Genomic DNA, 69782 nt, shown 5'->3' on the forward strand with positions numbered 1-69782 from the left:
ATTGAATTTAAGGAACTTACAAAGTTCTTAGTGTACTAATCTGTCCAAGGTATGGTGGGATACGATCCTCGATTAGGCAATTTCTTAAGACCCTATGTAGGAGAAAAGACCGAGGTTAGAAAAATATCTCCATAAATTATCCCTTAATCCAAAAGCTTAAACTTGTGGATTATGGCATTGAATACCGTAAAAAAATTTCATAAAGGGCTTTTTATTCTGAAACCATGTAAATCCCTCTGTGAATCTAAATATTTGAACCGGAACATGAATCTTAATATATCAACAATTTATAACTTATTCTTACAGTATTTGTAAACGTTTCAATCGAGTCAAATCAGGAAAGTTTGTGGATGGCCCTTTCACATCAGTTATCATCCTAGCAAACGGGAAACACAAACAGTTATTTAAATCGATATACATTCTTTGATGTTACTATATTAATGACAATTACAATCGAAGTAAGCTCACAATTCGGTTAAGTTTTCCAACTCGGATATGGCTCGAGGAATGGGATTCTCCATGGAAGTTCCTTGAATACGACTACAATGAGTGATTGTGATTATACTTGAGTGAATTGATAATATTGCAAGAGTAGATTTTGCAAAAACAAATAAATAAATAAAACAGGAAATGAATTTATATAATTTATATAGAAACACGATATCTATCTACTCACAGTTTATAAAGTTTAGTCCAGTTGCCAATAAATTCAGGTAGTCTTCCAGATAAATCATTTCCATCTATCCAACTGCAAGATTGAAGAGCATGTAAAATTAAGAATTGTGGAAAACAAGAATTAGAAAAGTTCAAAGGACGCCCATCAAGATATTTATAACATACAAATCGGTCATGTTCTTCAAGTTCCCATAAGAATCAGGAATGGAGCCTGTGAAATGATTTGAAGAAAGAAGTCTGCAATGAGTAGCATCAATGGTAAAAGTCAAACAGACAGACAAACCAACGTAGCTCTGAAAATGAAGGTTGTAGGAGGACATTGTAAAGACAGCCATAGCTTTTGTTTTAAAATAAAAAGGAAAAAAAAAAAGATATCTAACAATCTTCGCAACTGGCTCAGTTTGCCGAAGCTCTCAGGAAGATTTCCTTCAAGCTCATTATTTTCCAAGTTCCTGTAATCGTGGAATCCCATTACTCATCAAATCCACTAACCATAAATGTAAATTAAAACATGAATTACAAAACATAAAGTATAAAACTGTTGGCTTACAGTTCCTGAAGCGAAGCAATATCACCAATTTCTTGAGGAATGTGACCACTAAGCCGGTTTCCCACCATAAAACTGAACAAAACGAAAAGAATTATGATCAAACTGATGAAGTTCATAAGTAAATTGAACCAACATCAGTTTACTCAAATCCCTAAAAGAGAACTTACAAAGTAACGAGAGGAATGCGACCAAACTCCTTAGGAATTGATCCATTTATCAAATTGCCGTTCAGATCTCTGTTTATTCAAGAAAAAATTAACTTAAACAGGATCAATTTTGGTATAACAATCGTTTCACCTAAAAACATGATTTCAAAAGACATGCTACAAATACACACTTACAAGTACTGCAGTCGAGTAAGATTCGCAAATGCAGCCGGTAGAACTCCGGTTAGATTGAGACCCTTCAGCCGACTGCGGTAAAAAGAGAGTATAATCAATTTTGATCAACGTATCGACATTTCTACATGTTCATAGATCATACATTGATATTAACATCATAGATGAACATAGGATGATTTGCACAAACAAAAAAAAAAAAGGGCATAAGATCTAAAAGGAAGGAAGAGAAGGATGTTACATGCTGCGGATGCTGCAAGTAGATGAATTACAACTGCAATTCACCTCTCTGATATTGGTAGCACTGATAAGTCTGTTAGAAAATCCGTCTCCATTACTGCAAGAATTCTGGTGGACATTCCAACTTAAATTCTTCAGCTCTTCTGAAATTGCTTGAAGGGCGCTCACTGTGTTTGTTTTATTTAAAATTAAAATTATTAGGATTATCCAATCCAATGTCATAAAATTACTTCTAATTTTAAAATTTGTTCATAAAATTCAACAAATTTATTTCAATAAATTTTCAAATATACGCTTGCCATACAATTATCCATACATATATTTATTAAAATATTATTTATTGAGGAGAAAATACTAATTAAATATTTAAAAATAAATAAATATATATTTTATTAAAAAAATAAATAAATGACCAACAAATCCAATTTTACAACCCGAACAACAGAGTTGAGTCTAAAAAATATCTCAATCAACCCACAAACACTCCTGGTGTCAAGTCACATATCTAATAAATTTCTTAACTTTAATATATATATATATATATATAAATTTCTAATGTTTTAATAAAAATTGACCATTTTAAAATTTATCGTGAGATAAATTAAAAAGTGTGAGATAATTTTAAAATTATAAACTCTTTAGGAATAAACGGGATAAAATGTATATTATTTTCATTATAATTCTTATTCCAATTGTGTTATGCTTACAATAAATTTTAACAAAAAAATAAATAAATAAACAAATTTTAGGGTAAAAAATTAATAGATATTTAAATTTAGTTGGATGGTAGGATTATATGATTGAAAATGTTAAATTTTACCTTTTAAATTAAAAAAAAAATGTAATTTTAATAACTAGTAATTAACTATACTATATAAAAAAAAATAAGAAAATAAAAATAAAAATCCCAAACATTAAAAGAAAAAACATATTTAGGCTAACATAGTGTGTGGCACCTTCTTGTTGGGGCAGAGGTTGTGCATCAGATCCAAATTCAACGAAGCAGTTGAAATACAGCAACCCAAGAACAAGAACATGAACACCAACATTCTTCAAATCCATGTTCCTTAAAAACACAGACAATAAAGCAGCAGCAGCAGCTCAAAAACGAGATCAGAAGAGTTCAAATGGGCAGAGAGATGTGTGGAAGATGGAGAATTTATGGAAAAGGATGAGAAGACTTTGAGAAGACTTGTTTGTTTGTATGTTAACCACCATTCAATGCATTATTTTGATTCAGCTAGAAAATAAAATTGTCAATTCCGATTCGACATGCAATGGCCCTGACGTTGTTGTGCGACATGACAATGTTAGCTACTTATCTTGAATTGTTCGTAAGAGTGAGGACATGAAATGAAGTATTTTTTTTATAAGAGTGTCGAAACCTCTCTCTAGGAGACACGTTTTAGATCTGTGAGGTTGATGGCGATACGTAACGGACCAAAACGGATAATGTTTGCTACGGTGAACCTTGATTGTTACACGTTCTTCTGAGTCTTTCAATTATTGATGGAGATATTTCTCTACGTGAGTTACTTGTGTCATAAATGCTCTCGTTATCACTTCTTCTCTCTTCTAATGTGTGAGAAACTTGAGGTCTCAAGGAGTAACTCATGTATTGTTAGTAAAATGATGAGAACTTTTCTTCTTTTCGAGATGTCTGCTTGAGTCTATATAAAGTCTTTTGGGGACGACCATAAAATTTCAAGCCCACTGTTAGTACATATTGTCCGCTTTAGCTTGTTATGTATCGATGTCAACCTCACGGTGAGGTTTCTGCACCCTTAAGGAATGCATTGTTCCTCTCTCCAACCGATGTGAGATCTCACAATCCACCCTCCTTGGGACCCAACATCCTCGTCCACACATCGCCCGATGTCTAGTTCTAATACCATTTGTAATAGTCCAAAACCATCGCTAGCAGATATTGTCCGTTTTTGCCTGTTACGTATCGTCGTCAACCTCACGGTTTTAAAACGCGCCTTCTAGAGATAATTTTCTACACTCTTATAAGAAATGCTTCGTTCCCCTCTCGAACATGTGGGATCTTTCAATCCACCTCGTTAGGGGCTTAGGATCATCACTGGCACACCGCCTGATACCTAACTCTATTACCATTTGTAACAATTCAAGCCCACCGCTAGCAGATATTGTCCGCTTTGGCCTGTTACGTATCATCATCAGCCTCACAGTTTTAAAACGTATCTTCTTGAAAGAAATTTCCACACCCTTGAACTCTCTCAATCCACCCCTTTGGGGATCCAACTTCCTCATTGGCACACTGCTCGATGTCTAACTCTAATACAATTTGTAACAGCTCAAGCCTACCGCTAGCAGATATTATCTATTTTGGCCCGTTACGTATCTTCCAAGGAGAGGTTTTTACACTTTTATAAAAAATGTTTCGTTCCCCTCTCCAATCGATGTAGCATCCCATGTGATGAGTCATGGATGAGTCATAAAAACCTCTTGATTAAGAGAACCATGAAGAAGAACATTCTTAATATCTATTTGTTTCATGGTACATTTGAAGAGTATGTAAAGGTAAGAAGAAAGTTACAGAAGGAGAGGAACATGCCAACCAAGTTCCTGTGGCTAATGATTTTCTAAAAGACACAAGAATTTACATGAACCGTGTCGGTGTCTGCTAAAACAAACCTTTGAAACTATTCAGCACACAAAACCAACACTCTACAGAAGAATATGAATGGAAATGGAAACAGAAAATGCATCAAACTCAATGTGTTTTCATTTATAGCAGATTTCTGGTTGAAGAACAATCTTGGGTCTCCTCCTTGTGGGTAGAAGTAGAGGAGTCAATCCACAGCCCATCAACTAACGTGCTTTTTTGCATTGGAATGCCTTGTGATGATGTCGAAATGCTAGTCATTGATATGCTATCTTGTGACAGCCTTTCAAAGGCTTTGAACCTTGCATCTTGCTCGACTGCACTGCGCTTGATGATCGGTGCTTGGACCGCAATTTTCCCTTCGAGCATGCTAACCACTGAGGACATGGTTGGCCTAAGAGTCGGAGACGGGTTTGTGCATAAGAGAGCTATATGAATCATCCGCATCACCTCTTCTTTCGAGTAATGTGACTCGAGACTTGGATCAACAAGTTCCAGAACGTTTCCTTGCTCTTGTAATACATAAGCCTTCAACCAAGTAGAAAAAGTATATGTAAGACCATCCACACTGAACTAAACGACTAATGGCTAAAAGAAAATCAGTTACCCAATCCAGAAGATAAACGAATTCCTCCTTTGGCCTGTAATTTGTGTTGCTTTTCCCACTAACAATCTCCAACGCCACAACTCCAAAGCTATAAACATCTGCCTTATCAGTTAAGTAACCTCTCATCGCATATTCAGGAGCCATATAACCACTGGAAGGTAAGACGGTAATATAATTATCGCTATCAAGACAATGAGTAAACAAATCGACATTAGGAAGATAGAGATCAACGTACATTGTGCCTGCAATTCTTGTGCTAATATGGGTGTTCTCCTCCTCATCAAGCCTAGCCAACCCAAAGTCAGAAATCTTGGCACTCAGAATTTTATCAAGTAGCACGTTGGTAGCTTTTATATCTCTGTGAACAATTTTCAACACAGATTCTTCATGAAGGTAAGCCAATCCCTTTGCTATTCCCAAGCATATCTTCGTTCGTGTCGTCCAATCCAAGTGTAGTCGTTGCTCATCAGAGCCTTAAAAATGAAAACCATGACATATTATAACCAATAACCTTAATTAGAAACTAAAAAAAGTTACGAATATGACAGGCACATCTAAAATTCTTACCAAAAAGGGCACGAGCAAGACTGTTGTTCTCTAGATACTCATATACGAGCAGTAATTGGTTTCCTTCGATACAACAACCATAAAGCTTAACAAGATTTGGATGTTGTAATGCAGATATCATGCCGATCTCAGTGACGAATTCTCGGTTTCCTTGCCTTGATTTAGAGGATAGCTGCTTTACAGCAATTGGAGTACCATCCGACAATACACCCTGCCACATATGTTTGGTTTTATGTTGGATTACAAAGTAAACAACATTGCAGGAAAGATGATAGGACATTAGGCAATGATGCAACATAGAGCACAGAGGATAGCGCTTCCATAGCTTACCTTGTATACAGGACCGAAACCTCCCTCACCTATCTTATACGTCGGGTCAAAGTTTTTGGTGGCTGCTTTGATTTGTCTCAAACTGAAATAGCCCGTCTTTAAATCTAGTGCCTTCAATTCTGTAGACAAAAGATTGCAGATTTGTTATCAAAGGAATTTATAAGCTAAACAAAATATTCCACATAGAGTTGACTAAAAATGATTCAGTTTGTCTTTGAAGAAGTCAAACAAAATGGACACATGTATGAACTTGAATTTGAATGTAACAGCTCAAGCCCACCACTAGTAGATATTGTCCACTTCGGCCCATTACGTATCGTCGTCAGCCTCGCGGTTTTAAAACGTGTCTACTAGGGAGAGGTTCCACACCCTTATAAGTAATGCTTCGTTCCCCTCTCCAACCGACGTGGGATCCCACAATCCACCCCCTTGGAGACCCAACTTCTTCGCTGGCACAACGCCTGGTGTCTGACTCTAATACAATTTGTAATAGCCCAAGCCCACCGCTAGTAGATATTGTCCACTTCGGCCCGTTACGTATTGCCTTCAACCTCACGGTTTTAAAACGTGTCTACTAAGAAGAAGTTTCCACACCCTATAAGGAATGTTTCGTTGCCCTCTCCAACCAATGTGGGATCTCACATTGAATAACTCCCTAGCCTAGCTCTTTGGTTTCCATTCACTTGTATCTTACCACTGTCTTCAGCGTCCTTTCCACCCAAGTAACCCTTCCATCGAAGAACAGCCAATACCAACACAACAAACACAAAACTACTAACAACAATGCCAGCAATAGCTCCAGCTGATAGCGCTCCAGTATCCACATCAAAGTCTACAATAGCAGAAGAGCATAGCAACCGTTTAGAACTGATAGAATCTCAATGATTGAAAGAGAAAAAACCAGTACACAAAAGTTCTAGAAGTTACCAAAAAAATGACTAACAAAACAAAAGAAGAAAACTTTTACTTGGTGTCACCGAGATCCCAGATATCAGAGGTCCATAAACCCCTCTTCTTGGAATGGCCGTTGTTCCTTTACCAGCCCAGTATAAGTGGATCTCCAGCGTACTCCCATTGACCAAAATATTAGGCTCTTCCAAAGTAAAGCTCTCACCAACTCCAACTTCCTTCAATATGTTAAAATTTTTTCTAACCAAATTTCCCTGTTGAGAATTGATACAAAATTTAATATAGTGATTACTCTATTCCTACGCTAAGCATAGAAATATACCAAATATCTTTCCATTTTTCACTCACTTGAATGGAGATATCAAATATGCGCTCTCCCAAGCTGCTGAATGTTTGGTCAGCAGTAAACATTATTTCAGCAAAGTGAAGCTTCACATTGTAACTTCCTCTTCTCAAGCAAAGTCCATAGTACTTGAGCGAAAGAGGTGCGAGTCGAGCGGTTTGGTAGATGCTCGGAATAGAAGCATTGCTACTTGTTACTCTGTAATCAGCACTCTCATTTCCCAGAAAAACACCAGTACTGCTATAAGCCCATCTGTCTGAGAAGGAAAGGAAATTGGACTTGCCACCTAGAGTTACATCCTCTTCATATGCATTACCATCAAGCTCCATTCTTTGGCCTCCACAATTTATGAACAAGGAATGAACTACAAGAGCAATTAAAGCCATGTATCAGACATGTAGTTCAATCAGGAATTTGATGGCTGCAACTCGTAGAAGTTTGCGAGTTAAATTAGATTGAGGTACCTTTTAGACCAACTCAATTGTTCTAATCATAAATTTATCAAACTTAAAGAACCTCAAGAACTTTAACTCAATCCAATCACAAAACATTTCGGTTGAGTTATTATGGTCACTTGTTTAAAATTTTGTTAACAAAGAAGTGGATAAACATGAACTAAGATTATTGGAGAATAACAATCTTAACAAATTAATCAATGAAGTAAAATTTGACTAAGACGTTTGTACGTATATTTTTATCATTGGGAACCTACAAACCAACCATAAAATTTTCATTTATTTAAACTCAACTAAATCCAACCCATAGGTTTTTTTGGGTCATCAGTTCTCTTTAACACCAATAGCTACTAGTAAAATGCTACCTTTCCGAAAGAGGTAAAAATATCATTCATCTTCACTTACATCGAGTTCCTATAGGACAAGGGAGATCCTTCCTCAAGCACCAAGAAACACTGCAAATTAGAGACTTTAGAACCTACGACACATGAAGTTTAGAAAAAGAAAAAAGTTGTCATATATGGTAGGTAAATTCTCTTACGTTTCATTCATTGCAGATGAATAACTTGAAACCAAGTTCCTGTAAACAACAATGAAATAAGATATATCAGAGAAGTAGAACTACAAATATTAGAACTTTCGCCACAGAAATGGTAGATATGAAATGGCTTACACATCAGACTGTTGACAACTAGAAACTGGGGACCCTGTAAAATTGTTGTAAGATAAATCTCTGCAATAGATTTTATAATATCATCATCAGGAGCAGACAGAGCAGTTGATAGATAAGAGCTTACATAATTTGAAGAAAGATTTTGTAGTATAAGACTTTCGTATTGAACAGAGAATCATAGAGTTTATACTAACATGCTCCTTTCACTGCTCAAGATCCAGCCTGGTACTTGGCCACTTAATGAGTTGTTGGTCAAAAACCTACATCAAGAAATCATTTCATTTATCACCTTGCATGTCATGGGCTAAGCAAAAAATATAATCCTTAAACTTGTGGAGTCATGTCTAACTTTTAAAATGTGTTGAATTCGTTTACGAACTTTCAATTTTGTTTCTAAAAAGTTTTGGACCTATTAGATACAAAATTGAAGTAGACTCGAAAGATTAAGAGCCTATTTGTAACAGTCAAAGTCCACCGCTAACAGATATTGTCCGCTTTAGCCCGTTACATATCGTCGCCAGCCTCATGGTTTTGAAACGCGTCTACTAGGGAGAGGTTTCCACACCTTTATAAGGGATGTTTCGTTCCCCTCTACAACCAATGTGAGATCTCAGAATCCACCTCCCTTGGAGGTCAGTGTCCTCAGTGGCACACAGCTTGGTGTCTGGCTCTGATACCATTTGTAACAGTCTCCACCGCTAGGAAATATTGTCTGCTTTAGTGTCATCAGCCTTACAATTTTAAAATGCATATACTAGAAAGAGGTTTCTACACCCTTATAAAGAATTTTTCTGTGAGATCTCACACTTTAGGCACAACCCAGAAAGTTTAGATACCAAACTTGTAATTTAACGATATATATGTACACTATGAATATGAGCTTACAAGAACCGAGTAACTCCGGCAAGATTCTGAAATGTGTCTGGAATTGGACCACTCAATTCGTTGAAGCTTAGGTCTCTAGAGAAAAACAAAAGTTCCATTGTCAGATGGCATGAACTCATCCAAGAACATTTAAACAAACATGCTCATAGAAAAGAAAAATGAATTTCAGCAACTTACAAAGTTTTTAATCTGATAAACGTTCCAATATATTCTGGAATACGATCCTCGATTAAGCAATTTCTTAAGACCCTGATTAGAAAAGAGAGTTAAAACCAATCAATCTAACAGGAAGGCTTATAAGAAATCAACAATTTATAAGTTTTGCATACAATTCTTCTAAAGATGTCAATTGAGTCAGATTGGGAAAACTTGTTGCTGGTCCCTTCAAATCAGTTATCCTCCTGAGAAAGAACAAACATTGCTACATTAGAAATCATTCACCAAATTAATACAGATTCTTCATATCACTAAGCTAAACAACAATGTTAAGTAGTGAAGTGTAGGAATCCTTACAATTCAGTTAAGTTTTTCAACTCGGATATGCCACGAGGAATCGGGTTCTCCATCGAGGTTCCTTGTATATCCCTGTGTATCGACAATTATACATAATCTAAGAGTGTGCTAGATATAGATTATTAAGTCTTCTAGTAACAACCTGTAATTTTTAGGATATTACAGATACTTACAGTCTTTCAAGTTTGGTCCAATTGCCAATAAACTCGGGTAGCTTTCCTGACACATTATTTCCATCTATCCGACTGCAACAACATGTACAAATAAGAAATTTTGGAGGACTCAGAAACTTAAAAAAAAATTAAGATGAACTTGAGAATAACTTACAAATCAGTCAAGTTCCTCAAGCTTCCATAAGAGTTTGGAATCGGCCCTGTGAAGTTATTTGCACTGAGAAGCCTGTCGATAATGAAAACAGATTTGTTAGGTAATGGAGATTGCTGCTTATTTATATTTATAGGTTACTCGACGGTTATACACAATAAAGCTATATAGGGTAAATGACATAAAGTAAATGGTGCGTAGTTACACAGTAAAATTATATATAATAGGTGAGTATATCTGGTAAAACGATATATAGTAAACTGAATCATATATATACTCCTTAGACAGTTCTTTGAAAATGTACTTTCAGCATTCTCCATATTCTCTCCAACGGTACATACTTGAATAATCCATATAAACCTCTAGCCAATATTCCTCCTTACATTTTCTCTCTGTTTTTTGTGTTCATCTAAATCGAGTGTGTGCGTTGCTGCGCGATCCTAATAAGTTTAACATGACGTTTGAACAAGTGGAAAGCGATGTTCAGATACCCATCAAAAACCCAACTCACGAAAGTCATTCTAAACTCACTTTTTAATCATTCAAAAAATCGAAAAGTACGGATCTTACAATCTTTGCAAGCGGCTCAATCTCCCGAGGCTTTCGGGAAGATTCCCTCCAAGGAGATTGTTTTCCAAAACCCTACAAATGTAAATCTCATTCATCATCAACCTCTAAAAATCTTCACTACATGAAATTTAATCAATATAGTTAAATGACTTACAGATGCTCAAGTGTGACAATGTCACCAATTTCTGGAGGGATTGAACCACTTAGCCGATTACCCAACATGGATCTACACATAACAGATTCAAAATGAGCTTGCCAAGCTCCATGGATTCGTAAATGAAGAAAAATTAATCCCCATTATATGTAATAACTTACAGATCAACAAGAGGAATCCGAGCAAACTCTCTAGGGATTGATCCGGATATTAGATTGCGAGTAAGATCGCTGCGTTTTTTATAAGAAGTATCTTAGTACTGAAATGAAAAACTCAAATGTCAAGATGATTCTATAAGGAATGATTAGAACTTACATCCGTTGCAACCGAGTAAGATTTGCAAATGCCGCTGGCATAGCTCCTATTAGATTGAGGCCCTTAAGCCGACTGTAGTAAGAAAACGAGTCGAAAAAGTATCAGACGCGTTTCGTTGGTGATCTGAAATGGAAACTTGAGCTTAAATTCAAAAAGAAAGTGAAGATCGTTACATGCTAGTGACTCTGCAATCGGTGGCGGTGCAAGTGCAGTTAACCTCTCGCAGAATATCAGTACCGTCGATGATTCTATTGGAAAATCCATCGCCATTAATGCAGGAATTTTGGTGCACATTCCAGTTCAAGTTCCTTAACTCTCTGGATATTGCTTGAAGGGCTCTCACTGTTGCATTCAGATCATTCGTTTAATATATTACAAGTATAAATCTTCCTATTTCAATCTTATTCTGATTGATTTATATATATATATATATATATGTATATGTATGTATATAGATGTATATGTATATGTATAGATGTATATGTATATGTATGCATGTATATTTATGTAGATATATATATATATGCATGTATATGTATATATGTAGATGTATATGTATACATGTAAATGTATATATATACATGTACATGTATATCTAAATATATATGTATATGTATATACAGAGGTAATTTTCATTTTTTTAATACATTAAAAAAAATAAAACATTTAAATAAATTTAATAATAATTCATACTTTTTTATATTTAAAATTTATTTATTTATTTATTTATTTAGAAAGTATGTGTTTATATATTGAGCTAGGGTGGAGATTTGGGTGAAGTCGGGACAATAATATAATATTGTCTCGAGTTCTGTTTAGTTGATTGAGAAAAATCTCTCTCTCACTGTCACGGTCACTCTCACTCTCGTCTCCTATAGACTAAATAAACATTTTTATGCTCTGTGTGTGTCTATAAGGGTAGGGACGAGAATTTGAGTGAGTTCGTGACAATAATGTAATATTGTCCTCGACACCGTTTAGCTGGTGAAGAAGAATATCTCAATGCTATTAACTAATAAATTTTCTAATTCATCATTAAAAAGAAAAAAGAAAATATCTTAACTTAATAGAACCACACGTGGGACCAAATTTAAATTATATTACAAACGGATAAGAAAGTCAAAGTTTGACTATTTGAATAAGAGGAACGTCGACAAAGTTGAATATGCTTAAACATAATCAATAATTGTTATAAATTATTATTTATCATTTTAAATAATTATCTTTTTCCCATACATTTATTGCTAACAAGTTGAATTAGCAGGAAAAAAAAGATAATTATTCTTCAAAAAAAATTCGTTCAAAACCCAAAAATGGAATATAAAACATATTTTAATGAGATATTTATGTCAGGATATTTTCCATGGAAGGTTTCTCGGCAACCAAACAGAATTCCGGAAAACAGAGCAGGTCGGAAAGTTTCCATTTGCAGTTAAAACCAAACAGGAAACACGAAAACAGAGCAATAAGGAATTTCGTGTTGTTTCCTCGTACGTTTTCCCAGTAACCCAACAGAAAAACACAGATTCTTCAACTAGAACAGACCAAAACAGATCAAATTTCAACTCCGAATAGAAAATCAAAACAGAGCAGAGCAAATGAAAAGAACAGGGTACCTTCTTGTTCGGGCAGAGGCTGAGCGTGCGATCCAAATCCGACAAAGAAATTGAAAACGAGAAACCCAAAGACAAGAACACGAACACGATTCGAAAAATTGGAAGCCCTGAAATCCATGTCCCAAGTTCCGACCGTCGAACACAGCGAGCAGAGAAACAGAGCATCAACGGAAAAGAACAGTACTGAGAGAGGGAGAGAGAAGGAAGGAAGGGATAATGGAATTTGAAGGATGAGAAGGAAAATACAAACTTCAATTCAATTCAATTCAAAGTATGGGATTTAATGTGACTGATGGAACAGAAGAATTATGTCGGAAATATATGTTTGCCAAATTAAAGGCATAAGACGCCGACAGTTAGTTTTTTTTTTTTTTTTTTTCTGGAAATATCTATTTTGAGTGGAAGTATATTTATTTTTTATTAAAACTTTAGATTGAATTAAAATTTATACTCGAGTAAATTTAATTTTTTTTTTTTTTTTTTTTTTATCTTTTTGTATAGAAGTTGGATTCTAATTTAATTAACGCTTTAAATTTTATTTTATAATATATTTATAGACTATGAAACTAATTATAATTATAAAAGAAAAACTAAATATTAAGTATATATAATTTTATTCATTACGGTATAATATCATATAATTTAGGCTAATTTAAAAATAAAAATAAAAACTCATAATTTTTTACTTTAAAATTTCCCTAAATTTTAAAAGTTTAAATAATACTCAAAAACTTTTAAAAAAAACTAATTTTAATAGTGTTGGTAAAATATACGAATATTATCTATGGATATTTCATGGATTATTTTTAAACTTTTTAATATTACTTTGTAAAATTTAGAAATATTTTTTATTTTTTTTAATGTTTAAAAGTGTTTTTTTTTTTAGTTTAATATTTTTTTTTTTTTTTTTTTGAAAACTTGAAAGGTATTTTTTAAACCTTTTAAACATTAGTTTTTAAACAAAGTGTTAACGAATTGTAAATATATTTTTTAAAATATTATTGAAACTTATAATTTATAACTTCATAAAACTTTTAAACTTAAATAATTTCTTTTTAAAACTTTTAATATTTAGATGTGGATGTTACCATTTATACCTTATAATTTATGGTATGTTTTTTATTAAAAAAACATTAGAAAAGGAATTCTCGCGTATATTTGGTATAAAATTGATAGGCAACTGACATTATAATCCGCTATTATTATTATTATTATTATTAGAAATTTGTTTTTTTACACTAAAAATTAATGAATTTTTAATTTTTCCAACATTTATCTAAATAAGGGTTTAAATTAATGAAATTAAAAACTTAGTGTAAAAATCGAAACAAAAGTTATTTGTTATTTCTCAATTAGATAATTCAAAAAATAATTATTAAGATTTATTAACAAAAAGTCAATGGGTCAAAAAATTGTTTTACAGAAAAAAAAAAAACTCATAAATTCAGGATTATTACCGTTAGATTAGATGAACACGACTCTCCACAATGGTATGATATTGTCCACTTTGAACATAAGCATTCATAACTTTGCTTTTGAACTCCCAAAAGACCTCACAACAATGGAGATAGTATTATTTAATTATAAACCTATGATCATTCTCTAAATTAGTGGACGTTGGGAATTTCATCATCCAACTTAATCCATGAAAATTTTCTATTTATAATCAAATAAATTACAATAATAAGTAAATAATAACAAATGGAAATAACAATAAATAGAAAGATATTTATACTAAGAAAACAAATAAATAAATACCTTCTAATAAAATATCAAATAATATATAATTTAGTATTAAATATTCTTAATAATTACTACCTATCTTAAAATAATATAAGGGCTAACGGCAATAAAAATTATTTATAATTTAATTTTATTTAGGAACAATTCAAATTTTAATTTTTAAAATTAAGGATAAAATTGAAAATTAGCTAAATAAATAAAGATTATTTTGCATGGAGTTAGGCCAAAAGCATAGCTCTCCAAAGTTGACCAAAGTCTAGAAAATATTAAAAAATAAAAGTTTCAGATATTATAAATTAAATAATAATTTTTTTTTTTTTGTAAACGAGGAAAAAAAATTATTAATTGTATTTTTTAATTATTATTATTAATTTAATATTAAGTCCAAACCTGTGGCTGTGGAGAAACTGACATGTTGAAAAGAGTTAAAATATTCTAAAATTTATTTCTAGCTTTTTTATTTGATTTACAAAATATTAAATCACTAATATTTTTCAATACTATCGGTAATGGCTCGACTTTCTAAAATTATAGGTTGATTTAGGCTCGTTGTCGTATGCAACATGTAAAAGGACGACAAACAATAGTAACGTCACAAACTCAAATAATTACAATAAGCTTTCTTCGTCTTTATTTTTTTTTTTTTTTGAGATCGAGTTCTTCATAGTTAATTTTTTTATTTATTATTATTATTTTTAAAATATTTATGGTAAAGTTTTCCTTTTTTAATACCATCTTTATTCTAAAATTTTAATTTTTAAAACTAAACATAGTCTTACAATTTTCTTACAAAATTATTTATATTTTAAATTCAATATCACGTTAGGTGGGGTAAGAAATGGAGACGAGAAATACAATCTAGTCTCCAGTCCTATTTATTTAACGGAGAAAAAATGTTCTCCACTCTCTCCCACCTTCTTCGTCTGAAACTGGAAACACAACCAGAACAGGTTTCGACACGTAAAATAGTATATCTATTAGTGGTAATTCATTTCCAGAGTCCTCCAATAATAATATTAGTGAATTTATTTATTAGGAGAAGGTCTGCCATATCAATGCAATAATTATCTCACGTACTCTCGTGCTTAACTTATATGGAGATGCCTCTGAATTTTGCCGTATTTCCTTTATGAATTAGGTCAGGAAAGAACTAAACGAAAAATATTAGACTAGGGACATGCATAACACATACGTCTATCGAGAAAGAGATTAGTCTCGGGCTCAGGCTAGAACGAGAATTGGGCTTATTTTCTTTCTTGTTTTTCTTTTGTTAGTCTCCCTATCATAGCATTTATCTTTTTTTAGTCTCGGGCTAACACACATAGCATTTATCTGAATTTTTAGTTTGGTCGTATTCATTTATCAATTACTTTTTTTAATAAAAGGTAATTGAATATAAAAATCTCAAAAATAAATTTAACCGTTTGCAAATCAAATATTTGTTCCTAAGTTTTTAAAAAATTCTTATAAAATTAATTAAAAAAAAATTCGTTACTAGCTCAACACGTGACTAAAAACCGTATGAATGGATTATTATTATATATAAATAATCAGAATTTTTTAAAATAAATTTAGAGGGGAGATTTTTTTAGAATAAATTAATAAAAATACGGGGTTCTTATTTATTTCAAAATCAACTTTAAAAAATGTCAAAAATATTCTTAAATTTTTTTAAAAATTAATAGTTAGTTTTAGATGAAAACGGTTAATACTTTATTCTATATATCGATTATCAAAATACTATAAAGACGATTATTGAACATTAAAAATTTATAAATTTAAATTTGTAATTAAAACATTAGGATTATCCGATTATCTTCAACCAGTTCAAAGGTTGTTAGCAATGGCAATAATTTTCGAACATGGGCAAGGGAGGTGGTCGTAAGAGAGGGGGCTAAAAGGATATTTTAGTCATTTTTTATATACATATCATAAAATTTGAAATGGATGTAATTTATTTAAAAAAAATCATTTCGACTAGCCGTTAAATACAATATATATATATAATAAAAAAAAAAAACTTGGGATTGGATTCAAATTCGTGTCTGTGGATCATACCAGGAAACATCCTTAAAGGGTCGGCCACCATCTTTTGAACCAGAGACAAAAGTGTTGTCCTTTTTGGCTGACTTTTAATCCTTGACCCTCAAAACGATGGCTTTATAGCCATCCCTCGATCGACCATTTAATTAAAAACCCGAGACATATAATAAGTCGTTTGACACTACCAAATCTATCTCGATATATGCATGCATTTGTTGCATCAACTAGCAAGGTTAGGCATGGAATTCTAAAAAGGCTTTTTAACCTTTTAAAAAAGAAACATTAAAAACTTTTTTTAAAAATATATTCTTAAACCTTTTAACGACTTTCAAAATTTTCAATAATCAAATAAGGGTACGGTTTATTTTTTTTTATCAAAACTTTAACGTTTTTCATGAAAAAAAAAAAATTAATGACTTCTCATCGGCAAGTTGGCGGAGTTGCTTTCAGGTGCGGGAATCACTGGTGCTCGATCTAGTAGTATTTTTATGAGAATTCTATCCATCACTATAGTTCATTTTCGGGCTGCTATGGAACGAACGGCCATCTATAAGTGATAGAGTAGGGTGGGTCGTACAACTTAGATTGTGGCTGATCTTCCTAACTACATACGTAAGAATATCTTTTTAAAGGTAAAGTTTTATATTTTTGTAAACGGTTCTCGTGGAAAAATAAGTCTTAATTTTTAAACATCTAAATCCGTAAGCATCCAAGTTTGACCGAAAAAGGGACAACATTAAAGGAGGGATTGTTGAATTTTATATCATATTGTATAATTAATTAATCAAATTTATACCCAAACCTTTCTTATAACAATATAACCTATGGTTAGTCAGATGCATGACATGTGATACATTAATATATTTTTAAAGCATTTTTAGGTTAGATAAATATAATTATTTCTTAAGTAAACACGGTTTTCAAAATTTTACTGGTCTAATCAATAAATTTTAATTATTAAATTGATTAGCAAAAAATAAAATAAAAAATAAATAAAAGTAAGAAGACAAAAAAGGCCTTGAAATTGAGAATATATTATATTCTTGAAATTCTAAATTAAACCTAATTTTCCTCCCTCTTGTTCCCTGCCCATCAATTCGCCGTCTAATTTCCAAATTAAAATTTAAAAAAATAAGAACGTGTCGACTAATGATTGGAAAAGACAAAGATTTATTATTTTTAAAGATTAATTTATAAAAAAAATTATCTTATTTTATATTTTTATAATTAAAAAGTATTTTCTATCATTTATACAATTCACTATTTTCTAGTAATTTTTGTATATATATATATATATATACATATATATATTATTTCATAATTATTTTTTCTTATTTATTCTCCAATAATCTTTAAAAGTAATTTTTAATAAAAAATTATTTTTTCAAAAAGTAGTTTTTATTAAAATAAAAATTTGAATAAATGACTTTGGAATTCACCCGTTCATAAATAGAATTCAGGAAGAAATTTACCTTTTTAATCCGATCCAATTTAACTCTTGAGCATTTTGTAGCTTCAACTTCAGGTATCACGCCTTATTCTATTTATTTATTTATTTATTATTTTATTTAGTTTAAAAGTTTTATATAATTATGAATTAGGTTTATAATTCATTTGAAAATAAGCATTTAAAACATTAGTAAAAGCATGAAAATTAATACACACTAATCAATATACTTAACTCACCTCCAGCCTGTAATTGTTTTTTTTTTTTTATTCCTCCAAATAAATACTAAAAAATTAATAAATACAATATTAAAAAAAAAATATATATATATATATATAGGTGTTAAAATTTATAATATTTTTGAAAACAATATATCTGAATTATATTAAAAAAAATATATCTGGAACACGAAAACATGACATTTCTTTTGTCTCCATACATTTCAATTATTCAATTGTTGAATTTATTTATTTATTTATCAATTTAATTAATTTACGCGTCTCAATATTTAAATTTACCTTACTTTTATTATAGATATTATTATTATTTTTTATTTTTTTTACTAAACTTCTTCCCGAGCACGTGCGATGAAGCGGTAGACAATTAAGTAAAAATCAATATTCAAAATAATTCGATATATGGATTAACGATATCGTGAAAAAGGTTGTAATGCTAGAAGAATTGTTGCTGCAAAATTTAATTGATCTACGGATAATATTTTTGCAGTAAAAGTCGTAATGTCAAAGGTACCAATATCGCATAATTTTATGTCAATCTATTATAGTATCGTTGTGGTAAAGGTCGTAAAGCTAGAGGAATCATTACAGCATTATTTGAGTCGATCTATTTTTGTAGTAAAGATCGTGTAATGTCAGAGAATCGTAGAGTTTTAAGCACTTAAAGATACAAGTTTTAGAACCCATTTTATGATTTTTTTTTTCTTTAGTTTTGGTTGTTGTTAATCAAATGCGTAGATATGATGATAATTTGGAGGATGTTCGAGTAATTGAAAAAAAAAAACTTTATTAAATTTATGAACGAAACCTAGGCTTAAGTGACGGTTAAAATATACATGCAATTCTACAAATCATACCATTAAAATGAAGAGGAAATAAGACTCGAGTGCTTGGAATCTTTCAAGAATAAGTTCCGTAGCAAAAACGAAGAGAGGAGAATTCAAAAACAGGGTTGTCTGTCTTTGGAAACACCACTTCCCGTCCGACTTTTATGTGTTCAGCATGTTGCCAACGTTCATCCTGACCTTAGACCTCACTTGTGATTTCCTCTCCTCGATCCCTGAAAAAAGGTGGATGCTCCTATAGGTAGGAGCAAATTCACCTTAGGTGTTCGACACTCACTGCGAATTAATATCCAAAGATTCATTTTAACGAAAAGTTTAAAATAAACAAACATCATACATAGTCTCAAACTTTTTGATCCTTTTGGTCGATAGAAACAGTGTAACAATCAAAATCCATTGATATTGTCTGTGCTTTGGTCATTACTATCATTTAGGGAGAGGTTTCCAGACCGAAACTGGGATCTCATAATCCACCTCTTTGCTGCCCGACGTTTTTGCTGGCACTAGCTCTAATACTATTTGTAACAGCCAGAAGCTACTGCTAGCAAATATTGTTGGTTTATTTAGGGAGAGGTTTTTACACCAATACAATAAATATTTCATTCATTTCTCTAACTAATATGAGATCTTATCTGTGACTGAATGAATTTAATTTAAATTAATTGGTGATGGAGGGGAAATAATTAGTTTACTTGTAATTAATTAATTTTTGGATTTACAATTTTATTTTTATAAAAAGATATTTGAAAGTAATTTCAAGTCACTTCCAAAAGAGTATAAGTTGACTTTGTTTATTCCTCCTTCGACTATTCCCAATCTTTCTCCCATTTCTCTCTCTGTTTAGTATTAAATTGAAACTCACCGATGAGGAAACAAAGGGCGGTTTTCTTTTCATTCAGACCTTCCTCCAACCGCAATTCTTAGCCTTTTCTCCACCGGAAAACTCACAACTGCCGTTCCTCCGCGACTTCCGAGCCATGTTTTCGGCTCCTTCTCTCACCGTCGCTTTTTTCGTATCTCTCTGCTTCATTACTCTCGCGTCCGGCGCTACTCGCCTCCCGGTCGACGAAGGTACGATACGACGTCATATTGGACGCAGATCTAGTCTTCGTAACGGTAAGCGGATTTTAATTTTAATTTTAATTTTAGGTTTTTGATTTGATTTCAGTCGAGGCGCTGAGGGAGATCGGAAAGACGTTGGGGAAGACGGACTGGAATTTCGATGCAGATCCATGCGGCGGTGTTAGCAGCGGTTGGATATCGACTTCTGCGCAGTTCGACCCTAATTTTGACAATAAAGTCATCTGCAACTGCACGTTCCAGAACAATACCGTCTGTCACGTCACTAACATGTACGCTCCTTCTCTCTCTCCATCTTCACTTTTTGGTCAACTTTTTGGATCATCATTTTCGATTCTGATTTTTCCTTTTTGTTTTTTGGATTACTCCATTTTTATAATTTTTTTTTTTTAAAATTAGCCAGTAAATTGAGTATAAACTGGGTAGATGAGTCAATTAGCTAAGTTGAGTCGGGTTGATGATGAAAGTCCCACATTTTTTAATTTAGAGAATGATCGTATGTTTATAATCAAGAAATATTATTTCTGAAACCTTTTGATAAAGTCCAAAGCAAAGCCATGATAACATATAGTTAGAATTGATAATATTACACAATTGTAGGGAATCGTATTCATCTAACAGAGTAGATAATTTGATCCACCACACTTTTTATATCTAAATACAAATTTTAAATCTAAGTTCCAATTCATTTGAGTTTTTTTTTTTGAAATTAAGTTGTATATTATATAATTATTGAATTTTTGGTGATATTTAAATTATCTACTATTTTTCAAGACAAATGTTTTTTTTTTATAAAAGTATAAAAATGAAAAAAAATAATTAAAAGTTAAAATTTAATATAATGTGAAAACTATTTTTTTTTAAAGATCAAACTAATTACCATCAAAAGCTTTTATAATTAAATTTAGATGACAAAAAGATAAAATAATTTTGAATAAGAAAATAATTATTTTTTGTATAATTATTGAATTAAACCCACTTGGTATTTGATTTATTGAAGTATCGATATCAAAATAAGAAAAAAGAAAAAGAGAGAGAAAAAGAAGTTGGCGCCTCCGTTTGCCAACTAATTGCTGGTTTTTCAAATCCGGTGGGTCCCATGCGGCATCTGGACAACTGGATAAATATATAAAAATATTATTAATAAGATAAGAAATATTAAATATAATAATTAATATTGTTTACCAGTCAACTATGCCACGTAGGATCTCTTAAGTCATCTCTAACCGCGGTTCTTGTTTGACCTTAGACTTGGTTAACCATGTACACCCACGTGACGGCCTTTAATAATTATATATATATATAGAACCCATTTCTTATTTTGTAAATTTCTTTTCAGAGTATAAAAATCTTTAAACAATAATTATATACAAAATTATAATAATTTGTTTCCGTTGGTGGCATTGCAGTCTGCTAAAGGCGCAGAACCTTCCAGGTACTCTGCCACCGCAAATAGTGAGGCTGCCTTTCCTGCAGCAACTGTAAGTACTGTTTTTTGTTGGTTAATTCCTTTACCTCGCACTGTTTCTCATCTGCTTCATTCATGAATTGCCCATCATAATTCATTCCTCCTTTCTTCTCTCTTTGTTAATCCAGTGATCTCACCCGCAACTTCCTCAGCGGTCCAATCCCTCCAGAATGGAGTTCCACCAAGCTCCTCAACATGTATTTTCTATCCCCAAGTTTCTATGTTGTCTTCAGATTGTGATTCTTATGTGGCTTATGCTTATGGCTAACTTTACAGTTCCCTTCTTGGAAATCGATTGACGGGTTCAATACCAAAAACGATTGGAAACATCAGCACTCTTGTAGAGTTGTAAGTTCTGGTTACCCAATGGATTGTTTATGTTCATTTTGAGTTTTTAATTAGTGGGTAGGAGACTAATGTTACTGGTTTTTGCTCGCTTAGGGTCTTGGAAATGAATCATTTATCTGGAAGTCTACCTCCAGAACTTGGAAATTTGCCCAGCTTATCAAGATTGTAAGACCCCTCATATTTGAGTTTTGTTATTGTCTTTCAATTCTCTTTACTTATAATGATTTAGACATTTAGGATAGCTTTCTGATGATCTATCTTTACTTTTGATTGTTGTGATATAGACTTCTTACCTCAAACAACTTTTCTGGGGAGCTCCCATCTTCACTGGCAAGGATAGCCTCATTGACGGACTTGTAAGCTTTTGAAATTTTCTTGAACCCTTCATTTCGTTTGTTTAATTTTGAGAAACCGAATGAATGAATGAATGAATAAAACAATCTTCTCATTGTGACAATGCAGTCGAATTAGCGATAATAACTTCACAGGGCCAATACCAAAGTTTGTACAGAATTGGACGGCTCTTGGGAAACTGTGAGAATTTTTTCTCTAGTCTAGTTACTAACAGGTTTACTTGGTTGCTAATCTCTTAACTTACTCAACTAATTTACTTGTGACAGAGCAATTCAGGCAAGCGGATTGAGTGGGCCAATTCCTTCTGAAATTGGACTTTTGACAAACTTAACTGATGTGTGAGTTTGCCTCACGTTGCTTGTGGTTTATAAGTTAGAGTACTGCATGTTTCGATTTATTCATATTTGAGTTGCAAAATGCAGGAGAATCAGTGATTTGAATGGAGGTTCATCACCCTTTCCGCCCCTTAATACTTTGACAAAATTGAAAGCCTTGTAAGTTAATCCCTCTGTGAAAACTTGAAGAAATCCATGTACGTAATTCCAGCTATTTATTTAGTTTATGGTTGTCTATAGGATATTGAGGAGTTGCAATATAGCTGGAGGGCTACCGGACAATCTTGCTGGGTTGACAGCGTTGAAAACCTTGTCAGTAAAATTTCACTCTCTGTTCTTCCTATATGTTATATCGATTAAGCACAGTCTCATGAATTTTCAGAAGATGGTTAATTTCAATATTTCACTGCACAAACTTACGAGACAAATATCCGCATCTGTCCCTTGCTTTCATCATAAAAGAAAACCAATAGTATGCCTTGGTTTATGTTGAAATAGTAAAAGTAACTTCCTTGGGTCAGTTATTGAAATATTGGAAGTTTAATGTTTAGTTATTCTTCACTGTTCTTTGGCAAATACATTTTTATTATTTTTTTGCTAAATTTCTTCTGCAGAGACTTCAGCTTCAACAAAATTACTGGACCAATACCTGTCAGCTTTGAAGCTTTGAAAAAAGTGGATAGCATGTAAGTGAAGGAATCAGCAACTTGAAATTCTATACCTTAACTGTAGATGGTTCTTTACATAACTCGGGGGATAAGACTGAGTATTTTCCGGTTATTGTAGATCTTTTTGTTTATACTCTAATCTCAATGTGTATAGATCTCGATATTGAGTAAAATGTTTGAATTTGATCGTAACCTGGATTATCTGGTAGCAACATCTTTATAATTTCTTTCGTTAAAAAAATAAAAATAAAAAAATAAAAAAATACAATGTCCTCATTCCTATTGTCAAAACCTTATTAGTTGCACTGATAACCTGATATTTTCTTGTTTAGATATTTAACTGGAAACTTGCTAAATGGATCGGTGCCCACTTGGATGCTACAGCAAGGAGAAAGCATGTAAGTTTCTTTTCCAAATGTTATGTTCTGGTTACATAACTTGTACTGAATATTCAGAGGGAGAGAGCAAATAATATCTTATTGCACCAACCTTGAAAAGGAAAAAACATCTTGCTTAACCATTTCTTTTTCCAGTGATATAAAAAGGAAAAATTGTTAGTACAAAAGTAATGTTTTTCGTTTATTTTCTAAATAATTGACATCTGAGCGTTTTCTTTATGATAAAGTTAACAGTTTAAAAGGTTAAGTATAGTTTATTGCTCTAGTTAACATTCCTATGGTTGTTTTCTCTTTGGATGTAAGGGAAGAGCTGGCTTTTGTTCTTCCTAATATATCTGATTGTTGTTCTTTTTTACAGTGATCTCTCTTATAACAAATTTACTACTCAGAGAAATGGCCAGAACACTGGTTGTCAATCTCGAAATTTGTAAGTATGCTTTTATTTTTATATAAATTTTTTAAAACTCATGAGAAGTACTCTATCCAATCTCCTTTGTTCCATGCAGAAACCTGTTTGCGAGCTCTTCCCAGGACAATAATTCGTGAGTTTTTTTCTTCTTTGAGTTGGCTTGTTGCTTGAATTTTCTAATATTTAATGACCATCGAGCTTGTTCTTGTTTTAGCAGCGGAATAGTTTCATGTTTACCAAGCACTTGTGGAAGAAGTGAGTTGAAATCTTGTTTTTCTAGCATTGTTTTTACTATTGGAGGGATAGGGAAAATGGTAAATTTTAGAAATTATATTTGGCGGTTTTTCATTGCTGTAAGTAATGTGTAAATGCTAAAGAATAAGGAGTGCATTCAAGATCTGTCAGTAGCCTTTCAAACGTTGAAATATAGATGATGTCGCTATTTAAAAGTGGCATTGATATGTTAATAATAATTTTGAAAAAATACATTAATCAGTTTGAAACTAAATATGGTCTTGTTCTTGCAGCTTCGTACTCTCTCCATATCAACTGTGGTGGGAAGGAAGAATTAATTAACGGAACAACCACATTTGTTGCAGACATAAACACTGGCAAATCATCATTGTTTTTCCAAGGTGGAGAAAATTGGGGATTTAGTAGCACTGGTAATTTTATGGACGACGATCGCTCAACAGACGACTTTATTGCATTAAATATATCCGCTCTCTCAATGCCAAATCCTGAATTGTACGTGAGGGCACGTATTTCACCGATTTCTCTTACTTACTATGCATATTGCATGGGTAGTGGAAACTACACAGTAGGCCTCCATTTCGCTGAGATAGCGTTTACTAATGACAAATCTTATAGAAGCCTCGGCAGACGGTTATTTGATGTCTATGTTCAGGTAAATCGATACTGTGGCTCAGATCATGCAGAAATTATCTGATATTTAGCGCCTTTTAGTATATCTTTGTATAATATTTTTCTGTATGGTTAGCTTCTTCTGGTACCGAATTTACTGATTACTTCGTTAGCTTGAATTTTTTTATTTATTTATCTCCAATGTTGCAGGGAAAGCTGGAGTTGAAGGATTTTAATATTGCAGATGCTGCAGGTGGTATTGGCAAACCTATTGTAAAGAAATTCACCGTTCCTGTGACTAATGGTACTATAGAGATTCGCCTATTTTGGGCCGGGAAGGGGACAACTGCAATCCCTGTGAGAGGGGTTTATGGTCCTTTGATTTCTGCCATTTCGGTTGATCCTGGTTGGTAGTCCCATTTTTCGGCCTAGCCTTTATTTGATGACAAGTTTTTGTTACTTGTATAAGTCTGTCTGTAACCTTATTAAACTATAGTAGGTTTAATATAATTATTGTTTCCTTCTGTCCAAACAGACTTTGTGCCACCATCAGAAGGTGGAAAGGGCATATCTGCTGGTGCAGTGGTTGGAATTGTGGCTGCTGCTGTTATCTTTGTTATAATCTTTGTTCTTGGAGTCTTGTGGTGGTTAGGCTGCCTAAGAAAGAAAAGCACACTTGAACAAGGTAAATTTTAAAGACTTTTTCAACCTGTCTTTGAATCATATATATTGTCCTGATGTCGAGAACGTCCACATTATTATGCTGATAGAAAGATCATCAATTTAACTTTTTCACTTTTATATGCTTGTTTTACAGAGTTGAAGGGTCTAGATCTAGGAACAGGTTCATTTCCATTAAGACAAATTAGAGCTGCCACGAACAATTTTGATGCTGCCAATAAGATTGGAGAAGGTGGTTTTGGTCCTGTCTACAAGGTGTTACTGTTGTTTGGATTTCATTATTTCATCATTTCTTCCATAGATTTTATATTTTTGGTGTTAAGTTCTGTGTTTGGAATTGCAGGGTGTTCTTCAAGATGGCACTGTAATTGCAGTGAAGCAACTTTCTTCCAAGTCGAAGCAAGGAAATCGCGAATTTGTGAACGAAATAGGCATGATATCTGCATTGCAACACCCACATCTAGTGAAGCTTCATGGGTGCTGTATTGAAGCAAATCAACTTTTGCTAGTATACGAGTATCTGGAAAATAATAGCCTTGCTCGTGCCTTGTTCGGTAAATAAATATATATATTTTTAAAAAAATTATAATGGTGATGACATTAATGGATGTAATAAGCATCTCTGCAAATTTGGTATATTATAGGACCTGAAGAATTCCAACTGAAACTGGATTGGGCAACTAGGCAGAAGATTTGTGTTGGTATAGCTAGAGGTTTAGCATATCTTCATGAGGAGTCAAGACTAAAGATTGTTCACCGAGACATTAAAGCTACCAACGTTTTGCTCGATAAAAATCTCAACCCCAAGATTTCTGACTTTGGTTTGGCGAAGCTGGACGAAGAAGAAAATACACACATCAGCACGCGGGTTGCTGGAACCTTGTGAGTTACCATGCATACTTTTACAATGTAGAGAAATGATTTGGGGGCGGTTTCAAGTCTGATTAATTACTCCAGTACGAATGTTCATGTAATATTTAGTCTGATAACGATGGGATTGGTCGGTAACAAATGGAATCAGAGCCAGACACCGAGCAATGTGCCAACGAAGACGTTGGGCCCCCAAGAAGGTGAATTGTGAGATCCCACATTGGTTGGAGAGGAGAACAAAACATTCTTTACAAGGGTGTGAAAACCTCTCCCTAGTAGAGGGAAACTCCAAAAAGGACAATATTTGCTAAATTTGATGAGATTTATTATCCAAATATTCACACCATCCTTCCAATTGTTTTGCAGTGGGTATATGGCACCAGAATATGCCATGCGGGGCTACTTAACCGACAAAGCAGATGTTTACAGCTTTGGCATTGTGGCTTTGGAAATAGTCAGTGGTCGAAGCAACACAAGTTACCGAACCAAGGATGATTGCTTTTACCTTCTAGACCATGTGAGTTAACTCCGTCTTTTATACCTTGTGCACATCCCTTGTGTTCTATTATAATTTTTTACACCAGAAGTTTTTAGAGAACATATGGTCCTGTTTCTATAACCATGTCATGCAATTTTGATGCGGGGTGTCACAATCGCACTCTTATGGACTGTTTGTAAGCGATTGTGCGGTATTCACTCTCTCCACCGTGTGAGTCAGCCTACTTGATGGGCTCGAAATCGTGTCATCTTCGGCCTGACGACGTATACCCAATCTCTAGCCCTGCTTTGAAAAAAAAGTTTAAGAAAACGGAGATAGGGAGAACGTTATATGGGTGGTATAAGCAAAGAAAGAAACACCACGACTTAAATAATAAATAACTCAGGGTAGAAAGAATTGACAACTAGTTGCACCCCCTATGGTATATTATGAGGCATTTCATGTCTACTAGGTAGACATAATTCGGCCAAAACGTCAGTATGACCGTGACACGGAACACAAGTTTGTTGTAGGTTTTAAACTCAGTTACATTCGGTTACTTATCTGCTATGGGGAATAATGCTTTCCACAAATCGATAATAGTTATGCTGATTTTGATCTTGGATTTGCTAGGTTTGACTATGACAACCAAACTTGTGGCGTTGTGTTCTATTTCCTAAGTTTTGATTGAGCTGATTACTCTGGAACATGATGTTTTATACTAGTAAATGAAACCTGTTATCAGAGCTAGTAGACTGAAGCCATTTTTATCCCTCTATTCTCAGGCTAATACTCTAAAGGAGAAGGACAGTTTACTAGAGCTCGTGGATACGCGGTTAGGCTCCGAATTCAACAAGCGAGAGGCGATGACGATGATCACTGTTGCTCTACAATGCACGAACGTCATTGCTGCAGACCGACCTACCATGTCATCCGTGGTGAGCATGCTGGAAGGGAAGATTGCCGTAAAGGAGGTGGTTTCAGATCCTAGTGTCTCAAAACAAGATATGAACGCAATGTGGAGCCAAATCTATCGGCAGAAAGGGGAAAACACGGGCGAGGGTCAGACGCAAAGTATGTCGATGGACGGTCCGTGGACTGGTTCTTCAACTACTGCCAGTGATCTCTACCCCATCAACATGGATTCTAAATACTTGGAGAATAGGAACTAAGGTTGAGATGATTTTTGGTTGCATATATGTAACTATGTTGTTAGCCTTCAAATGCCTTTGCTTACTTTTTGCTTGTTCTACAAATTCTTTTTCACCTGTTTATGTGGCTGTACTGAGAGCCAAAATGGCCAATCCTTGTATATTTCAAATTCTTACAACTTTGTTGTTTTAAAACAATGTTTAAATGAATGTTAAATTGATGTTTAATTTTTTTATTATTATAAGTAAATTATTGTTGCGTTATGTTAAAACAAAAAAATAATTGATTGGTTGGTAAGAAAGATAATGTAAAATTTAAATCTTCAAGAGCCAACATTTTCGCATACATTGAAATAATAATAACGTTAAATTTTAACATTTCATGAAAAAAAAATACCAATTGGAATAAGGAAAAATTAATTGATTGGTTTCATTTTTTTACTAAGTAATAAATACTTTTGATTACTAACTTTATTTTCTATATTTGAAAATTTTATAGTAATAATGGTGAGATCTTACCTCCGTTCCTTGGGAATAAAACATTTTTTTTTTTTGTAAAAATGTAGAAACTTCTCCTTACTAGACGCGTTTTAAAACCGTGAGGCAAACAGATATACGTAACATATTAAAACGGATAATATCTATTAGTAGTGAGCCAATAATTGATTGTCAATTTTTATCATGTAATGACACAGAGAAAACATGGTTAAACTCAACCCAACTTATACCATTTGTGTTGGGTTCAAATAAATAAAAAATTTATGGATCGAGTTGGTTCATGAGTTACCTAAAATTAAATTGAGTCGAATCGAATCAACTAAATTTATTTTTAAATATTAATATATATGTTTTTTTTGTTATATATATATATATATATATATATTTTATAATATATATTAAAATTAAGTTTTAAATCTTAAATCTCAAAAAGAAATAAATAGATATTTTATAAACTAACATTTTAATTTTATTTAAATAAATGACGTTAACACCAAAACATAATCTAATAAACTTTGTTTATGTTGCAAAATTTTTATATTCGGAAGAATTAAGTTAAATCTAAAAATGTCTAACTCGATCGACCAAGGGATCTTTCCACCCTTAAAGAAAAAAACAATAAATTTGACGCATAATGTATATATATTTTTCCCAAATACGACTCGGTTTGTATTCAATGGATCGGATCTGGCTGTTTACAACTCTGATACGACTCGGTTTGTATTCAATGGATCGGATCTGGCTGTTTACAACTCTGACCAAGTTTATTCTCAATTTTTCAGTATTTCTTTTTTTTTTATTTTTTTTTATTTTCCAATTATGAAAGCGAAATTAATAATTCATTCCATTGACTTCAGTATCCATTTGCATTGACTCAGTAAATTTCTTTTTTAATTAAAAAATTTAAAAAAAATAATAAAAACATTTTAATTTCATCAAATACCTTTCTCGCTTCTCCACCTCACTGCAACTCCATAACCCTCTCTTCTTTCTCCCAGTTCCGAGCCATGTTTTTGGCTCCATTTCTCTCCCTCCTTTTACTCCTCTCTCTCTGCTTCATTTCCCTCGCTTCCGGCGCTACTCTGCTGCCCGCCGACGAAGGTACGACGCCATATTGGACGCGGATCTGGAGATCTTAACTGTAATCGAACTCTGTTTTCATTTGATTTTGATGTTCGATTTTTGGTTTGACTTCAGTCGAGGCGTTGAAGGACATCGGAAAGACATTGGGGAAGACGGACTGGAATTTCGACGCCGATCCATGCGGCGGAGTTAGCAGCGGTTGGATTTCGAATTCTCCGCAGTTCGATCCTAATTTTACTAATAATGTCACCTGCAACTGCACGTTCCTGAACAATACCGTCTGTCACGTCACCTACATGTACGCTCTTTCCTTCTCTAATCTCTTCCTCGCTTTAAAATCACTGAAAGCAACATTTTAAATTTAAATTTTATACAATTATTATATACATATAGATATAATGGATAAAAGAGTGCACACACGAAGGTATGGACCACTTTGTAATCGTTTCGATCTCTGAATCTTAAATCTATTGTTTAGGACACCATCTTAATGGAATTGTATCATATACATATAAGGAGTGATTTTGAGTTCTTTACAAGTACGTACAATTACAGCTTTGATCACTTCTAATCTTTGTAGAGGTGTATTTGGGACGGCTTTATTAGACGCGACTTTGTAGCTATCAACTTTGGACGGTTTACTATTAAAAATTTGTAGGTAACTTTTTGACAATTCCTTATGATAGAGGAACAATCTCGTGCTTATTGATTACGGGTACGTGTAGGGACTGTTGCTTTTATTTAGACAAATTCACTGCTAGAGAATAGATGGGGGAAGTTCTAAACATTTTCTATCCAAAACATCCCAACCAAAATTATCCCTACATTTGAGGCTTGAAAGTGGTGGACAGCGAACCAAACCAACCAAAATGGGCCAAACCGGTTCAGTCAAACCGTCTTCCCCAACCTCTTTTCCTTCCTTTTAAGTGAACCGACGGTGTGGTTCGCTTCTCCACCACCACCCACGGCGGCGTTGCAACCATATCTTTCATCGTGAGATGGAGGAAGAAAAACCCTAGTAAGCATACCCACAAACTCGCCTCCAGATTCCGGCAACCAACGGCGATAAACCTCAAATTCCATCCACCAATTGCTTGCTCATACTCCCGTGAGGCGAAACCCCATAAAAACCACCGCTAAATTTCCTCTAATACCCACAAATTGCAAGAACAACCATCTCCGACGACGGTTCAAAGTTGAACGGCGAAAAAATAGAACAAATACAGCCAATAATCCTAAGGATTACGGTCGAGCCAATCTTAAAACTTCAATCCCTGTCATTTTTAGAGGAAATCAGATCGTACCAGCGCTTAACGCGCGGTTTTGTCGTTTCATCTAGTCGTCGTTGGGTAGCTGACAGTATGTAGTTTATTTCAGATTTTCTTTCTCTACGATCTATTATTAATTTAATTTTATTATTGTTATAATTTATATTAAATAATATTAAAACCTCGATGCCCGTGAAAACTTTAGAAAAATTATGGAAATGATTGGAAGTTGTTTGAATTATCAAACAAGATTCTAATTACGGCTTAATTAACTCATAATTCATCGCTTTTAATAATCATATTTAAAAATATTAGTAAACATTGATATGCGTGGAGATCTAAGTTTCATTGACATTAAGTATGGGAGAAATAAAATATAGATAGTTAGAAGAAAACAAAAACAATATATTATTATTAAATTACATTAATAATTAAAAGAAAATTTCATTATTGTAATGTTGAAATTCAAGACATATAATTTTTAATAAAATATTTTAAACATATTTAAAAAAAAAAAAGGAAATTTGCAATATCCCTAAAACTCAATATTATTTGTTTGTCTTCCGTTGGTGGCATTATTGCAGTAGTCTAAAGGCGCAGAGTCTTCCAGGTACTCTACCACCCCAAATAGTGAGGCTGCCTTTCCTGCAGGAACTGTAAGTACTTTTTTTGTTGCTTAATTCATTTACCTGCTTCATTGATGAATTGCCCATCATAATCCATCTCGCCTTTCTTCTCTCTCTGTTAATTCAGTGATCTTACCCGCAACTATCTCAGCGGCTCAATCCCTCCAGAATGGGGTTCCACCAATCTCCTCAAAATGTATTTTCTATCCCTAAGTTTCTATGTTGTATTCACAATGTGATTTATGTAGCTAATGTTAATGGCTCATTTTGCAGTTCTCTTCTTGCAAATCGGTTGACGGGTCCAATCCCAGAAGCGATTGGAAACATCAGCTCTCTTGCGGAGTTGTAAGTTCTGATTTTCCATTGGATTGTTTATGTCCATTTTGGGTTTTTAATTTAGTGGGTAGAAGACTAATGTTACTGGTTTTTGCTCGATTAGGGTCCTGGAAATGAATCAATTCTCTGGAAGTTTACCCACAGAACTTGGAAATTTGACCAGCTTATCAAGATTGTAAGACCTCTCATCTTTGAGCGTTCTCATTTTCTTCCAAGTAATTGGTTTAAATTCTCTTTAGTTATAATGATTTAGACATTTAGGAGAGCTTTCTGATCGTCTATCCTTCGTTGTGATGTAGACTTCTTACCTCAAACAACTTTTCTGGGGAGCTCCCATCTTCACTGGCAAGGATAGCCTCATTGACGGACTTGTAAGCTTTTGAAATTTTCTTGAACCCTTCATTTCGTTAGTTTAATTTTGAGAAACTGAATGAATGAATGAAACAAATCTCCTCGTTGTTACGCTGCAGTCGAATTAGTGATAACCACTTCACAGGGCAAATACCTAAGTTTATACAGAATTGGACGGCTCTTACAAAAATGTGAGAGCTTTTCTCGACTCTAGCAACTCTTAGTTTTACTTGGATTCTAATCTATTAACTCCCTCGATTAATTTACTTGTGACAGAGCTATTCAGGCAAGCGGGTTGGATGGGCCAATTCCTTCTGAAATTGGACTTTTGACAAAATTAACTGATGTGTTAGTTTAATTCCTGTTCCTCATGGTTTTATAAGTTATGAGTACTGCACGTTTCTATTTATTCATATTTGAGTTGCAAAATGCAGGAGAATCAGTGATTTGAATGGAGGTTCATCACCCTTTCCGCCCCTTAATACATTGACAAAATTGAAAACCCTGTAAGTTAATCCCTCTGTGAAAACATGAAGACATCCTTGTACATAATCCCAGCTATTAATTTAGTTTTCGGATATCTATAGGATAATGAGGAGTTGCAATATAACTGGGGTGCTACCGGACAATCTTGATGGGTTGACACTGTTGAAAACCTTGTCAGTAAATTTTCACTCTCTATTCTTCCTATATGTTATATCATGATTAAGCACAGTCTCATGAATTTTCAGAAGATGGTTAGTTTCTTGTAATGGAATATTAAATCACCCTAAACTTTTGCACTACTTTCACTGCACAAATGTCTTTTCGAAAGAAATGTCTGCATCTGTCCTTTGCTTTCACCGTAAAAAAAAAAACCAATAATATGCCTTAGTTTATGTTGAAATAGTCAAAGTAATTTCCTTGGATCAGTTATTGAAATATTGAAATTTAATGTTTAGTTATTCTTCACTGTTCTTTGGCAATACATTTTTGTTATTATTTTGCTAAATTTCTTCTGCAGAGACTTCAGCTTCAACAAAATTACTGGACCAATACCTGACAGCTTTGAAGCTTTCAAAAAAGTGGATAGCATGTAAGTAACGTAATCATAAACTTGAAAATCTATATCTTAACTGTAGACAGTTGAATTACATAACTTGGTGGATAAGTCAAGCTTGATCAATGGCTGAAATTCATAACTTGGGGAATAAGATCGAGTATTCTCCGGTTATTGTTGATCTTTTTGTTTATACTATAATCTTAATATGCATAGATTTTGACATTGGTAAAATGTTTGGATTCGATCATAACTGTGATTGTCTGGTAGCATATTTTCATCAACAACATCTTTATAATATCGTTCGTTGATACAAAAAACATACATTGTCCTCATTCCTATTGTCAAAAGCTTATTAGTTGCACTGATAATCTGATATTTTCTAATTTAGATATTTAACTGGAAACATGCTAAATGGATCGGTGCCTGTTTGGATGCTACAGCAAGGAGAGAGCATGTAAGTTTCTTTTCCAAATGCTATGTTCTAGTTTCTTGTCTAGAGGTACCAAAATTGAAATTAGATGACCTGAGATTTCAAAATAAAGGAACAATTTCAGAGAGTGAGAGAGAACAAATAATATCTCATTTCATCAAACCTTGAAAAGGAAAAAGCATCTTGCTTGTTTTACACAATCATTTCTTTTTCCAGTGATTTAAAAATGAAAGTTTGTTTGTACACAATTAATGTTTTTAGTTTATTTTTTAAAAAAATAGATATTCGAACGTTTTATTTATGAAAAAGTTGACAGTTTACGAGTTTAAATATAGTTTATAGCTCTAATTAACATTCCTGTGGTTGTTTTTGTTTATTCTTAGGATGTAAGGGAAGGGCAAGTTTTTGTTCTTGCTATCTGGAAGATAATAAATCTGATTGTTGTTCTTTTTCACAGTGATCTCTCTTATAACAAATTTACTCCAATCAATAGTGAGAACACTGGTTGTCAATCACGAAATTTGTAAGTATGCTTCTATTCTTATACAACTTTTTTATAACTAACGAGAAATACCTATCCAATCTCCTTTGTTCTGTGCAGAAACCTGTTTGCGAGTTCTTCCCAGGACAACAGTTCGTGAGTTCTTGATCTTCTTTGAGTTGACTTGTTGCTTGAATTGTCTAATATCCTAATAACCATTGAGCTTCTTCTTGTTTTAGCGGTGGAACAGTTTCATGTATACCGAGCACTTGTGGAAGAAGTGAGTTGAAATCTTGTTTTACTAGCATTGTTTATTTAGAAGTGGCATTGATATGTTTAATAATAATTCTGCAAAAATACACTAATCAGCGCTGTTTATTTGATTTATCTTTCAATAGAAACCAATATGGTCTTGTTCTTGCAGCTTCGTACTCTCTCCATATCAACTGTGGTGGGAAGGAAGAATCAATCAACGGAACAACCAAATTTGATGCAGACACAAACACTGGAAAATCATCACTGTTTTTCTCAGGTGCAGAAAATTGGGGATTTAGTATCACTGGTAATTTTATGGACGACGATCGCACAACAGACGATTTTATTGCATTAAATTCATCTGCTCTCACAATGCCAAATCCTGAATTGTACGTGAGGGCACGTATTTCACCAATTTCTCTTACTTACTATGCACATTGCTTGGGTAGTGGAAACTACACAGTAAGCCTCCATTTTGCTGAGATAGTGTTTACTAATGACAAAACGTTTCGAAGCCTGGGCAGACGATTATTTGATGTCTACGTTCAGGTACATATCGATATCGTGCCTCTGCTCGTTATGAAACTATCTGATTGCCCCATTTCAAGATACCTTTTTATATATTTTCTACATTATTAGCTTCTATTAGCTCCGAACTTAACCGATTACTTTGTTATCTTGAAAGTTCCTTGATTTATCCTGCAGGGAAAGCTAGAGTTGAAGGATTTTAATATTGCAGATGCAGCAGGCGGTGTTGGCAAAGCTTTTATAGCTAAATTCCCTGTTTCTGTGACTAATGGTACTATAGAAATCCGGCTATATTGGTCTGGGAAGGGGACAACTGCAGTCCCTCAGAGAGGAGTTTATGGTCCTCTAATTTCAGCCATTTCTGTTGATCCTGGTAGGTAGACCCATAATTTCTACCTGTTACAGGTAGATGTCTGTAACCTCATTAACCATAGCTAGGTTCTCTGTAATTACTGTTTCTCTTCTCTCCAAGCAGACTTCGAGCCACCATCAGAAGAGTTGTCACCACGATCAAAAGGTGGAGGGAATGGCATATCCGCCGGTGCAGTGGTTGGAATTGTTGCTGGTATGATCGTAGTTTTCATCTTGGTTCTTGGAATATTGAGATGGAAAGGCTGCCTAAGAAAGAAAACCCCACGTGAACAAGGTAATCTTAAAGCATGTATCAGTTTCTTACTGTTATTAATGGAGCATAGCAACTTTTTGTTTTCGTTGGAAACACTCGCACTCTTTGTTAACACTAATCGAATAGATATTATAATATTTTCCGTAGAATACTACTATACTTTCTTCCAATTAAGACTGTTTGAGATTTCTTGAGATATCTTGGGATGAAAACCTAGTTAGGATGGAGGGATATTTACAGTAGAGATTAATCAATCTATTCTTAAAATATCTAAATCATTTTCTTAAAATAAATATACAATGGACTTACAATTATTGAGCTTGACCTTATAAGGATAGTGATATATTTTAACATATCATTCTATCATCAACTTATTTTTGAGTTCTAATGTTGGCTACATGTGCAAAGGTTTAAAACATTGACCATCAAAACGAGTGTATCTTTGTTTGAGTTTAGTATTCATCTTCACATGAACTTGATATTGATTTTGTTTTTTTTTTTTTGTTAGGTACCTACTTTGAAAGTTTATGATGATATGAAGCGGGGCATAATGAAACTTTATTTTGGTGAATATTTATGCTGTAGTTTTAATTTTATTTTAAAACTACATTCTAGGAAGAAGTTGTTAGAACACATTTGATTCAATAAAATTTATTTTTGTTTACATTTATTTATTGGTAGAGGTTGCCTTTATCGATACACCTTGTTGGTTGGCATCTGTAGAGACTGTCTTAGCTGACTTACCTTCTTGGCGCTCTGCCAATGTGTTTGTGTTTTGTGCGTTGGGAAAGGTTCTTGCGACACGGTTCTGTCGATGGACCGTGGGTGCGTTTTATTGGTTTGCCTAACTCTCTGTGTCACTAGAAAAACTATGAATTTTGTGACAATACTCATGGAAGTTTCTTGAGAGATTGTGCAAGATCTTGAATCTCCCGTGGGTTATAGCCAGATTTTCAATTGCAAAACCACCTTTTGTCTCGAAGTTCTCACGAGATAGATCAAAGAAAAAAATCAAACACTTCTCAAAAAAAAAAAAAAAAAAAAAAAAGCTCTCTACTATCATCATATTAGATCGGTAAATGGTTCATTTTTATCTAACAAATATACGTTAAAGTTAAATCATATATTAGTAATAAATGTCTTTGTATTCCCTAATATACGAGAGTAAAAATAAGATTACGTAAAAGTGTTTTAATAATCGTACAAAAAAAAATTAGAATTAAATTACAAAATTCTTTTTTATCATTTATTGTTCCCTCGTATAGTCTTGCCCGAAGTCTTGCTTTGGTTGGCTCCCTCATATCAATATGAGCTAATAATTAGTCATCCCACATAGTTATTTCAACTTCATCAACAATTGAAAAAAATTTAATATTTTAATTTTGAGACGTGTTAGATTTTCCTTTGATAAATCATTAACAAATTATTTTTTTTAAATTTATTAAATTTAAATTTAAATTTTAGGTTTAATTAAACTCCAAAATTTTAATGTATAGTAACTTCCTAATTTTTTTTTTTAAAAAAAATCAAAACTCTAGAGTCTAAATTTATAATTTAACAAAAAAAAAAAAAAAACCCCATTAATTTCCATATATATACATTAATTTTGAACCAATCCAAAATCATAATAGAATATAATTCTAAAACAATGTAATAATAGTTATTGTCTCACTCCCCAATTGACCTGTTACGTATCACCATCAATGTCATAGTTTTAAAAACGTGTTTATTGGAGAGAAGTTTTTACACCATTATAAAAAATATTTTGTTCCTCATTCCAATTGACGTGAGATCTCACAACAAAACATATTCGAAACTCAAATTTTTACTCTAAGTCAACCTCTTTTTTTAATTCTCATGCGTGTTAAACCAAAAAAAAAAAAAAAAAAATCTGAACGCGTAGATAATTTTCTTAAAACAGGACTTGATTTGCATTCAAGTCATACTTGGTCTCAAAACAATAATGGTGTGAAATAGACTCACAACCAACCCCTGGATAGGACTACAAACAGTAAAGGAGGCTAACATAAAAACTTTCAATCGTCGTTAATTTCACGGTTCAAATAATATATTAATATATTTTGAAATTAGTTTTTTTTCTCATTAAATATGCTATTAATACTAATAATTGACAAAAATATTATCCATAAAATTTTATAAATAAAAATTGAGTACCATTTTTATTTATTTGTAATTAAAAAAGTCCTCGTTTTATTTGCATTTTATTTCCACGGCCAGGGTTAGTTAATAATTAGAGACTTTTTTGCTCCAATAAATAAATGATTGATAAGATTATCTAAAAATTTATTATTTCCTTTTCTTTTCCTTTTCTTAAATCTTTTATTTTTATTTTTATTAAAATTAATTGACTTATATTTTTTTAATACACTTATGTTAAAATTAAAAAACTTTTTAAAAAATTAGCTCTTAAATATATATATATATATATATATATTTAATCTTCATTTCATTTTTCTCTTACAAATGGGAGTCATGTTTTTGGGTTCATCTCGCACCCTTCATTTACTCGTCTCTCTCTGCTTCATTAGCCACGCTTCCGGCGCCACTCGGCTGCCGGCCGACGAAGGTACGATACGACGTCGGATCGGGAGTGAAGTACTCCGTTTGGTTTGATTTTGATGTAGGATTTTTGGATTGATTTCAGTGGAGGCGTTGAAGGAGATCGGAAAGACGTTGGGGAAGACGGACTGGCATTTCAACGTCGATCCATGCGGCGGAGTTAGCAGCGGTTGGACATCGAATTCTACGCCGTTCGACACTAATTTTAATAATACCGTCATCTGCGACTGCAGGTTCCAGAACAATACCGTCTGCCACGTCACCAACATGTACGTTCCCTCCTCCTCTTCTTCTTCTTCTTCAGTCTCCCAAACTCATCATAACTATATATATATATATATATATATATATATATATTTTTTTTTTTTTTTTTTTTTTTTGACAAATATGCCTTCAAATATTTTCGAATATGAAATAATAATCCCATTTAATTTTACAATTTATCTAAAAAAAATACTTACAATTTTTAAAAAATATTAATAATACCCTTAGAATTTCAATAAAAATTTAAAAAAAATTCAAAAATACACTTACCAACCTAAAACCATAAATATTTTGTGAATTTTCAAAAGTTTTATTACTGATACCAATAAACTTTTTAAAAAACTTTACACATTTAAACATTTTTAAAAATTAAAAAATACATTTACAAGTAATACCATATATCAAAAAGAAATATAAACCTTCAAATATAGACCGTTTTCATCTATATATTGATGACAAGAACGTTATTTAAATTTTTTATAAAGGTAAAATGTGTTACACTATTTTTAAAATTTAAAATTTAATGGGTATTTTTTTTAATTCGTAAGGGTATTTTTGAATTTTTTAAAAAAATTTCAACTGTAATCGTGAAATGTTTTATAGTACCAAGTTATTTGAAAGGTATTAATGAAAATTTTAAAGTTTATGAATAATTTTAAAAGTTGGTACTAATGATATATATAAATATTTTTTAATTTTTAAAGAGTTTCAAGAAAAAGTTTTTAGATATATTTTTAAAATTTTAAAAAAAATTTAAAGGTAATTTTGAATAAAATTAATGACAAATGTATTTTTAATTTTTATAAATTTAAATTTAAGAGTATTTTTTTAAATTTAATGATAAATATAAAGATTTGGAATATATATATATGATAAATGTATTTTTAATGATAAATATAAAGATTTGGAATATATATATATATATATATATAGTTTCTAGATATATTTTCGAAATTATATATTTTTTATTACAAACTATAAATGAAATAAATAAAAATATTTAAATATTTAGTAAATTATTAAAATTTCAAGTTTCATTATTTTCTTTAAAATTATTTTTATATATCTATTTGATTATGACATAAATTTTTAGATCTCCCCTTTAACACAATTTGTGATTTATTAAATTAATAACTTTTTTATTTTTAGATTGCTTCCTTGTAAATGATTTAATGAAATTTTAAGACTATATTTATCTAATTATTTATTTTCCATTGGCGGCGCTACAGTCTTCTCAAGGGGCAGAGCCTTCCTGGTACTCTGCCGCCGCAAATAGTGAGGCTGCCTTTCCTGCAGGAACTGTAAGTACTCTTTTTTGTTGCTTAATTCATTGATGAATTGCCCATTGTAAATCAATCCCTCCTTCCTTCTCTCTCTGTTAATTCAGTGATCTCACCCGCAATTATCTCAACGGCTCAATTCCTGAAGAATGGGGTTCCACCAATCTTCTCATAATGTATTTTCGATCCCTCACTTTCTTTGTTGTTTTCAGAGTGTGATTTATGTAAGCTAATGTTTATGGATCATTTCGCAGTTCCCTTCTTGGAAATCGATTGACGGGTTCAATCCCAGCAGCGATTGGAAACATCAGCACTCTTGTAGACTTGTAAGTTCTGGTTACCCGATGGATTGTTTATGTCCATTTTGGGTTTTTAAATAGTGGGTAGATGACTAATGTTACTAGTTTTTGCTCGCTTAGGGTCCTGGAAATGAATCATTTCTCTGGACGTTTACCCCCACAACTTGGAAATTTGCTCAGTTTATCTAGATTGTAAGACCCCTCATATTTGAGTTTTCTCGTGATCTATATTTATAGTGATTTAGACATTTAGGATAGCTTTCTGATGATCTATCTTTACTTTTGATTGTTGTGATATAGACTTCTTACCTCAAACAACTTTTCTGGGGAGCTCCCATCTTCACTGGCAAGGATAGCCTCATTGACGGACTTGTAAGCTTTTGAAATTTTCTTGAACCCTTCGTTCGTTTGTTTAATTTTGAGAAACCGAATGATTGAATGAATAAAACAAATCTTCTCGTTGTTACATTGCAGTCGTGTTAGTGATAATCACTTCACTGGGCCAATTCCTAATTTTATACAGAACTGGACGAATCTTACAAAAATGTGAGAGTTTTTCTCGACTCTAGCAACTCTCAGTTTTACTTGGTAATCTCTTAACTTACTCAACTAATTTACTTGTGACAGAGTAATTCAGGCAAGCGGGTTGAGTGGGCCAATTCCTTCTGAAATTGGACTTTTGACAAAATTAACTGATGTGTTAGTTTAATTCCTGTTCCTCATGGTTTTATAAGTTATGAGTACTGCACGTTTCTATTTATTCATATTTGAGTTGCAAAATGCAGGAGAATCAGTGATTTGAATGGAGATTCATCACCCTTTCCGCCCCTTAATACATTGACAAAATTGAAAACCCTGTAAGTTAATCCCTCTGTGAAAACATGAAGACATCCTTGTACATAATCCCAGCTATTAATTTAGTTTTGGGATATCTATAGGATATTGAGGAGTTGCAATATAACTGGGGTGCTACCGGACAATCTTGATGGGTTGACACTGTTGAAAACCTTGTCAGTAAAATTTCACTCTCTACTCTGTCTAACTTTTTGCACGATGGAGACAAATGTCCACATCTGTCCTTTGTTTTCATCATAAAAGAAAACCAATAATATCCCTTAGTTTATGTTGAAATAGTAAAAGTAACTTCCTTGGATCAGTTATTGAAATATTGAAAGTTTAATGTTTAGTTATTCTTCCCTGTTCTTTGACAATGCTAAATTTCTTCTGCAGAGACTTCAGCTTCAACAAAATTACTGGACCAATACCTGCCAGCTTTGAAGCTTTTAAAAAAGTGGATAGGATGTAAGTGACGTAATCAGTATGATATCCCACATTGGTTGGGGAGGAGAACGAAACACTCTTTATAAGAGTGTGGAAACCTTTTCCTAGCAGATGCATTTTAAAGCCTTGAGGGGAAGCTCGAAAGGGAAAGCCCAAAGAGGACAATATTTGCTAGTGGTGGGCTTGGACTTGGGTCGTTACAAATGGTATCAGAGCCAGACATCGGGCGATGTGCCAACGAGGAGGCTGTTCCCCGAAGGAGGGGGGGGGGGGCGNTGTGCCAGTAAGGACGTTGGGCCACGAAGGGGGGTGGATTTGGTAGGGGTCCCACATCAATTGGAGAAAGGAACGAGTGCTAGTGATGACGCTGGGCCCTAAAGGGGGGTGGATTGTGATGTCCCACATTAGTTGGGGAGGAAAACGAAACACACTTTATAAGGGTGTGGAAACCTCTCCCTAGCAAATGCATTTTAAAGCCTTGAGGATAAGCCTGAAAGGGAAAGCCCAAAGAGGACAATATCTGCTAGTGGTGGGCTTCGGCCGTTACAATCAGAAACTTGAAATTCTATACCTTAACTGTAGACAGTTGCTTTACATAACTTGGGGGATAAGTCAAGCTTGATCAATGGCTGAAATGCTTAACTTGGGAATAAGACTGAGTATTTTCCGGTTATTGTAGATCTTTTTGTTTATACTATAATCCCAATATGCATAGATTTTGATATTGAGTAACATGTTTGAATTTGATCATAACTTGGATTGTCTGGTAGCATATTCATCACAACATCTTTAAAATTTCGTTTGTTGGTAAAAAAAAAAAAAGCATACAGTGTCCTCATTCCTATTGTCAAAAGCTTATTAGTTGCACTGATAATCTGATATTTTATTGTTTAGATATTTAACTGGAAACTTGCTAAATGGACCAGTGCCCACATGGATGCTACAGGAAGGAGAAAGCATGTAAGTTTCTTTTCCAATTGCTATGTTCTGGTTACATTACTTGTATTGTGGTACCAAAATTGAAATTAGATGACCTGAGATTTCAAAATAAACGAACAATTTCAGTGAGTGAGAGAGAGCAAATAATATCTCATTGCATCAATCCTCGAAAAGGAAAAAGCATCTTGCTTGTTTTACACTATCATTTCTTTTTCCAGTGATATAAAAATGAAAGTTTGTTTGTACACAATTAATGTTTTTAGTTTATTTCTAAAAAAGTTGACAGTTTAAGAGTTTAAATATAGTTTATAGCTCTAATCAACATTCCTATGGTTGTTTTTGTTTTTTCTTAGGATGTAAGGGAAGGGCAAGTTTTTGTTCTTGCTATCTGGAAGATAATAAATCTGATTGTTGTTCTTTTTCACAGTGATCTCTCTTATAACAAATTTACTCCGAGCAATAGTGAGAACACTCGCTGTCAATCACGAAATTTGTAAGTATGCTTCTATTCTTATACAACTTTTTTTATAACTAATGAGAAATACCTATCCGATCTCCTTTGTTCCGTGCAGAAACCTGTTTGCGAGCTCTTCCCAGGACAACAGTTCGTGAGTTCTTGATCTTCTTTGAGTTGACTTGTTGCTTGAATTGTCTTATATTCTAATACCCATTAAGCTTCTTCTTGTTTTAGCGGTGGAACAGTTTCATGTCTACCCAGCACTTGTGGAAGACGTGAGTTGAAATCTTGTTTTCCTAGCATTGTTTTTATTGTTGGAGGGATAGGGAAAATGGTAAATTTTAGGAATCATATTTGATGGTTTTTCGTTGCTGTACATAATGAGTAAATGCTAAAGCGTAAAGAGTCCATTCAAGATCTGTTGGTGGACTTCCAAACCTTGAAAAATAGATGATGTTGCTATTTAGAAGTGGCATTGATATGTTTAATAATATTTCTGCAAAAATACATTAATCAGCTCTGTTTATATGATTTATCTTTCAATACCAATATGGTCTTGTTCTTGCAGCTTGGTATTCTCTCCATATCAACTGTGGTGACAAGGAAGAATTAATTAACCGAACCACATTTGTTGCAGACTCAGACAGTGGCAAATCATCATTGTTTTTCCAAGGTGGAAAAAATTGGGGATTTAGTAGCACTGGTAATTTTATGGACGACGCTCGCTCCACAGACGACTTTATTGCATTAAATATATCTGCTCTCTCAATGCCAAATCCTGAATTGTACGTGAGGGCACGTATTTCACCGATTTCTCTTACTTACTATGCATATTGCATGGGTAGTGGAAACTACACAGTAGGCCTCCATTTTGCTGAGATAGCGTTTACGAATGACAAATCTTATAGAAGCCTTGGCAGACGCTTATTTGATGTCTATGTTCAGGTAAATAGATACTGTGGCTCAGCTCATGCAGAAATTATCTGATATTTAGCCCCCTTTTAGTATATCTTTGTATAATATTTTTCTGTATGGTTAGCTTCTTCTGGTACCGAATTTACTGATTACTTCGTTAGCTTGAATTTTTTTATTTATTTATCTCCAATGTTGCAGGGAAAGCTGGAGTTGAAGGATTTTAATATTGCAGATGCTGCAGGTGGTATTGGCAAACCTATTGTAAAGAAATTCACCGTTCCTGTGACTAATGGTACTATAGAGATTCGCCTATTTTGGGCCGGGAAGGGGACAACTGCAATCCCTGTGAGAGTGGTTTATGGTCCTTTGATTTCTGCCATTTCGGTTGATTCTGGTTGGTAGACCCATTTTTCGGCCTACCCTTTATTTGATGACAAGTTTTTGTTACTTATATAAGTCTGTAACCTTATTAAACTATAGTAGGTTTAATATAATTATTGTTTCCTTCTGTCCAAACAGACTTTGAGCCACCATCAGAAGGTGGGAAGGACATATCTGCCGGTGCTGTGGTTGGAATTGTGGCTGGAATTGTGGCTGCTGTTATCTTTGTTATCATCTTTGTTCTTGGAGTCTTGTGGTGTGGAGGCTGCCTACGAAAGAAAAGCACACTTGAACAAGGTAATTTTAAAGCATACAGATTCTTACTGTTATTAATTGAACATAGCTTTGCCATTCTCTCAGACTTCTTCAACTCATCTTTGAGTTCTAACGCAAGCTACATTGCAAAGTTTTGGATGTCAATGACATCACATGCATTGTTCTGATGTTGAAAACGTCTACATTATTATGCTGATAGAAAAATCAGTTTAACATGTGTTGAACGAGACAAAGTTGACCGTTAAAACGATTGTATCTTTATGGAGAACTAATTCATTTTGACTTAACTATGCTTATTTTCCAGAATTGAAGGGTCTAGATCTAGGAACAAGTTCATTTTCATTAAGACAAATCAGAGCTGCCACTAACAATTTTGATGCTGCCAATAAGATTGGAGAAGGTGGTTTTGGTCCTGTCTACAAGGTGTTACTGTTGTTTGGATATCATTATTTCATCATTTCTTCCATAGATTTTATATTTTTGGTGTTAAGTTCTGTGTTTGGAATTGCAGGGTGTTCTTCAAGATGGCACTGTAATTGCAGTGAAGCAACTTTCTTCCAAGTCGAAGCAAGGAAATCGCGAATTTGTGAACGAAATAGGCATGATATCTGCATTGCAACACCCGCATCTAGTGAAGCTTTATGGATGTTGTGTCGAAGGAAATCAACTTTTGCTAATATACGAATATCTCGAAAATAATAGCCTTGCTCGTGCCTTATTTGGTGACGAGATTTCCAACCATTTTTTTCTGCTACCTATCTTCATAATTTTTTTCAAATATATTGGTGATATAATATTGAATGTAATTAAGCATCTCCGGAAATTTGGTGTATTGTAGGACCTGAAGAATTTCAACTGAAACTGGATTGGCCAACCAGGCACAAAATTTGTGTTGGTATAGCTAGAGGTTTAGCATATCTTCATGAGGAGTCAAGACTAAAGATTGTTCACCGAGACATCAAAGCTACCAATGTTCTGCTTGATAAAAATCTCAACCCCAAGATTTCGGACTTCGGTTTGGCCAAGCTGGACGAAGAAGAAAATACGCACATTAGCACCCGGATTGCGGGAACCTTGTGAGTTACGATGGGGGGAAATTTTGAGAGGATGTATTTTCTTTAAATTTAATTTATTTGATGAATGTACGATCCAGATATTGACACCATTACAACGTTATTTTGCAGTGGGTATATGGCACCGGAATATGCCATGCGAGGCTACTTAACTGACAAGGCAGATGTTTACAGCTTTGGCATCGTAGTCTTGGAAATACTGAGCGGTCGAAGTAACACAATTTTCCGAACCAAGGATGATTGCTTTTACCTTCTTGATCATGTGAGTTAACTCCTTGTGCTTATCTTTTGTGTTCTATAATGTTTTTCTACACCAGAAGTCTCTAGGAAAGAATATGATCCAATTTTTATAACTATGCGAAGCTTGAGTTTGTTCTAGGCTGCTCTGTTACATTCTCTATTCCAAATGGGTCTTGAATTTGCTAATTTTGACTCACGAAAAACAAACTTGTTCATTTCGTATACTAAGTTTAGATTGTGCTGATTGCTTCCAAAACATTTTGTTGTATCCTTCATTGTCAGGCTAATACTTTAAAAGAGAGAGACCGTTTATTAGAGCTTGTCGATCCACGGTTAGGTTTGGAATACAACCAGAGAGAGGCAATGACGATCATCGATATTGCTTTCCGATGTACGAACAACACTGCTGCAGTTAGACCTACCATGTCATCAGTGGTGAGCATGCTGGAAGGGAAGGTTGCTGTGAAGGAGGTGGTTTCAGATCCTAGTGTCTCGAAACAAGAAGTGAATACGACGTGCGTTTATTACCAGAAAGGGCAAACTACAGACGAGAGTCGGATACAAAATATGTCGATAGATGGACCGTGGACTGGTTCGTCAACTACTGGCAGTGATCTCTATCCCATGCTCATGGATTCTAAATACTTGGATGATAGGAACTAGAGTTGATCTTTGTCTTCTATGGATTTGCTTGCATGCAACTGTGTTAGAGTTCTAAAGCTGTGATGCATGCTTATCTGCAGTACGGAACCAAACGAACAGTTCGAGGCTATCGCTAATAGATATTATAGTTAACCTCACGGTTCTAAAATTCATCTACTAGAGAGGTTTCTACACTTTTATAAATAATGTGAAAAGGTGTGAAAACCTCTTTTAGTAGACCCGTTTTAAAACCGTGAGCTTGACGACGATGTGTAATGGGTCAAAGCGGACAATATATGCTAACAATGGGCAATGCACTATTTTCAAAATTCTATTGTATGTGAATGTTAAACTATTTTTTATGAACGTTGGTAAAGTTTTCATATTTATGAAAAAATGTTCGGTACCTAAATCATTATGTTTCATAAAAAATCGATAGTCTCGAGAAGTTGTCTTCAAATAAGAAAAACTTCATGAAATTAGAAAGAGAGCGTTGAATATCATATCAACACTATAAAGAGTTGAACATAGCGTCTAATGCTTTGATTTGTTTCAAATGCTCGATTTCTATCAAATAAACAAAAATGAACGTGGAAGTTCTACAACTTTTCTTCTTCTCACCCTCCCACCGTTGCCAACCCTCCTACCATCGAGTCAATGGCCTTCCTGTTGCTGACGACTCTCCTATCTACGTTTTGTTTTTACAACAACTTAAATTTTAGAGTTTCATCTTATTCCTGGTAGCTTTTGTATAATATAAAATATTATCTTAAATTAAGATTCAAATTTACGAAATAGTCAAAAAGAAAATTACCAAGAACATTAACACGACAAGTTAACCTATATTACCAACCATGCGTTGACTTTAGCATTTTATAATAATTCTTACTTAGTCAACTAAAATTATTTTTATAATTTTATAACTATTTATTTTTTTAAAATTGTGCTGATTTTTCAACCATTTATTTACGATAGTATCATTATTAAGAAAACATTTTTAAAATATTTATAAATTTAATTAAAAAAAAAACAAATTATTATCAAATGGTATTAAACACCTAACCTGGTTATTACCTTCACTTTTAATTAATATTAAATTTTTATAATATGGAATAAACAAGCCATAGCCATACAATTCTCACCTAATGACTCAACTTGAGTTTATAAAATTTCTTCTTTTTTTTTAAAAAAAAATTAATATAAGTCTAAAGTTCGCAATACCGACCCATATATATATTTCATAAAGATAGAAAGTGTATTTGTCGGACCTATAAACTCTTACTCAAAGATATACTGTTAAAGATATTTAGTAATAAATTATAGTTTACATATATATTATATTTGATATTTTATTATAAAGCAAATATCTAATATTTGCCCTATTATCCTACGTATCTTTCCATTAATTGTTATTTTCATTTATAACTATTTCCATATCCTTGTAATTTATTTGATTATAAATAAGATAACTTTCACACCATTTAGGTGTGGTGGATTAATCAAACATTCACATATACAATTGACGTGGGTTGAAATTGAGAGTCCTCGATGACTTTGACACTTGAGGATTCTATTGACATGACTAAGTTAAGATAAAGACATAACTTTGATACCACTTCCAGAGACAAGAGACCCTTGCAATTGTATGAAATTGTCCACTTTGAGTATAAGCGCTTACATGTTTTTTTCTTTTGATTTTTCCAGAAGGCGTAAGATGAGTGGAGATAGTGTTTCTTACTTGTGTATTCATGATCTTTCTTCTTAATTAGCTAGCGTGAAATTCCAACCATCTTCAAAACATGGTACAAAACATCCTTAAACGTTTGACTTTTGTAATGTTTTTTTAAATATTTGAAGAAACCAAAGTTGTGTGTGTAAATACAAATTTGCATTGCTTATATTAATCCATAATGAGATCATGACATGTGGGTTTACTAAGTAATGGGTCAAAACGTTACCAAAATTTTTCTTTAAATTTTTTTAATACAAGTTGATTTTCCATTTGTCATTAATAACAAGTCAACTGTCAGTATCTTTCGTAAACTTATATATGTATTTAATTTGATAGTGTTGTTGTTTTGTTGTGTTATTAAGTGAAGCACAAATATTTAGGACAGCTGAAGACTGACCATGTTCATGTCTGGAACACTCTTTGCTTTCTTCTTCTTCTTCTTCTTCTTCATTGTTGGGATTCAATCTCAGTCCACCAGATTGCCTGCTGATGAAGGTACTCACACTTTCTTCTTCTTTTAGATTGGCAACGCAACGTAAGATCGACCTTAACTAGTTAGACGTATACGAGTTGATGGAACATGGAACAAATGTGAATCTTACGTTGAGTTTACCTCCTTCGGAGTCCAGCGTTCTCGCTGACACTCGTTTCCTTCTCCAATCGATGTGGGAACCCCCAATTCGCTCCCTTTCGAGACCCAACGTCCTGGCTGACACACTTCCTCGTATCTAGCCCCCTCAAGTTCTTATTCCCAACCGATGTGGGACCTCACAATCCACCCCCCTTCGAGTCTCAGTGCCTTCATTGACAATCGTTCCCTTCTCCAATCGATGTGAGACTCCTCAATCCACTCCCTTTCGAAGCCCAACCTCCTTGTTGACACACCGTCTCGTGTCCACTCCCTTCGAGGCTTAGCCTCCTTGCTGGCACATTGCCCAATGTCTCGATTTGATACCATTTGTAATGGTCTAAGCCTATCGCTAGCCGATATTGTATTTTTTAGACTCTTTCACTTTTGAGTTTTCCTTCAAAGTTTTAAAACACGTCTGCTTGAGAACACACCCTTATAAAAAAAATGTTTCGTTTTCCTCTGTAACCGACGTGAGACCTCGCAATTTCAGTTTAATAGTTTTCATCTCGTGAATTCAAGTATTGATATCTGCACTAAGAGCACGAAAATTTCTTAAGGTGGAAAGCAAGAGATTCATGAAAATCACTATAACTTCACCTTGTTTGTTCTTCAGTTCTGGGTATAATTTGGTTTCTTCTTCGGAGACGAAAAAACTCTGACTCGGTCCATGAAAGCAGTAATCATTTGGTTTGAGCTGAAATTATATAATGAAATGAACATTGAATTACATGCATATATGTTTCAGTGGAAGGTTTAAAGGAAATAGGAAAGATTCTGGGAAAAAGAGACTGGAATTTCAGTGCAGATCCTTGCAATGGCGACCATGGATGGATTTCTCAGCCCAACCAAATCCCCAACAATGTTTCTGGTTTTCAAAACAATCTTACCTGTGATTGCGCCTTTCTCAATGCCACGATCTGCCATGTCATCAGCATGTAACTTTTCTCTCTCCTCTTCCACCTATAAAACTGTTCTTACCAATCGAAATCCAAATTTTGTGAAATCTATTATTTGAGATGCAGAGCTCTCAAATCGCAGAGCCTTCAAGGCACTCTCCCGCCCAATCTTGTTCGCTTGCCCTTTCTGCAGCAAATGTAAGTTGTTAATACCTCAAATACTCAAAAACAGATATCCATTTGCTCGATTAACTAATAATATCAGCTTCTTTTCCGATCATTTTTTCGTTTAGTGATCTCAGTCGGAACTATCTCAGCGGTCGAATTCCATCAGAATGGGGCTCTATGAATCTCGTCAACATGTAATTTCTCCGCCCCTTTCTCGATTTGAGAAAATCTAGGGTTCATTTTGGTTGTTGTTGATTATGCAGTTCCCTGCTTGGAAATCGGTTGACGGGTTCGATTCCAGAGGAGATTGGAAACATCACTACGCTAGAAAATTTGTGAGTTCTGATTACCCATTTTAGTTTTTGGATGACATTGCCAAGAACAAATGATTGGTTTGTGTAGGGTCCTGGAAATCAATCAGCTATCAGGAAGCATTCCTCAAGCGCTTGGAAACTTGCCCCAGTTACAGAGATTGTAAGAACTTTGTTTTTTTTTCTTCTTTGAATACAAATTTGGTCGATGAATTTTGATAGTTGTGTTTGTGTAAATCTCTAAACTCAGTATCACTTACATCAGCTTTGAAGTATGATTCTATGTAATTGATTCCGTTCATACTTTTAGCTAAACAATGGCTTGACATGTTTATTTGGATCAGTATGAACTGATACAGTATGATTGTAATAGAAAAATGGTAAAACAAAAGTGGAGAACTGTAACGGCCAGGGCCACCGCTAGCAGATATTATCCTCTTTGGATTTTCTCTTTCGGGCTTCCACTCAAGGCTTTAAAATGCTTCTGCTAGGGAAAGGTTTTTACAAGGGGTGTTTCGTTCTCCTCCCCAATCAATGTGAGATATCACAATCCACCCCCCATTCAGGGCCTAGTGTCCTTGCAGGTATTCATTCCTTTCTCCAACCAAATGTGGGACTTCCACCAAATCCACTCCCTTCAAGACCCAACGTCCTTACTGGCACACCGTCTCGTGTCTACCCCCCTTCAGGGAACAACCTCCTCGTTGGCACATCGCCCGATGTTTGGCTTTGATACCATTTGTAACGGCCCAAGACCACCGCTAGCAGATATTGTCCTCTCTGGGTTTTTCCTTTCGGGCTTCCCCTCAAAGTTTTAAAATGCATTTGGTAGGGAAAAGTTTCCACACCCTTATAGAGGGTGTTTCGTTCTCCTCTCCAACCAATGTGGGATATCACAAGAATTGGAGATAATAGAGGGACACTACTTATAAAAGTGAGTTGATACATTGTTTTAAAAAGTGAAAATGCTAAATAAAGATCAAATTTAGCATTTAGCATTTTCTTTTTCGTTTTTTTCGTTTTTTTTTCTTGTCTCGTTGTTATGGAGAGAGCCTATGAGATACCACATCGGTTGGAGAGGGGAATGAAACATTTCTTATAAGGGTGTGGAAACCTCTCTCTAAAAGACGCATTTTAAACTGTAAGGCTGACGGTGATACATATTGGGTCCTCTGTTTGTTTGAGTGTAAACTCGCGATAGACTTGGCCTGTTTAATTATCAGTCATGATCTTTAGACTGGCTACTTGATTAGATTATGTGCATTCATATCATAACCTTGTTGCCTTGTAGACATCTTACCTCGAACAACTTCTCTGGGAAGTTGCCAATGTCACTGGGAAAGCTGACCACATTGAAGGAATTGTAAGTCTTATAATTTCTTCCTAACTGGTAACTCCTCCATGTGTTTCCTAAGCTGCCTTCTTTTTCAAATGATAAATGAACACTTGAGCCTTTTCGTTTGTCAATGCAGTCGAATCGGTGACAATAACTTCTCGGGCCCAATACCGAACTTCATACGTAATTGGACAAATCTTACTGAACTGTGAGATATCAGTTTACTCTTCGAACTCTCTATTCATTAAGGAATTATCTCTCAAAAACATAGTTTTTCTGTGACAGATCCATTCAGGCAAGTGGATTAAGTGGGCCTATTCCTTCGGACATTGGACTATTGACAAAGTTATCTGACTTGTTAGTGTTCCTTTTTGAGTTCTTAGCTACTTTCTTTTTCCCTCATAGACGACATGTTTTATATCGTTTGAGTTTGAATTTCTAAATGCAGGAGAATCAGTGACTTGAGTGGAGCTTCATCACCCTTTCCACGTCTTCGTAATTTGGAAGACATCACAATTCTGTAAGTTACTTCAAAACATGGGGGATGGCCAAGCTCTTTCCCCACCCAATTAATTTTCTTTTTGGTTGTCTACAGGATATTCAGAAGTTGCAATATCACTGGAAGGCTGCCCAATTTTCTGGATAGGATGCCATCCTTAAAAATCTTGTATGTAATCAGTATACATTTGCCTCCATACTAACTAGAATAGTTGCAGCCTTAAGTACTTTGGAATCTTTACCAAAGCTTTGTACACTATCAAGATTCCTTTATCTTAATTAAGGGAAATTCGGGTCTTAATTTCTTGTAAGTATTCGTATAACCGCTATATTGTTCTTATTCTTTTGTGTTTAATTCTTCACACAGAGACCTCAGCTTCAACAAACTAAGTGGACGAATTCCGACCAGATTTAATGCTCTTAAAGGGTTGGATAACATGTAAGAACTTTTGTCCAGAATTGAAAGTTTTATATATTGAGACTGCTCATGGATTAAGGAAACTAAACCATCTTACAATGGCCGAAATGCATCAGCAACTATACTTCATTTTCTATTTTTTTTAGGAAGATACCTATCTGCAACTATACTTTATATTTGTAATTACGTTTTCATATTCACTATTTAGATTTTTAACTGGAAATATGCTGAATGGATCAGTGCCTGATTGGATGCTGAAAGGAAACGGCATGTAAGTATCTTTTCCAATATCTAGTAAATTTGCAGCTTGTTTCATGGATTAGACATTTATATCTTCTTTCCATTGTTTCATTGGGTCCTTTGAGAGTTCATTGCCTATCTATTCATAACTTCTTGTTGCTAGTAGTTTTTATCTTCTTGACTACCATTTCCCAATTTTTAAGCATTGAAGAGAGAAAATTAATATGAAGTATTCGTGTAACAACCCAAGCCCACCGCTAGAAGATATTGTCCTCTTTGGGCTTTTCCTTTCGGGTTTCTCCTCAAGGTTTTTAAAACGCCTGCTATGGAGAGGTTTTCACACCCTTATAAAGAATGTTTCATTCCCTTTTCCAACCGATATGAGATCTCACAATCCATCCCCTTCGGGACCCAGCGTTCTCGTTGGCTCATCGCTCACTGTCCGCCTCCCTTCATGGCTCACTGTTCTCGTTGGCACATCGTCCGGTGTCTAACTCTGATACCATTTGTAACAGCCCAAGCCCACTGCTAACAGATATTGTCCTCTTTGGGCTTTCCCTCAAGGTTTTTAAAACGCGTCTGCTAGGGAGAGGTTTCCACATCCTTATAAAGAATGTTTTGTTCCCTCTCTAACCAATGTTTGATCTCACAATTTTGTAGGTTGTATCAATAGTCAACGGAAACAAACATGATACTCTTTGTAATAACAATCTGCTCTAGGGAGTATCTGTGGCTTAATTAAGTTATACTTGCCTTCGTCAATACTTCGAACTGTGATAGAAACTGGTTTCTTGGTTGTAAACTCTGTTTGTTTGAGTGTATTCTATAAAAATTGTTTCCAGAAACCAATTCAAAATTGTTCATTTTTTTTTTCCTTTAAGGTGTCACATCTTTTTCTTTCTTTACAGCGATCTTTCCTATAATAATTTTACAGTCAAGGTGGCTGGGGAAAGCTGTCGGTCTCAAAAAGTGTAAGACTTTTCCTACCCTCTGAATATCTTCTTTTGAAGAACACTATCTAATCTAATCTCTCTCCCCACCTCCTCTCCCCTGCAGGAACCTCTTTGCCAGCTCAACACAAGACAGTGATTAGTAAGTTTTTAACCTTTGGTATATGCCTTGAATTAGTTTGTACTTACTTGTGCTAATCAGATTTTCTCATAACGTGATTCTAACTAGTGAGCTTTCTGTTGCTTTATCAGTGGAATTCTTTCATGTTTAGCAGGCTCGTCCTGTTCGAGAAGTGAGTTGAACCTTTAAATGGAGACAGGCTTAAATTTATACTCTTGCTGTACCATTTGTAGTAAGTGACATTTTTCTATTCTCACAGCTTGGTACTCTCTTCATATAAACTGTGGTGGGAAGGAACAAACCATAAATGGTACAGTTTTTAAAGGAGACCGAAATACAGGCAGCTCTATGTTCTTTGTAACTGGAACAAATTGGGCAATCAGTAACACTGGCAGTTTTTTGGATGATGGTGAAACTCGAGATGAATACAGTGCAACTAATTCTTCTACTCTTTCTATGACAAATCCTGAACTGTACATGACTGCACGCATTTCTCCATTATCTGTTACTTACTATGGGTTTTGTATGGGAAATGGAAACTACACAGTAAGCCTCCATTTTGCAGAGATAATGTTTACTGATGACAAGACATTCAGTAGTCTTGGCAGACGCTTATTTGACGTTTATATTCAGGTACGAAGAACTCCAAGGTTTCACTCATCAAAAAAGTTTCTGATTGTTGTAAAATCAAAATTATTTAAGTATTTTGATCATGAAAGCTCCACTTCTGAAGATTGTCTCAGGTTTGCCAACAGTTTTTCATGAGTACTAGCATGACAACTTAATAAACTTCTGAACTGCAGAAAGAACTGGTCCTAGAGGATTTCAATATAGTGGATGAAGCAGGTGGCGTTGGTAAAGCAGTCGTAAAAAAAATCCCAGTTACCGTGACAAATGGTACGGTGGAGATCCGCTTCTATTGGGCCGGGAAGGGGACAAATGCTATACCTGTGAGGGGAGTTTATGGCCCTCTTATATCAGCTATATCAGTAGATCCTGGTGGGTTGATCTTCAAGTCCATTTCTTCCTTTTAACTTGTGCTTATTTAACTGAGTGCTCTCCCATGTTGTCTATCATCCCCTATTCATGTAGACTTTGAGGCTCCATCCGAAGGTGGAGAAACTGGAAATTCTGGCATATCTGTAGGTGCAGTGGTAGGAATTGCAGCTGCTTCAGTGTTTGTTATATTATTGGTTCTCGGAATCCTGTGGTGGCGTGTATGTCTACAACGAGAAAAGACACTCGAACAAGGTAATCCTAAGATAAATATATCTTCTTATATTTGCTACGTTTCTTGTCCTTCAACACTTGGCAACATTTGCAAGCTTTTGAATGTTAATCATATCAAAATCATTGTTCAGACCTTAAGAAACCTCGGTAACTTGAATGTACGGTGCAAGCAAGGACCAGTTAGTATAGTGTAGACTGTAGAGGGAGTTTGTGATGAATGATGCCATTTGGCAGTGGTTGAGGGACTAAGATAGAATGTTTAGAAGTTTAAGCATTAAAATGGAATAAACGTTAAAGTTCATGGTTTAACCTATGAATTAAACACGTTTACTAAATGTCTCAGCCTCCTCCTCAGCTCGTGCTTGTTTTTTGCAGAGTTACGAGGTTTGGATTTGCAAACTTGTTCTTTTACATTAAGGCAAATAAAAGCCGCCACAAACAATTTTGATGCTGCCAATAAGCTTGGAGAAGGTGGTTTCGGTTCTGTCTATAAGGTAGATACCATTTGAATTGGTAACTTCAGCTTCTTCTTTGTAAATATAGTAGGTATGGTATGTGATTCTTCAATTGGAAATGCAGGGTGTTCTTACGGATGGCACGGCAATTGCAGTAAAACAACTGTCTTCAAAATCAAAGCAAGGAAATCGCGAGTTCGTGAATGAGATCGGCATGATATCTGCTTTGCAACACCCACATCTAGTCAATCTTTATGGATGTTGTATTGAAGGAAATCAGCTCTTGTTAGTATATGAATACATGGAAAACAATAGCCTTGCTCATGCCTTGTTTGGTAAGTATTTGTGCCATATGATTAACTATTGTCTATTTTTATTGAATTTACCAATTTGGTTGGGTATTAGAGACTTGATTAATGGGAAATGTTTGAAGGTCAAGAAGGAAGTGAACTAGAATTGGATTGGCCAACTAGGCACAAGATCTGTGTTGGTATAGCAAGAGGTTTGGCTTATCTTCATGAAGAGTCCAGACTAAAGATTGTTCACAGAGATATCAAAGCTACTAATGTTCTGTTAGACAAAGAGCTAACCCCCAAGATATCAGACTTCGGCTTGGCCAAGCTCGATGAAGAAGAGAAGTCCCATATAAGTACTCGAATCGCTGGAACTTTGTGAGTACTTGTGATTAAGTTATATTCGTTTTAGTTTTCCTTTCTTCTTTTCGTTTTTATTTGTGTCTAGGGACAGGCAAGCATGAAGATAGAATCGCGTCAAATTCTTGAGAAATTTTGAAATGAAGAATATTTACTCATAATGTGGTGATTTTGTAGTGGATACATGGCACCGGAATATGCCATGCGAGGACACTTGACTGATAAAGCAGATGTTTATAGCTTTGGTGTTGTGTCTTTAGAAATAGTTAGCGGAAGGAGCAACACGACTTTGTGGGCAAATAGCGACGGCTCATATCTTCTAGATTCGGTAATCTAATTTCTCGACAGTTTATGATGTTCGGTTTCTTTTTGTCGTGTTCGTTAGGAAGAATAGGTAGGATGAACCCCCATTTCTAGAACGGTTTTACCCGATGTAGAAGGCAACACCTTGGTTTCCAAGGGAATTTAACTCACCTCTCATTTGATCCTCGTTCATTCGTTTGATTTTAGACGCACAAAACCTTACATTTGTTCTTATAACAGCCCAAGTCCGAAATTGTCCTCTTTGGGCTTTCCCTTTCGGGTTTCCCCTCAAAGTTTTTAAAATGCATATGCTGGGGAGAGGTTTCCACACCCTTATAAAGAATGTTTCATTTTCCTCCCCAACCGATGTGGGATCTTACAATGGTGTGCCAGCAAGGACGTTGGGCCCCGAAGAGGAGTGGATTGGGGGGACTCACATTGATTGGAGTAGGGAATGAGTGCCAGCGAGGACGCTGGGTTCCAAAGGGGGGTGGATTGTGAGATCCCACATTGGTTGGGGAGGAGAACGAAACATTCTTTATAAGAGTGTAAAAACCTCCCCCTAACAGATCGCGTTTTAAAAACCTTGAGGGGAAGCCCGAAAGGAAAAGTCCAAAGAAGACCATATCTACTAGCGGTGGGCTTGGGCTTGGGCTAGGGCTATTAGAGTTCTACTTCTAACCCTTCATCTTGTTTTCATAATTAGAACTCATTATATCATGTTACAATCCCAAAATTGTGGCAAAACCATACAACTTAGCTGTTTTTCATCTACTATTTCTAGGCACTGAAGTTGAAAGAGAAAAACAGTTTAATGGAGCTAGTTGATCCAAGGTTAGGCTCCAACTTCAACAAGGGAGAGGCATTGAGATTGATCAAAATTGCTCTCCATTGCACTAATGTCTCTCCTGCAGCAAGACCTAACATGTCATCAGTAGTGAGCATGCTGGAAGGCAAGCAGGATATTGAGGACATAGTGTTGGATTCTAGTGTCCCTAAAGGATCAATAAACACAGCATGGACTCGTTTATTGGAGGACGCCGAGCAATCAAAGTATGGTTTGTTTGGCGATGTCTCGGCAACAGGTTCTTCAACATCTGCGGTCGATCTCTATCCGATTAACGTATCTCAGTACTTGAATATTAGAGAAACTAGACCATGAATTGCATGATTTCTCTTGATTGATTTTGTATACGTCCAGCCTTTGTAATTGCAATGCGTGTCAATTGCCCAGAAAAGTGCAGCTTTTCATCTCTACCAAATGTCAACTGACTTCTTTGTATATTATCATAGAATAGAACAGGAAAGCAATGGCTTATTTTACTGCTTGTTCTGTAGCAATAGTTTCTTGAACTTTGATGACTGAAATGAAGTGAAACTTAAAGTGCGGTGTGAGATCTTACATCGATTGTAGAGGAGAACAAAAACATTCATAAGGGTATGAGAATCTCTCTCTAATGGACGTGTTTTGAAACTTTGAGAGAAAGTCAAAACTCTCTAGATGGAGAAATCAATCGATCAAAATTATCATAATCACAACCTTCAACCAGACAAGATTTAAAGATTTCCACTTGTGAATAAATAACTCTCAAATGCCACTCAGGCCAAGCATCATGATATCAGAGAGAAGACTAGAACTTGGAATGAAATTACAACTCAAATACTAACGTCAAATTGGGCTGAAGCATGAAAACTCTAACTCAGAGTCTATGAACATTGGAATCCAAGAGCAAGAAAGCTTTGCTTCTTTGTAGTTCATACTATCTTTCCTTGTTTATCCTTTTGTCCCTAATTGGCAGATCAACTGGCTTTTGTGCCTCATGTGGATGGTCTGGTCCTTTGTAAACCTTCAAGTGGTTAAAAAGTGCTCTTCCAAGCTGCAAATAATTGCCATGGTTTGAAACAGCCAATAAAATCTCAGGAACGTCAATGGAGGCAAGAAACGGGGGAAACTCATAAACACCACAATAAGATGTTGTCTACAGGAAACTGCTAGTTTGTCTCCAACGAATTTTTCAAAGGATGAAGCGGGACTGTTTAATATCTTTTATAAAAGACATTCAAAAGGAAAACATGTGCAGATGCTACCCAGATGTGCGGAACTAACCAATAGTCTACAGCAACCAAACCAACAAAAGCTATCTTAACCAACCTACTAAAGCCACACCAAGATTGATCTAGAAAATATACTTTGTGCATAATCTTCTGACACGATTTTCCTATACGAAGTGTGGCTCAAGCAATCACTCTACACCAACAGATATAGTGTAATAGCCCAAGCCCACCGTTAGCGGATACTGTCCTTTCTGGGCTTTCCCCTCAAAGTTTTTTAAACGCATCTACTATGAAAAATGTATAGTCTTACTCCGACCAATACCTCGTACCATCTCGTGACGGGCTTTGATACCATTTGTAACCGCTCAAGCCCACTGCTAGCAGATATTGTCCTCTTTAGGCTAAAACGTGTCTGCTAAGGAGAGGTTTCCACACCCTTATAAAGAATGTTTCGTTCCCCTTTCCAATTGATGTGGGATCTCACATACAGTTTGTTGAATAGTCGGCGTGTACATAATACATATAGCACTTAAGTAGTAGGAATCACTTACCCTCCCCTTCGGAAGCATACCGCGAACAGCATGCTCAATAATTCTTTCAGGAATTCTCTGCTGTAGCTGGTCAAAAGTTTCTACTGTCATGCCACCCGGCCGCCCCGAATGCCTCCTGTACAGTTTTTGTGTCCTCTTTCTACCAGACACGGCAACTTTTTCTGCATTTACCTAGGTAGGATCAAGAGAATAGATACGAATTCAAGCAACCATTTGAAAACAAATAGCAAGAAAGTTCAAGGTGAGTAGACAAAAGCATATGCATAGCTCACAATCATTGTTGTAAAGATTGCAGCCACAATAGAACATTATGTACAAGTACAACCACATACCACAATCACAAAAGCCCCCATATCCACACTAGGAGTGTAGGTTGGTAAATCTTTCCCTCGGATATGATTGGCAATGGTTGAAGCTAATCTTCCCAAAATCTTATCAGTAGCATCAACCACATACCAAGGTTTTTCAGTGTTCACATGATCAACAGCCTTCGGGTACCATGTATTATTCCATATATCCTGCACGGAAAAGAATAACGACTGCTAAATATCCAATTTGAAAAGGGAAAATAAACAAACAGCAGACAAAATCAGGAAATAGTTCTTCGAAGTTCATAGAACGGACATCAAATTGCCCTAACAAGCAAAAAAAAAAAGGTTCGTATGGATAACTTCAGTACATCAATGGAAGGCTACATTGCAATGTAGAGATGCCAAAAGTTAGATCTAATTGAATGAAGTAGCCAAAGCCCCCATCCTCCGAAATAAACAACAAAAACAAAAAAGCAACAAAAAGAACACGATTGATAACCATTATAGCGTGATATGCGAAGAATGCGTTCAATTAGTCTCAAATCCATAAGATCATTTCCAAGCAAACAAACGAACATATCGAGAGAATTACAGACGTACAGGGCCGTCAATCTCGTCGCCCTCGAACATCCACCGCTGCTCCAAAGGGACACGATCCAGCTCCTGAGCTCGCACTTGAAAGACAGAACTCTTCGGCTTGGAGGTTAGAGTAATCGTAGTCTGAGTTTGAAGAAAAGAAGATTTTGATTGAGGGAGAGGAAATCCAGCAACGAGTGACTTTCTAGGAATGGCTCTGTTACTTGCGTTCGCATTGTTAGGAGTGGAATGTAAAGAAAAAGTGGCTGTAGATGAGGAAGCACAGAGCATCGCCATTGTAGCTCTGTTGCTCTTTCAGTTGGGGAATTTCCGCTGTCGAGTGTGGATAAGACTCTGCCTTTTGTGAATGCAAGTGGCGCCTTGCTTTGGTTTTTGGTAAGAGTAAATCACCAATAATGTAATTCGAATCTTACTTAGAGTTTTTAAATATATTTATATTGAAATGTCTCGGTCTTTAACGTTGTTATATCAAATTTTTAAAAGTGGCAATAATTTGCAATATCAAACGTGTTTACTAAGGTTTTTAAATTCAATTGGCTAAGGTTACCTATTATCTTTCTTTTGAACCATTTGCTATGGATGCATATTTCATGGAATGTGACAACTGTATCTACCATACTCAAACCTCGTCATATTTGTTATTTGTACTCATCTACTCGTAGTCGTAGTTTACGTGGTTGGGTTGGGTTAAGATTTAGGGCATTCCCAAATGAAGGTGGATGGAACTTGGAAGCAAGAAAAAGCCATTTCAGGGTCAACTCACCCTTTCAAACCCGAACAGCACAGAACTCACGGTCCAAGCCCGCGCCATTGAATCCAACCAACCCAAATACCCAAATTCCTAACGGGTCCAGGATCTGGGTAACGGTTTGAGGGTTATTGGATCTAACCCAATTGAGCATCGGGTTTGGGTTTGGGTTTGGGTTTGGGTTTGGTTTCACAATCCATTCCTCATAAACCCTTTTGGAGTGGAGTATCCAATCCGACTCCGCCGTTTTCCAAGGAAAGAAACTTCAATATCGACAAATTTCTGTAAGACCCACTTCCAATTATGCTTCACTTTTGGTCCTACTCCGCCGTTTTATGCTGCTTTTTATGTTGGATCTCTGTATTTTCATGTAATCCATGGCGTTCGTTGGCTGATTTTTGTGTTCCTTCATGAATCTGTGTCACCTCTGCTGGAAACTTTGTCCGATATTTGCTTTTTCATCAAAATGTGATTCTTCTTCCATGGATTTTTCCCTCCTACTTGAGAGATTTTAGTTGTTTCTCTTGATTTTGTTGTCTATTTTCCTCGTGATAATGATTGGACAACATGGGATTTTTAGCTGTGATCTCTGTTATATCGATACTGTTTGACACTGTGCATCTATTAGGTGTTTGCTAATATGAACTGACTGCTTAATTTCTTTTTACACGTACCATAAATTGTTTCTTGTACAATCATTTAGTTCTTTTCCTCCCTCTCCCGATAGATGGAAAAGGTCATTCTTAAGTATTAACACGAAGTGTTTGGCCTAAAAATGAGAGAGTTCATAGTTGAATCGCTTTCCATTCTTTGATTCTATTGTAAAATTGTCATGGTTCATGTATCTCCTAGGTATGTATTGACATTTATTTGGTTCATAACTTGAATCATCTTGATTCATGCATGGCGTTAATGCTTCCATGTCTATATTAAGGGTTGTCTAGGATGGTTGAGATGCACAGAGTTTGATTGAGTTTGAATGTCATTTTGTATTTGTTGAGTGACATTTGGGAGTAACTTTGTTGACAAACTTTCTAGTGTTAGAGTATGAGATATGCACTTTGTAAACACTTTGATTATTGAGATTGGTTGCTACTCTTGGGTGTAAGGGAATTGCTTCTCTCCGAACCACGTAAACTTTTGTGTCTTTTTGTTTAACTTCTGTTTGTGGGTGTGTGAGTGCGATCAATCTTGCTTCTGCTTCCACTACAACACATTCCTCGGTGTGTGGACTTTCCACCAATTTAATAAGTTTGATCGGAACTAGTGTTTCTTGACTCAACAATTTCAACATATTAAACGGGTGGAAAATCCACACACCAAGGTACCCAATCTTGTCAATGATGGCTCGTGATGTTATCGGGACTCCAATGTCAAGCATTGCACCCGAGTTGGCATTTAGTACCGGTGGTCGAGTTCTCAACCGTGGTCGAAGATTGGCTTTGTGTAGAACTAGAAGGTACGTTTGGGATGAATTCTACTGAATAAGTGTTTACTTCTCTTACTTACAATTGCTTATTGTTCTTGTTTCAATCAGATCCAAGGCCATTGCCTATCGCATCATATGTGCCACTCTGCATGGACCCAATCAAATGTAGAAATAGGTGCGTGCTGTCATGTAAATATCTTAATATCTATGCTCCAACCCCTCATACCATTCTTTATCTTTCATATCAAGCCCACTCCACTGCTAGCAGATATTATCTGTTTTAGTCCGTTATGTATCACTGTCAATTTCACGGTTTTAAACACGTTTGTTAGAGAGAGTTTTCCACGTCCTTATAAGCAATGTTTCCTTCTCCTCTCTAACTGATGTGAGATCTCACAATCCACCCTTTTGAGTTGCTTGCATCCTCGCAGGCACACCACTCAATGTCTAGCTCTAATACAATTTGTAACAACTCAAGTCTACCGCTAGTAGATATTGTCCGCTTTTAGTCATCAGTCTCACAAGTTTAGCGTCTGTTAGAGAGAGATTTTCACACCCTTATAATTTATATTTTGTTCCCCTCTTCAACCGAGATTCCACAAGAATTCTGTTTAAACCAAACAATGGCCAAAAATTTGTCTCCTCTTGTTGTCTAATAGATAAGGATGATCATTTATAAGGTTTTTTTTCTTTTTGAGTTCAACGGACGGAGTGATCTTTAATTATCAAATCATAATTAAAATTATATTATTTTAAAAAATCATAATTGAATTATTATGTGTTGTAATGTAATTAAAACAAAAATAGAGTCAAATTAAATAAATGGAAAATTAAATATGTACTAATTATAAATAGATTTTTAATTAAAAAAAATTGGATGGAGGTAGTTGAAAATTGTCACATGGAAAAATTAATTGGATAGACATGATGATAGAGGGAGAGAGATGGGGAGGTGCAAATGTAATGCTAAATGGCCCCCCCGGCCCCTATGTTTTGGAGATTCTATACCACTCATTCATATCCTTACCCACCCTGCCCCCACTTTCTTTTTCTTATATTCTTCTCCTCGACCCAACCGTCTCACGTGACGTTGTCGAACGTTTCTAAACGAACCATTTTTCTCTTTACCTGCTCTAAAACAAGTTTCGACTAAGATCGAACACAATGATTCGTTCTAAATCACTGCTTGGCTTGAAAATATATTGTATTGATCTCGACCTTATTAGCTCCCAATCTTGTTTTAGTTTTTTGATATCTAAATACTAATCTATTCTCGACCCTCGTAGAGTCATAAACAAAATAAAGATGAAGATGAAGAAATTATTATGCATCTATATATGCTATGATATCTTAGTAATTATACAAACTAAAAAGTTATGCCTATGGCTTTAGGATGTGAGACACCAAGAAGGTCCCAAAATATTTTATTACTATTATTATTAATTAATTTTCTTCTCGTATTCTTGTAAATTTTTACGGAGAAACCTCACTTAACGAATTGATTCTAACCGGGAGCTGGTTAGAAGATTAATAACTTTTATATTGAACTTGAAATTTATGATGGTCACTCTTAGATTCCAAGACGACTCACTTTAGAATTAGCATGATCGAAACTAATTCAATGAATCGATTTAAACATCAAACTTAAAGCAAAGTTTGAAAGAAAATAACACCCAAATACTTTTCAAACACAAGGGTTTTATATTCCACCGTGATGTCAAAAATGAATAATACATGCAGCTAAAAAGAGATAAAAAGTCTTCAAATCACTTTCCAATGTCAAGGAATATTTATTGTCACTCCATTCTTGACACTTAAATCTTACTTGGATTGCTTCTTGTAATTGCTCTTTTGAATCCATACAAATGATTAACGGTTGGATTCGCATCAAACTAATTAGTTAATTTTATTTTTCAATAATTATAACTAATTATTTAAGGCAATTAATTTAAGTTAGATTAAAAAAAAAAAACAATTTTTAAACGAAAAATAAAAAGAAATATAATTTATCTCTTTTGAGAATGCAATTAATAATATTTTTTTAGTCAATTAAAATTTAAATAATGGATTTGTATTTTATTTTTGTTTTATTATTATTATTATAATTATTAATTTATAGCTTTAAAGCAAAGATCTTGAAATCTTTTGGTCGGCAGGGAATTTCTCCTCTCTGGCCGGCAATGTTTGGTGGCTATCAATATGCCCTAAAACTTTTATTCTTTTTTTTTTTTTTTTTAATTTTCTTTTTATCTTACTTGGAAAATGATGGCTGCTTAAACTCTATTTATTTTTTTATTTTTATTATTTATTTTTTATTTTCGTGTCCTCAATTATTATTTTAGTTCATCACCTCCTCACATCTACCTTACTTCAGTTTGTTTTGCTGTAGGATTTTCCAAAACCATGGGCTGTCTCTATTTTCGTAATTAATATAATTATAAATATTATTTAAATATCCGTACCTTTTTTTTTCTTTTATTTTTTTTTAAATTAAAATAATAAATTTATGATGGGAAACAAAAAGAATAAAGTTTCATTCATTATAAATTCTTTTCAAGAATAAATATTATTTTATCTTTTTTTTCTACATAAATTATTAAATAAAAAGAGATATCTCTAATTTTTTTAAAAAAATTAGTTAAATTAACCTAAATATGGTAAAAACTGAATTTTGTTAATTTAAATAAATAAAATTGCATTTAAAACTAGATCTTTATTTATAAAGTTGAGGTTGTTTTTTTTATTATTATTATTCTTATTGGGTTAAATTTAAATTTTTCTAAAAAAAAATATCTTTAAACTTTCGATAATTTTTTAAGAATTTTAAAAAATTTCATTAATACGCGTAAACTTTTTTTTACAAATTAAAAAAATATTCTTACCGTGATACCATATTAAAAAAATATCTATGAAATTTTAAAATTAACATTAACATGGATAGAAATATCTCTAAATTTTTTAAATTTTTTCTAAAAATTTAAGTATATTAACGTTAGTATTGAAAATTTATGATCATTTTTTTTAACGTAATACTAACGATTCTGTTCATATACTACCGATAATGATTTTTAAATTAAAATATTTTTAATTTTTTAAAAAAGTAAAGTAAATGAATATTATTTAAAAAATTAAAATTTTTAAGAATAGATAAAATAAATTCACACACAATTTTATTAATTTAATTATTTAGTATTAGTAGTATTATTTTGGGGGAGGGCACGTGGCGTCAGATATTGCATGCCGGGGGGGCTTTCGCTTCTTTTTGCTCCACTAAAACACAAACAATTTCAATGGCTGAGAAACTGACACGTGGAAGTCATTGGTACTGTTTCCTTGGGGGATATTCTAGTATTATCCCCAGCCATTTTTTGAGACATGAATGTGATTTTTTTAAAATCAAATATTTAAGATGGTGATAGCATTTGATTTATTCCCATTTATGGCATATTATATAATATAAAGTAATTTATGTAAATGTTACTATCGAATATCTTATTATATATTTTCCTTTGTCTCCTTTTGTCTTGTGTCAATTTCTTTATTAAACTATACGTTAATTTAATCGACCACATAGAGGACACTTGGAATATACCAATACCGTAATTTTGAGACCATCCAAACTCGTCAAAACATGTTTAGAAAAATCGATATTTATTTATGACATAACAGCTATAAGCATCGTCGCTTGTGGGATCTCACAATCCACCCAAGAGGCTCAGCATCCTCGCTGGCACACTCTCATGTCTGGGTCTAATATCATTTGTAACAGCTCAAGCCCACTATCACGATCAGTAGATATTGTCTTTGGGTTTTTCCTTTCGAGCTTCCACTCAACATTTTCTAAACATGTCTGGTATGAATAGGTTTTCACACCTTTATAAGAAATGTTTTGTTCTCTTCTCTAACCGATGTGGGATCTCACAGTTGGTGACTCAAACAACTCGAATAAAGTTCACAACCTGACCTAACCCAACTCTTTATTTTTTATATTGCGTTGGGTTGTCGTGTTGCTCTTCTTCATTATTTAAAAGAAAATCATATTTATCCACCGTATAAATTATCAAAATATTCACATAATCACAAAGCATTAGTAACATTAGTTACAACGTCAAATATTTTTAATTTTTATAATAAATTTAAAAAATAATGTGGAGTTAAAGACAAATCAGTTGAATCCCACTTAATCAAGTTTTTTATCGTTTAAATATCCCAAATTTTTTAAGGATGTTTTTTTTTTATTATTATAATATGTGAGAAATTAAATGATATGAAGAGCTTTTTAGATTGTTTGAATGCTTTAAACGTTTAGAAAGTTTTGCAATAATGAGAGAGAAAAGGGGAAGTTTTGAAATATTGAAAAGTTGTTCAAACCCCATTATAAAATTATAAACGTAATTTACGCCTAATTTCCACTAATTTCCACTAATTTCTAGGCTTCTCCCAAAGCATTAATAATAATAATAATAATAAAATAAAATAAAATAAAATCCTCCTTGTGTTCCTCTAAGGGTATATTTCAAAATATTAAAATAATAAAATGTTTTTTTTTTATTAATCAAAAGTATTGCTTTATTTAAAAAGTGCTTTAATCATATATATATATATTTTTTTGTTGGTTTTAATATCCCAAAAGCCATTTATTTAATTAAAATTGAAATTAAAATTAAATGAGAAAAAGGAAAAAAAATGGAAATGAAGTTCCTACGTGTCAATTCGTGATAGGCTAAGAAATTTAATAATATAATATTATGAATTGTGACCGTTGAATATTTAATTGTTTTCCTTTTCTTTTTAATTAATCATAGCAGGAACATATGTCAACGTGTTCGTCCATGTCATCTCCACAGCCGAGCATAATGCCACGAGGCATCTTATGATTGGTCGGTCATCGCCACATCGGTTTTACTAATAACTTCTTTATTTTGAGTCCTTCGTAGCATCGAGACGCTTCGATGTAGAACATTTTTTTCCATATCTCGTGATGTCGTTGCAATGTTATCTTTGGTTTGGAATCTATTTTTGGCTCTACAAACCTAATCGGGAATATCTCCATAAGTTTTTGTTGTTATCCAAATTGACGAAGATGGGCAGTAACAACTCAAACCCATCACTAATGGATATTATTTGTTTTAACTCGTTACGTATCGTCGTCAGCATCACGGTTTCAAAATTCATCTGCTAGGGTGGAGTTTCCACACTCTTATACGGGATTCTTCGTTCCCCTCTCCACTTGATGTGGGATCTTACAATCCACTTTTCTTGAGGGTTCAATGTCCTCGCTAGCACACTGCCTGGTGTCTAGCTCTAATACCATTGGTAACATCTCAAGCTCACTACTAGTAGTTATTGTCTTCTCTGAACTTTTACTTCTGGATTTCCTTTCAAGATTTTCAAATGTGTTAGGGGGAGGTTTCCACATCCTTATAAGAAATGTTTTGTTCCCCTCTCAAACCGATTGTGAGATCCCACATCAGTTGGAGAGAGAAACGAAGCATTTCTTATAAAAGTGTACAAACCTCTCCCTACATATACATTTTAAAATCGTGAGGTTGACGGCGATACTTAACGGGCCAAAGCGAACAATATGTTTTAGCGGTGAGCTTAGACTATTACATGGGCTCAACAAACCTCACAACTAATCTCTCCAAAAAGAACTTTTACGATGAACATTTGAAAACTCAAAAAACTCGAAATTAACTAAACTCACAATCAATAAAAACTAAAATAGTAAATTAGACAAGAAAAATGATTAAAAAGGTGAAAGTCGAGCAGGGAGAGACGTGGGTCGTTCTTTATATTATGATAGGAGTCTCGAGTGGGAAATATGTAAGCTTCTTAAACCAAATTCAGTGAAAACGATCAATTTTTTATTTGACTACATCCAACTCTATGTAAGCATCATGAACGAGGGTAACATTGTTCGTTATCGTGAGATACGTAGAAAGCGCGTGAACATATCGAAGATGAACGAGAAAAAAGAAATGTTTGGAAAAGATGATGGTGTGTGGAATTTGAAGTGTATTATGTTTGGTTTTTGGTCAATAGAAAAGAGATGAATAATGATGGAAGGGAAGAGAGGTAGATGTCCAAATTGAAATTCCCAAAATAAATAAATAAATAAATAATATATTTTTTTTTTTTATAAAAAAAGGCCGAAAGGAAAGCTACGTGCATGAAATCTTATCGCTGTCTTTCTACCTTCCACTTGCATTTCAAATTTCAACGCTACTCTACTCTCATCTATTTTTGTTTTAAATAATTTATATTACCTCATTATTATCTATTTTTCTTTTACTATTTTAAATTATTTTATTTTATTTTTTTAAATAAACTAAGTGTTTCGATAATGTATTTTAAAAATTTTTATTTGATTTAAGATTACATTTAGTTATGGTCGTAAAGTACGATATATGATCTCACAATTCACCCTCATTGAGGGTCCAACGTCCTCGTTGACACACCACTCAATGTCCGGCTCCAATACCATTTATAACAGTCAAAGTCCACAAGTAGTAAATATTGTCTACTTTGACCTATTATGAATCGTCTCAGTCTCACAATGTTTAAAATGAGTTTACTAGGGGAGGTTTCCACACGTTTATAAGATATATTGTGTTGTCTTCTTTAACCGAAATAGAATCTCACAATGAGTTTGCATGTTCAGATCATTTATGAATTTAGAGTTAACATATTATATATACTATTTTTGTTTGAGGTCGGAGGTTCAAAAACGGCATACCCGGTATTTGTTGATTTATTTTGTGGCATATAGAATGCAAGAAATGGAATAATTTATTGATAGAAGAGGAGATAATAGAAGAGGAGAGGATAGCGATGAAACGAGGACCTTAAAAATACGGACGGCGCACAAAGGGAGAGAGTCAGTCATGGCTTTGTTTTGCATGAGAATAGAACAAAACATGGAATGGGCGCAAAACGGAGCCTGAAAAATAATATAAAAAAAATCAATCATCATTATTTATCATACCAAAATAATAATAATAAATAAATCCTACGTGCATTCGGTAGCTCGAGCAACTCGAATAAAGTTTATAACCCAACCCAGCTATATACTTTCGGGTTGAGTTGAGTTGGACTGTCGGGTAGTTTTTAAATTTTTAAGTCACAAATCGATTGCAAAAATGTCAACTCGCAAACAGAATCGAATTAACAAAAAATTCAACTCAACCCAATCTTTATGGTTTTGGTTGGGTAGTTTAGATTAGTCAGAGTTATTGAGTCATATCCAAACCCCACTTGAAACAAATCTCGAAGTTTATGGGTAATTGGTATAATAATATATATATATTTTTATAATGAAAGCTATATACTTTCGAGACAAATTACAATATTATAGGAGCTAAAAAATGTTTAGGGGACTAAATTAATAATATAAAAAAATAAAATAAAAATAGGTAATTTACCAAACAAGTCCAAAATTGGTTGATTATTTTAAGTGGAATCTCATTTTAATGTGTAGAAAGATGGTGGGCTATAAAGGTATTACACTATATAGTGGGATGTCTTTTAGTAAAGGCAACAAATAAATAAATAAATAAATATTGCAAACTTGAATATGCATAAAAGTTAGGAAAAGATGATAAATAAATTATATAAAGTTTTAACATAAGGTGGTAGAGCGTCACGTGACTTTAGTGTAAGAAATTAAATAAAGGAATATTAAAGGCATAAAGTTGTAATTAATCTTAGGTCAAAAATTAAAGAAGAATCCGGTTCATGGCTGGTTAGGACCATCTCAATATTTTATTACTTCTTCCATAAAGCTTCAATTAAAAAGTGGATGCGTCCTTCATAAAGTTTCACCTTAATTTATACTCTTTTTTTTTTTTTTTTTTTAATTTTTTTTATTCTCTTTAATAAATATGTA

General features: G+C 34.1%; 6 protein-coding genes across 9 annotated transcripts in view; 3 read left to right on the plus strand and 3 right to left on the minus strand.

The window, feature by feature from the left end:
- The window catches only part of LOC111480458 (probable LRR receptor-like serine/threonine-protein kinase At1g53430), a 9144-nt gene extending 6223 nt beyond the window's left edge, over window positions 1-2921 (minus strand). The window contains exons 1-11 of the mRNA XM_023125507.1: window positions 2760-2921; window positions 1805-1970; window positions 1567-1638; window positions 1393-1461; window positions 1226-1297; window positions 1056-1127; window positions 841-912; window positions 677-748; window positions 469-540; window positions 305-376; window positions 21-92 (exon numbers count right to left, since the gene is read on the minus strand). Of these exons, the coding sequence (XP_022981275.1) occupies window positions 21-92; window positions 305-376; window positions 469-540; window positions 677-748; window positions 841-912; window positions 1056-1127; window positions 1226-1297; window positions 1393-1461; window positions 1567-1638; window positions 1805-1970; window positions 2760-2865 (917 nt within the window). The 5' untranslated portion in view covers window positions 2866-2921. The remainder of the gene's footprint in view (window positions 1-20; window positions 93-304; window positions 377-468; window positions 541-676; window positions 749-840; window positions 913-1055; window positions 1128-1225; window positions 1298-1392; window positions 1462-1566; window positions 1639-1804; window positions 1971-2759) is intronic.
- A 1391-nt stretch (window positions 2922-4312) lies between these two features.
- LOC111480453 (probable LRR receptor-like serine/threonine-protein kinase At1g53440) lies at window positions 4313-13014 on the minus strand. Of its 2 annotated transcripts, XM_023125499.1 has the most exons (24): window positions 12694-13006; window positions 11251-11419; window positions 11078-11149; window positions 10924-10992; window positions 10763-10834; window positions 10609-10680; window positions 10042-10113; window positions 9888-9959; window positions 9715-9786; window positions 9531-9602; window positions 9379-9450; window positions 9202-9276; window positions 8511-8576; window positions 8317-8376; window positions 8185-8223; window positions 8049-8098; window positions 7194-7552; window positions 6904-7099; window positions 6631-6768; window positions 5937-6055; window positions 5607-5817; window positions 5275-5512; window positions 5040-5190; window positions 4315-4960 (listed from the first exon to the last, which is right to left on the minus strand). In XM_023125499.1, exons 1-24 carry the CDS (start codon window positions 12809-12811, stop codon window positions 4556-4558), a joined length of 3039 nt encoding a protein of 1012 aa, XP_022981267.1. In that variant the 5' UTR covers window positions 12812-13006; the 3' UTR covers window positions 4315-4555. The 2 variants fall into 2 exon arrangements, with proteins under 2 accessions (XP_022981266.1, XP_022981267.1); XM_023125498.1 differs by having other exon boundaries at window positions 4313-4960; window positions 5040-5512; window positions 12694-13014.
- A 6795-nt stretch (window positions 13015-19809) lies between these two features.
- On the plus strand, window positions 19810-28341 carry LOC111480455 (probable leucine-rich repeat receptor-like serine/threonine-protein kinase At3g14840). 2 transcript variants are annotated; one of them, XM_023125501.1, is made up of 24 exons: window positions 19810-20078; window positions 20176-20359; window positions 21497-21568; window positions 21684-21752; window positions 21832-21903; window positions 21997-22068; window positions 22188-22259; window positions 22366-22437; window positions 22524-22595; window positions 22680-22751; window positions 22833-22904; window positions 23207-23278; window positions 23593-23658; window positions 24017-24085; window positions 24165-24200; window positions 24282-24322; window positions 24595-24974; window positions 25142-25337; window positions 25467-25616; window positions 25749-25867; window positions 25956-26166; window positions 26257-26494; window positions 26849-26999; window positions 27746-28341. In XM_023125501.1, the coding sequence occupies exons 1-24, from the start codon at window positions 19985-19987 to the stop codon at window positions 28130-28132; spliced, it is 3039 nt and encodes a 1012-aa protein (XP_022981269.1). In that variant the 5' UTR covers window positions 19810-19984; the 3' UTR covers window positions 28133-28341. The 2 variants fall into 2 exon arrangements, with proteins under 2 accessions (XP_022981269.1, XP_022981270.1); XM_023125502.1 differs by having other exon boundaries at window positions 24285-24322.
- A 1199-nt stretch (window positions 28342-29540) lies between these two features.
- Window positions 29541-46471, plus strand: LOC111480456 (probable leucine-rich repeat receptor-like serine/threonine-protein kinase At3g14840). 2 transcript variants are annotated; one of them, XM_023125505.1, is made up of 24 exons: window positions 29541-29710; window positions 38300-38483; window positions 39708-39779; window positions 39866-39934; window positions 40013-40084; window positions 40178-40249; window positions 40358-40429; window positions 40532-40603; window positions 40685-40756; window positions 40843-40914; window positions 40996-41067; window positions 41288-41359; window positions 42233-42298; window positions 42705-42770; window positions 42850-42885; window positions 42969-43009; window positions 43303-43679; window positions 43848-44043; window positions 44169-44327; window positions 44611-44729; window positions 44818-45028; window positions 45145-45382; window positions 45491-45641; window positions 45902-46471. In XM_023125505.1, the coding sequence occupies exons 1-24, from the start codon at window positions 29617-29619 to the stop codon at window positions 46280-46282; spliced, it is 3036 nt and encodes a 1011-aa protein (XP_022981273.1). In that variant the 5' UTR covers window positions 29541-29616; the 3' UTR covers window positions 46283-46471. The 2 variants fall into 2 exon arrangements, with proteins under 2 accessions (XP_022981273.1, XP_022981272.1); XM_023125504.1 differs by lacking the exons at window positions 38300-38483; window positions 39708-39779; window positions 39866-39934; ... (8 more) ...; window positions 42233-42298; window positions 42705-42770 and adding exons at window positions 29807-29990; window positions 31545-31616; window positions 31714-31782; ... (8 more) ...; window positions 33704-33769; window positions 34203-34268 and having other exon boundaries at window positions 29544-29710; window positions 45902-46469.
- A 1893-nt stretch (window positions 46472-48364) lies between these two features.
- LOC111480457 (probable leucine-rich repeat receptor-like serine/threonine-protein kinase At3g14840) lies at window positions 48365-57589 on the plus strand. The gene is made up of 24 exons (XM_023125506.1): window positions 48365-48488; window positions 49370-49559; window positions 49647-49718; window positions 49814-49882; window positions 49952-50023; window positions 50091-50162; window positions 51291-51362; window positions 51472-51543; window positions 51621-51692; window positions 51784-51855; window positions 51931-52002; window positions 52201-52272; window positions 52460-52522; window positions 53400-53462; window positions 53548-53583; window positions 53694-53734; window positions 53822-54195; window positions 54366-54561; window positions 54655-54813; window positions 55168-55286; window positions 55372-55582; window positions 55681-55918; window positions 56078-56228; window positions 56988-57589. Exons 1-24 carry the CDS (start codon window positions 48392-48394, stop codon window positions 57363-57365), a joined length of 3033 nt encoding a protein of 1010 aa, XP_022981274.1. The 5' UTR covers window positions 48365-48391; the 3' UTR covers window positions 57366-57589.
- Window positions 57590-57733: 144 nt separating this feature from the next.
- LOC111480461 (50S ribosomal protein L13, chloroplastic-like) lies at window positions 57734-60074 on the minus strand. The gene is made up of 4 exons (XM_023125513.1): window positions 59721-60074; window positions 59142-59327; window positions 58810-58980; window positions 57734-58080 (listed from the first exon to the last, which is right to left on the minus strand). Exons 1-4 carry the CDS (start codon window positions 59991-59993, stop codon window positions 57964-57966), a joined length of 747 nt encoding a protein of 248 aa, XP_022981281.1. The 5' UTR covers window positions 59994-60074; the 3' UTR covers window positions 57734-57963.
- Window positions 60075-69782: the final 9708 nt, after the last annotated feature.

The sequence above is a fragment of the Cucurbita maxima genome, unplaced genomic scaffold (genome assembly GCF_002738345.1).
Source record: "Cucurbita maxima cultivar Rimu unplaced genomic scaffold, Cmax_1.0 Cma_Scf00006, whole genome shotgun sequence".
Classification (NCBI taxonomy): domain Eukaryota; kingdom Viridiplantae; phylum Streptophyta; class Magnoliopsida; order Cucurbitales; family Cucurbitaceae; genus Cucurbita; species Cucurbita maxima.

Coding starts and splice junctions, on each gene's coding strand:
- LOC111480453 (XM_023125498.1), bottom strand. CDS start 12,811: ATGGATTTCAGGGCTTCCAATTTTTCGAATCGTGTTCGTGTTCTTGTC. Junction 9,603..9,714: donor TTGAAAAACTTAACTGAATT/GTAAGGATTCCT, acceptor GTTCTTTCTCAG/GAGGATAACTGATTTGAAGG. Junction 9,277..9,378: donor TTTATCAGATTAAAAACTTT/GTAAGTTGCTGA, acceptor GTTTTTCTCTAG/AGACCTAAGCTTCAACGAAT.
- LOC111480455 (XM_023125501.1), top strand. CDS start 19,985: ATGTTTTCGGCTCCTTCTCTCACCGTCGCTTTTTTCGTATCTCTCTGC. Junction 26,167..26,256: donor CCTTGCTCGTGCCTTGTTCG/GTAAATAAATAT, acceptor GGTATATTATAG/GACCTGAAGAATTCCAACTG. Junction 27,000..27,745: donor GCTTTTACCTTCTAGACCAT/GTGAGTTAACTC, acceptor CTCTATTCTCAG/GCTAATACTCTAAAGGAGAA.
- LOC111480456 (XM_023125505.1), top strand. CDS start 29,617: ATGTTTTTGGCTCCATTTCTCTCCCTCCTTTTACTCCTCTCTCTCTGC. Junction 42,299..42,704: donor CTACAGGAAGGAGAAAGCAT/GTAAGTTTCTTT, acceptor TCTTTTTCACAG/TGATCTCTCTTATAACAAAT. Junction 44,328..44,610: donor GAAAAGCACACTTGAACAAG/GTAATTTTAAAG, acceptor CTTATTTTCCAG/AATTGAAGGGTCTAGATCTA.
- LOC111480457 (XM_023125506.1), top strand. CDS start 48,392: ATGTTCATGTCTGGAACACTCTTTGCTTTCTTCTTCTTCTTCTTCTTC. Junction 51,544..51,620: donor TGGACAAATCTTACTGAACT/GTGAGATATCAG, acceptor TTTCTGTGACAG/ATCCATTCAGGCAAGTGGAT. Junction 52,523..53,399: donor ATGCTGAAAGGAAACGGCAT/GTAAGTATCTTT, acceptor CTTTCTTTACAG/CGATCTTTCCTATAATAATT.
- LOC111480461 (XM_023125513.1), bottom strand. CDS start 59,993: ATGGCGATGCTCTGTGCTTCCTCATCTACAGCCACTTTTTCTTTACAT. Junction 59,328..59,720: donor GCGACGAGATTGACGGCCCT/GTACGTCTGTAA, acceptor TTTTCCGTGCAG/GATATATGGAATAATACATG. Junction 58,981..59,141: donor TGGGGGCTTTTGTGATTGTG/GTATGTGGTTGT, acceptor GATCCTACCTAG/GTAAATGCAGAAAAAGTTGC.